The sequence below is a fragment of the Leuciscus leuciscus genome (genome assembly GCF_965113295.1).
Source record: "Leuciscus leuciscus genome assembly, chromosome: 4".
NCBI classification, from domain to species: Eukaryota; Metazoa; Chordata; class Actinopteri; order Cypriniformes; family Leuciscidae; genus Leuciscus; species Leuciscus leuciscus.
This window is the reverse complement of record NC_138728.1, coordinates 37,122,856-37,194,944: the sequence shown is the minus strand read 5'-3', so window position 1 is coordinate 37,194,944 and position 72,089 is coordinate 37,122,856. Positions and strand designations below refer to the sequence as shown.

At 40.1% G+C, this 72,089-nt stretch overlaps 3 protein-coding genes and 1 long non-coding RNA gene across 5 annotated transcripts in view; 1 reads left to right on the top strand and 3 right to left on the bottom strand.

Moving 5' to 3' along the window:
• Positions 1-15,444, top strand: part of LOC309497431 (uncharacterized protein) — an 18,817-nt gene extending 3,373 nt beyond the window's left edge. The window contains exon 4 of the mRNA XM_082167717.1: positions 15,156-15,444. Coding sequence (XP_082023843.1) covers positions 15,156-15,436 — 281 coding nt within the window. The 3' untranslated portion in view covers positions 15,437-15,444. The remainder of the gene's footprint in view (positions 1-15,155) is intronic.
• A 7,531-nt stretch (positions 15,445-22,975) lies between these two features.
• Positions 22,976-23,834, bottom strand: LOC309497470. 2 transcript variants are annotated; one of them, XR_014205540.1, is made up of 4 exons: positions 23,584-23,834; positions 23,369-23,429; positions 23,106-23,203; positions 22,976-23,019 (listed from the first exon to the last, which is right to left on the bottom strand). It is a non-coding gene; the product is annotated as an uncharacterized lncRNA (long non-coding RNA). The 2 variants fall into 2 exon arrangements; XR_014205541.1 differs by having other exon boundaries at positions 22,978-23,019; positions 23,110-23,203.
• Positions 23,835-28,636: 4,802 nt separating this feature from the next.
• LOC309497259 (guanylate-binding protein 4-like) lies at positions 28,637-59,995 on the bottom strand (the record flags this gene model as incomplete). The annotated part of the gene is made up of 9 exons (XM_082167488.1): positions 28,637-29,345; positions 32,614-32,716; positions 32,805-33,017; positions 38,787-39,067; positions 39,170-39,412; positions 39,763-39,953; positions 55,766-55,875; positions 58,966-59,060; positions 59,986-59,995. The coding sequence occupies 9 exons, from the start codon at positions 59,993-59,995 to the stop codon at positions 28,918-28,920; spliced, it is 1,674 nt and encodes a 557-aa protein (XP_082023614.1). The 3' UTR covers positions 28,637-28,917.
• A 1,085-nt stretch (positions 59,996-61,080) lies between these two features.
• LOC309496342 (uncharacterized protein) lies at positions 61,081-71,738 on the bottom strand. Its single transcript, XM_082166337.1, has 18 exons — positions 70,494-71,738; positions 70,265-70,404; positions 69,795-69,999; positions 69,602-69,706; positions 69,269-69,462; positions 69,020-69,161; positions 68,185-68,937; positions 67,980-68,080; positions 66,583-66,702; positions 66,449-66,496; positions 66,268-66,351; positions 66,119-66,184; positions 62,577-62,634; positions 62,269-62,319; positions 62,149-62,193; positions 61,825-61,889; positions 61,652-61,729; positions 61,081-61,573 (listed from the first exon to the last, which is right to left on the bottom strand). Exons 1-13 carry the CDS (start codon positions 71,578-71,580, stop codon positions 62,632-62,634), a joined length of 3,048 nt encoding a protein of 1,015 aa, XP_082022463.1. The 5' UTR covers positions 71,581-71,738; the 3' UTR covers positions 61,081-61,573; positions 61,652-61,729; positions 61,825-61,889; positions 62,149-62,193; positions 62,269-62,319; positions 62,577-62,631.
• Positions 71,739-72,089: the final 351 nt, after the last annotated feature.

Below are 72,089 nucleotides of genomic sequence, written 5' to 3'. Positions count from 1 at the left end.
GGTAAAATGTTATAAGGCTACTCAGTTTTGTGGTAACGTTTGCCATGTTCTTCATGTACCGGCCTTTTGACAGCTTCGGCTGAAGTTGTCCTTGTGTTAATTGTCATGTAATAACTTCTGTATGACCTGGCAATAAACATTTTTGTAAGTGTGTCTATAATGTGATAGTCTAAACTGATTTTATTTCGGGTGCGGGTCGGGTCGGGTGTCGGTTCTATTTTAAGCGGGTCGGGTCGGGTGCAGATTTTAATTAGTGCTGCTGTCGGAAAATGGGTCGGATGCGGTTTTAAGCTGTGCGGGTACGGGCAGGTGCGGATTTACTAAATCGGACCCGTGCAGGACTCTGACCTGAATGAATTGAAAATTAATTTGCTACATTTCAGATTAATATATTTGTTTTCCTTAAAATTTTAATTAACAGTAACTTAAACACTTTGCAGTTTGAATGATGTCCTGTATAAACTAAATGACGGAGTATGTTTTCATGTTTCCAATGTTCGATCGGGCGCGCGCGCCTCAAACACACACACACACACACACACAAATATAAGTAAACACTTTGCGACTTTTCCATTGCGCCCGCGTCTGCCCGAGTCCAGAATGTGGACGTACTGACTGACACTTTCTAGACTTTAGCAGAGAATACTATCTGCCAGCTGCTTCTTGCCTGCAATAACACATTAGAGTCAGCGAGCGTTGACGCTTCTACATAGCAGTTCTTACAGACGGCTCTGTTGACTATTGGTCATGTGACTCGGGAACTTGGGACACTTTCAGCGACCCTTCTAACAGCCCAGCGCCAGTAATGGCTTGCTCAGGCAAGGTAACCTGAAGATTATAAGAAGACACAGAGAACTGCCAATTGTACCAGGGCATCCTTTTGGCCCCAATGTTTCTGAGGTATTGGAGAAGAGAATGAAGTTATCAGAAGCCACATGACAACTGACTCAGGTTCCATGAGCACCACCTTTTAGGGTGCCACTAGCTCCGGCTCACCCACGCTATCAGGGCTCAGAGCATCGAGTGCGACAGCAGAACGCTTCTCAGCTTCAGGCCCGACAGCGACATAGAGGGGCTGAGGAGGCCCAGGGACGCCGCCCTTTTCACCGTCACCAGCAGGTGAGACCACGTCAGCACCCCCCATAGGTCCTAAAGGCACAGGCCAAAAATCCTTAAGCTACGGGGCCGGCGGTTGGTCGTTCCACTGTGCAGCATCTACTGTACATTACTGGGAAACTGGCGACTTTGAGAAGGGGATACACTCTGCAATTCTGACGCCGGCCTCACAAGGTTTCAGGAATCTTTCCGACAGTTGTCAAAAATGTAACCATTTCAATGGCCCTTTCCTTAAAAATTAATTCACTGTTACTGAAAGGAGCCATAGAAAAAGTTCTTCCCCTCAGTCAGAGGGACAGGTTTTATTCCACATACTTCCTTGTTCCAAAGGAAGATGGCGGTTTTTATCCAGTTCTGGACCTGAGACGGCTAAATGTGTTCTTAAAGTCTTTTCCTTTCCAAATGTTACGCAGTCGACGTTCTTCGATCTGTGACGAAAGGAGAATGATTCATGTTTGTGTGGACTTGATCTTGAAGGACACTTACTTCCATGTTCCAATTGCTCCCCACCACAGGAGGTTCCTAAGATTCAGCTTTCAGAATCAAGCCTATCAGTTCAGAGTCCAACCATTCGGTCTATCTCTGGCTCCTCGTGTTTTTACAAGAGGCATGAGTGCGGCCTCCTCTTTGGTCCAAGGGCATGAGAATTCGGCCCTACTTAGACGATTGGCTGCTTTGTGCCCCAACAAGACGACATGCGTTACACAACACCAAGATTGTGCTGGAGCATATCCAGAGGTTGTCTTACTGTGAATGACACAAACAGTCATCTGGTCCCAGAACAGACCATAACCTTTATAGGAATAACAATTCAATCACAATGTCTGCCACATTGTTTCACGCGCAGACAAACAATATTTGTCAGTTACTGACTCGTTTCGGTCAGGGGATAAAATTATTGGACAAATAATTGGAAGATTCTAATTATTGGACAAAAAACTTCCTCACGTAATAATCTAGAATACTCTCTAACACTTGATGGCTGCTCTGTTAAGTCTTCGTCGTCTGTTATGTACCTGGGTGTGCTCTTTAATACCAATCTTTCATTTGAAAGTCACGTGTCTAGTATCTGTAAAACCGGATTTTTCCATCTTAAAAATATATCTAAATGACGCCATATGCTCTCATTGACAAATGCGGAACAATTAGTCCATGCGTTCATGACATCAAGGCTAGATTATTGTAATGCTATTATGGGTGGTTCCCCTGCCCGCTTAATAAACAAACTACAGCTAGTTCAAAACGCAGCAGCTCGAGTTCTTACCAGAACCAGGAAGTATGACCATATTACCCCGGTTCTGTCAACACTGCATTGGCTGCCTATTAAACATTGTATACATTTTTAAATATTGCTGATTACTTACAAAGCACTAAATGGTTTGGCACCGCAGTACTTGAGCGAGCTCTTAACGCATTATAGTCCTTCACGTCTATTATAATCTCAAAATTCAGGCCAGTTGATAATACCTAGAATATCAAAAAAATCGACTGCTGGCAGTAGATCCTTTTCATATTTAGCACCAAAACTTTGGAACAGTCTTCCTAACATTGTCCGGGAAGCAGACACACTCTGTCAGTTCAAAGCTAGACTAAAAACACATCTCTTTGACCTAGCATACAAATAACACATTATAGACTTCTATAATTCAATGTTAGGCTGGATAGATTAGGTCAGCCGGAACCGGGAACACTTCCCATAAATCCTGATGTACTTGTTACATCATAAGAAGAATGGTGTCTACGCTAATATTAGTCTCTCTGTTTATCCTGAGGTTAACCGCAGTCTGCTGTATCCAGATCGGATGAAGGACCTGCGCCTGGACGCGACGACAGCACAGTCCTGAAGTGTCAACTAGTCTCTCCCCTGTGAAGGCCTGCCTTTACCTCTCTACAGATAAAGCGTTGTCGGAATAATTCCGGTTCGCGTGTCTACGCGGAAGCGATACAAATTCTGTATTATAATTTTAAGGCCAGACAAGTAGTTTGTTGAGGGTTGATTTGTAGGGAAGGACTACATGCCTGCGCACATATATTAAAACATATAGACTGCCATCGGCGTTCTCACTGGTTCGCGTTTTTGAAGTTTGCGCAGAAAGAACTTCAGAGTTTTCTGTTAAAACGGTGTTGTGTTAGCCGCCCCTAAGTTAATAACTAATGATCGTTGCAATGGAAGTGAATCAATCTAAAACTCACTTTAGCTGGATAATAACTTTATTCTAGATTTGCTGTAAAGCCAAAACAATCTCTGTTACTTTAATTTCCTAATCAATGTAAAGCTGCTTTGGAACAATCTACATTGTTAAAAGCGCTATATAAATGAAGATGACTTGACTTGACTTGATCCCCTTGGGCTTGCTTCACCTCATGCCTCTTCAGAGGTGGAGCAACAGCTTAGGGCTAGATTCAGTGACCTGCCTGTGTCCGTTCACTGAAACCCTGGAAAAGAGTAACATTTCTGAGAGCAGGAGTGCCACTAGGGGTGGTGTCCTCCCATTGGGAAGTGATCACGACCGATGCTTCACTAACAGGATGGGGGGCAACTTGGAACCAGAGGGGTATTGGTGGTCACTGGTCACCCAGGGAGGCCTTAGAACATATCAACGTCCTGGAGTTGAAGGCAGTTTACTAAGCTCTACAACACTTCTTACCAAACCTGATGGGTCATCATGTGCTTGTCCGGTCCAACAACACGTCAACAGTCTTTCATTTGAATCAATGGCTGGCTTCATTAAGGCCATTTCATTTCCCGGGATTGGACAATCAAGTGGCGGATGCTCTGTCAAGGGATCTACTGCTCCCAGGGGAATGGAGACTTCACTGTAGTACAGTTGATTTGGCAACGGTTTGGCAAGGCAGAAGTCGACCTGTTTGCATCGGAAATGACCACTCATTGCCACTGGTGGTTCGCAAGAGCCGAGACATCCAGCCCATTGGGACAGGATGCATTAGCCCACGAGTGGCCGAGTTCCCTGTTGTATGAATTCCCTCCATTTCCACTTCTGTGGGGAACATTACACCATATATTCCTATACAAGCACAGGGTGCTTTTAGTGGCATCTCAATGACCAGCCAGGCTATGGTTTCCTCTCCTTCTGAGTCTGTTACAAGGTGAACCATAGCTTCTCATCAGACGGGACCTTCTTTCTCAGATGCATGGCCGTGTTTGGCAGCCAGATCAAACTTGTCTTCAGCTCTGGGTTGTGCCCTTGGGTCCAGATCACAGTTAATGGATTGTGAAGCAGCAGTAGTGAACACAATCGGCAATGGTAGGGCTCCTTCAACACAACAGCTTTATGCTGCTTGTTGGAGGATATTTTCTTCTTGGTGCGGGGATCAAGGAATTGACCCAGTTCATTGTACTGTGCCGATAGTATTGAATTTCTAGCAGCATCTATTTGATGACAACAGGGCGGCCTCCACTTTAAAAGTTTATGTACAGTATGTTTTAAGTTTGTTTGTAGTTTTCTGAAGGGAGCGAGGTGTTTAAAGCCTGTTCGTTCTACTCTTTTTTTTCTGTGTGGGACTTACCACTTGTTCTAGAGTCCCTTTGTACACCACCATTTGAGCCATTGGCTGTTGCAGATATTAAGTGGCTGTCCTTAAAAGTGTCTTTTTTGTTGGCCGTTGCTTCCACTAAACGTTTTGGTGAACTTCATGCCTTGTCAATGAGTGAACTGTGTTTACGCTGGTTACCAGAGGATTCTTTGGCCTAATCCAGCTTTTCTCCCTAAAGTTTTGTTGCCACAATTTGTGTATTAATCTGGCTGCTTTTAGCCACCTTTCAATCACTCAGACACAGATAGGGGAGGTTTCATTTTCTGTGTCCTCTACAATCTTTAAAGTGCTATGTTAAAGGGTTAGTTCACCCAAAAATGAAAATTCTATCACTAATTACTCACCCTCATGTTGTTCAAACCCCCGTAAGATTTGATCCAAAATGGCGCCGCGGATGGCTGCTTCGGTTTTGAGCTCCTCAGTACTTTTACTGTTTTTGTTTGTTTGTCCTGTTTTATGTAACCTTTTCCCCGTCAGTTTAACTAGGAACGAACTCCTAGACATCAGGAACAACACACCAAACGACATTTTGCCGACTTTTGAGCATTCCGACATTTTATTAGACATCCTAGTTGGCGGAGCTGCGATCCTGTACAAGCGCTTCAAAAGACGCAAACGAGGGAAACGCGCGGGCGCGCTCGTGAAGTTTCGACAGCGCGGATTCAGGACTCCGCTGCCGAGCATTCACTTGGCAAATCTCCGTTCTCTAGCAAATAAAACAGACGAACTACTACTTCTCACCCGCACAAACAAGGACTTTTCAAACTCGGCTGCTCTTTGCTTCACAGAAACATGGCTGAACGGTTCCATACCGGACAGTGCGCTAAATCTAACGGGCTTCCAGCTGTTCAGAGCGGATCGCGTCGCCGAGTTAACTGGGAAAACGAGAGGCGGTGGATTATGTTTTTATATCAACGAAGGCTGGTGTTCAGATGTGACAGTGTTGACGAAGATGTGCTGCCCTAATTTGGAAGCTCTCTTCATTAACTGTAAGCCTTTTTATTCGCCGCGGGAGTTTTCCTCATTTATTCTGGCGAGTGTGTACATCCCCCCTGACGCGTGTGTGAGCGCGGCATTGCAACAGCTGGCTGATCAGATCACACAAACAGAGCAAAGTTACCCGGACTCTTTCACTATCATTCTCGGCGATTTTAATAAAGCTAATCTCACCCGTGAACTGCCTAAATTCAGACAGCACATCACCTGCCCCACCAGGGACAGTAACATACTGGACCATTGCTACACTGCTTTAAAGGACGCATACCACTCTGTCCCCAGAGCAGCTTTGGGACTCTCTGATCATTGTTTGGTTCATCTTCTCCCAGCCTACAAGCAGAAACTTAAATCTGCTAAGGCAGTTGTAAGAACTGTAAAGAGATGGACCAGCGAAACAGAGCAGGTCTTACAAGGTTGTTTTGACTGCACTGATTGGAGTGTTTTTGAGGCTGCAGCCACTGATCTGGATGAGCTCACTGACACTGTGACATCTTACATCAGCTTCTGTGAGGACATGTGTGTCCCCACTAGGACTTTTTTAACATATAACAACGATAAGCCATGGTTCACTGCAAAACTAAAACATCTTCGTCAGGCCAAAGAGGATGCCTACAGGAGTGGGGACAGAGCCTTGTACAAACAGGCCAAATACACACTGACAAAGGAGATCAGAGAAGCTAAGAGGAGCTTCTCTGAAAAGCTGAAAAGCCAGTTTTCAGCTAACGACCCTGCATCAGTGTGGAAAGGCCTGAAAGCCATCACCAGCTACAAAACACCATCCCCCAACACTGTTGAGAATCAACGACTGGCCGACGATCTCAATGTATTTTACAGTAGATTTGAAAAGCCTGCTCTCACACCCCACACCCGCTCTGACCGTCTCTACACACAACCATCAACACCCCCCTCCCTCCCCCATACTGCTTCTCAGCCTGCACCTCAGATCAGTGAGGAGGATATATGCAGAGTCTTCAGGAAACAGAAGATAAGGAAAGCCAAAGGCCCAGACGGTGTCTCACCAGCCTGTCTCAAAGCCTGCGCTGTCCAGCTGTCATCCATCTTCACACTGATTTTCAACAGATCACTGGAGCTGTGTGAAGTCCCCTCCTGCTTCAAACACTCCACCATCATCCCGGTACCCAAGAAACCTAAAATCTCTGGACTTAACGATTACAGACCTGTTGCTTTGACATCTGTGGTCATGAAGTCATTTGAGAGACTGGTGCTGGCCTACCTGAAGGACCTCACTGGACCCTTGCTGGACCCCCTGCAGTTTGCTTATCGAGCAAACATGTCTGTGGATGATGCAGTCAACATGGGACTGCACTACATCCTCCAACATCTGGACAAACCAGGGACTTATGCAAGGATCCTGTTTGTGGACTTCAGCTCCGCTTTCAACACCATCGTCCCGGATACCCTCCTGAATAAACTAACCCAGCTCTCTGTGCCCTCCTCCATCTGTCAGTGGATCATCAGCTTCCTGACAGGCCGGCAGCAGCTAGTGAGGCTGGGAAAAGTCACATCTCGGACCCTTACCATCAGCACTGGTGCCCCCCAAGGGTGCGTTCTCTCCCCACTGCTTTTCTCCCTCTACACAAATGACTGTACCTCCAAAGACTCCTCCGTCAAGCTCCTGAAGTTTGCAGACGACACCACAGTCATTGGCCTCATCCAGGACGGTGACGAGTCTGCTTACAGACAAGAGGTTGAACAGCTGGCTGTCTGGTGCAGTCATAACAACCTGGAGCTGAACACGCTCAAAACTGTGGAGATGATAGTGGACTTTAGGAGAAACCCCCCTGCACTCCCCCCTCTCACCATCATGGACAGCACTGTGACAGCAGTGGAGTCATTCAGGTTCCTGGGCACTACCATCTCTCAGGACCTGAAGTGGGACAATCACATTGACTCCATTGTCAAAAAGGCCCAACAGAGGTTGTACTTCCTTCGTCAACTGAAAAAGTTCAACCTACCACAAGCGCAGATGACTCAGTTTTACTCAGCTGTTATTGAGTCGGTTCTGTGCACTTCTATAACTGTCTGGTTTGGGTCAGCCAGCAAATCAGATATAAGAAGACTACAACGGACTGTTAGGACAGCTGAAAGGATCATTGGTGTACACCTCCCCAACCTTCAGGACTTGTACAATGCCAGAGTGAAGAAACGGGCAGGGAACATCATCACAGACCCCTCCCACCCCGGCCAAAACCTGTTTGCACTTCTGCCGTCAGGCAGACGTTACAGATCTCTGCGCACTAGAACATCTAGGCACAAAAACAGTTTTTTCCCCCATGCTATCTCCAGCTTAAACAGCTAAAACAGCAATTAACACCTGCTGTATAATTCATTCAGTACTTGAGAGAGAAGCAAGAGGTTTTTTTGTGTAAATACATATACAAATTTTATTTATAGAGCTGTACACACAATGCACAAATCTGTACATAACTGTTTCAGATGTATACTATAACTATTATTATTGTTTATTCTATTTATTTATGTTCTCATTTAAATGCCTGTTCTAATGTCATATATGTATGTATGTACCAAGAGCTCCTGTAAAAACCACAAAAAATTCCTTGTGTGTTTGTGCACACTTGGCGAATAAAGCTCATTCTGATTCTGATTCTGAAAACTTTCGTTCATCTTCGGAACACAAATTAAGATAATTTTTTTATTAAATCTGAGAGCCGTCTCACTCCTCCATAGGCTTCTATGTTATTGAAACTTGCCCAGAAAGTTAGTAACATAGCAGCGCAACGTCAGAACATAGGCTCTCTATTGGCCGATGCTGGTCATGTGTGATGCTGGCCAATAGGGAGCCTACGTTCTGACGTTGCGCTGCTCTGTCACACTACGTGAACTCACGTCAGAGGCCCACACAGAAGAAAATTAATAGTTGAATAAAGTCGTTATTTTTGTTTTGTTTTTAAAAAGTATTCTTGTCGCTTGATAAACTTATGGTTGAGCCACTGTAGTCACTTGGACTATTTTAAACATTGTCTTTACTTACTTTCTGGGCCGGCAAGTTTCAATAACATAGAATCCTATGGAGGAGTGAGACAGCTCTAGAGGCCAAGATTTAAAGGTACAATATGCAATAATTTTTTGCCGCTAGAGGGCGCTACATTCCAAACAACAACAACGGCGTAGCTTGATGACGATGTGAAGGAGCGTGGAATGATGGGAACTGTCGTTTTAAACTCCACTGTGGATGTAAATCAGTCAGACGGGAATCAAAAAATCATGTTCATGGATGAGGTTAAGTTTTATTTTTATAATGACATGCTTTTTGTGGCGAGGGGGGCGTGGTTCAGCGCGGTCTGTAATGGGAGAGAGAAGAGACGAGCGTCCCGCAAGTAGGTCAAGTGCAAATGACGAACACCTGTGTCTTATTGCAGTGATCCGCGTGGAGAGACCGCTTATAAGCCGCGCGCTGGAACGAGAGAGAATTGGACGCAGAGAAAGAAAACCGGTGGATCTGAGCTCTCATTTTTTAACTGTTTTGTGCCGTCGCGGTTGCCACGGTGAATGCGCGTTGTGTGCGACTTTTGTTTGTTTTGTTTTATTTTAATAAAGTCCCAGTCACGCCGACCCCTGTCTTCTTCCTTCCTGACTCTTGAACCTCATCACACTTTTATTTCATTAAAATGAATTAACCGCAAGAAAAGTAAGGTTTAATACTAAATTGGTTATCATAGATGTTACTGTATGTCGAATTCATTGTTGTGATAACGCTTCGCAGTTTTACGTGTTCTAAACAATTGTTGTAAAACTACATTCGAACATACCCACATCATTTGCCAAAATACTGATTAATCTTTATGTATAACACATGCTATATTTATTTACATGGCCATAAACACCAGACGTGATAAACAATGTCAATAAACTAAACACAAATCTAAAGCAATAATACTTCCTTTACATAAACATAACTATTACCGAATGCTACATTTGGAAAATATAAAATTAAGCATGCTTTGTCGACAGAACCAGCTGCAATCGGTAAAGAATAATTATGTTCCATAACGACTGCAAGAAACAAGCTAATGTTTGTTGCTTGATAGACGCTACAACTACAACTTCCGCATTTGTCCAGGACTCCACGCAGTACGAGCGGAAACCAAGGGTAACGCGGATATGACGCAATTGACTGGCAACTCCCAGCTCCCCCCTGCTCTAACGCCCCGTTTCCTTGGTTAAAATCGCAATTTTCTCACGATTTAAAAATAGTTGGAAACATTTGGGATATTGTAAGTAATCAACTTAACAAAATATATAACACTGGCCTTGAGATTATGGGATATTTTAATGCAAAATTCTTACATATTGTACCTTTAAGGCGAGACACGGCAGGCAAAAAAATCGATTTTCCATGCAGTGGTCAGTTTTGAGATTTTGGCCTAGTTTACTCCTTCAATATGTGTTCTTTCAAGCTGCTATAAAGAAAACGTTGAAAATATACATTAAGATGTTTATTTTATTACATTTTGTTGACTTGCGGCAGTAAGTTTCTCCCAAATTTACCAAGAAGTAAGCATTCCAACGCGACATGCTGAGATCCGTCTGTTCACTGAAGTCTGTCATGACCGGCATCGCTGTAAAGCTCTGAGTCTCCTGCACAATGCTATGTAACCCAAATATGGGTATTTCCTTTCTATCAGTAACAAAGGGGGGTTTAAAGCTAATGACGAAATCTCATTGGCTACAGCTGGTTTCTGCTAACGTGATTCGCTCAGACGCATCACGTGGCATACTCTGACACTGTGTTTACCTCAGCGCGGGACCTCCAAAAATGCCGGTAAAACCGCAACTTTCAAGGAAAAAAAAGCAGCAATTGCGCTTTGCAAGTTGTGTGAAGGGAAAACAATCGGATGTATAAGCTGAAAAACCATCAGGAAGCGGCACATCTGACCGTAAGCTGTCGTTAGGGGGGTTTAATGACAGTGCCGCTGACTGTGCGACACAGCAGTGGCTGATTATGCATGTCGCACGTCTGAATGAATTAATAAGTGATCTCTTGTGCCCTAATTGTGCTGCATCAGATCTAATTATTAACATTGATCCAGTGAACCATGGATTTTGTAGCAGTCTGCTTCTAGAGTGTAGTAATTGCAAAGGAGAGAGTGGGTATAGGCGAAGCGTCTACACATCCACACGGCTGCATAGCGAGACGAGAGGTGATGTCGCTTTTGACGTGAATGTCCGCATGGTGCTTTTGGCACATGAATTAGGGATGGGATATGCTGCACTGAGGAAGGTCAGCAAGGTGTTGGGGATCCCTTCCCTTCACCTGAAAACATACCAGAGGCATGACAAGAGAGTGACAGGTAGGCTTTGGAAACAGGGATGGGACAGGGATGTTGATTTTGGAGGTCTAATGACCTGTTACATTTATCATAGTGTTGGTGTAACAGTGAACATATTTTCATGGATGGAACAAAGATGGATTCGTAACAGTAGAATAAAATGAGAGAGAGAGAGAGAGAGAGAGAGAGAGAGAGAGAGAGAGAGACACGCACACACACACACACACACACACACATTAACAGTAGGCTGCATCACACGCACGCACAATTATGGATCTGTTGTAATAGTATAACATTATAGGATGGCCTTATTCTTTATAGTAATTTTATTTTATTTTAGCTTGTCCAATTGGCTGCTATAACTGCATGGTCTACTCCCTGGTTCTTTCCAAAAGAAATTGGGTTTTTGCCACTCAAGTGTACCGTTTCAATAAACTCAACAAAAAAGGAACAGTTCTTGACACAACATGCATTTTTATTTTAGTGGTGGAAATTGAGAGAGGATTGGAGTCACTGCACAAGACTAGGGAGCAGATCCGGCAGGCCTATGCAGATGTTGATCCAGAGTTAGCAGAGTTGCTGAGGGAGGATGCTGAAATTAACATTGGTGTCTCTTTTGATAGCACCTGGCAAAAAAGAGGCTTCACTTCCCATTATGGCATTGGCATTTGCATTGATATTCTAACAGGACTGGTCATTGACTTTGAGGTATTATCCTCTTACTGTCATGCTTGTGTCCTAAAGCAAAGTGCCAAGAATGAGGGGAAGATTACTGTGGAGGAATTTGACAGCTGGAGGGAGACGCACACTGACTGTGCCAATAATTTCACAGGGTCTAGTAAGGCAATGGAGCAGGAGGCAGTAAAGAGGATGTGGGGTAGATAAGTCAGTCGCCACCAGCTGCGGTACACTGAGATGCTCTCAGATGGGGATAGCTCTGCTTTTAAGGAAGTACTGTCACTGAACCCATACCCTGGGCATGAGATTGTAAAGCTGGAATGCATTAACCATGCTCACAAGCGAATGGATTTAGAATGGATAAATCAGAAAATGTAGTGCCGAGCGCAAATTGGGAGGCAAGGGTTTGGGGAAACTGACCGCAAAGAAATGCAAAACACTGCAAAATTATTACAGGGGGGCAATTTTGAATAACCAGGGTTCACTGGATACAATGAAAGCAGAGATATGGGCAGGCCTTCTCCACTGCATGTTAACAGACGAAACACCATTGCATACTAGGTGCAATCCATCTTGGTGTTGGTATCGGAGGGCAGAAGACAAAGGATGAGACCCCTGAAAGCCACACTCGACATGCTGCAAATTACCTATCCCATGAGGTGGGCCAGAAACTTCTCCCCATCTATCACCGCATGTCAAGCGACAGTTTGCTGCAAAGAATGCAGCATGGTGGCATGCAAAATGCAAACGAGTGCCTTAATTCAGTGATATGGGCTCGCTGCCCAAAAACTGTTTTTGTGGGCAAGAACAGGGTCGAGGCAGCGGCAAGTAGAGCTGAAGATCTTTGCCGGGACCCGACGGGTTTGGTCGGGTTCGGTCTTAATTTCTATTATTTTACACAGGCTCGGGCCGGGCTCGGGCTCGCGCTTCGGGTTGCGTGGTAAATGAGCGGTCAGGTGATGTGTTTAGATTAGCGTGAAAATGGATCTTGAGGAGGTGAAATGGAGGCTGGTCTCTGGAGGACTTATTTTATTTCTTTGTTCCAACTTCCAAGTGGCCTCTAGCCTCCATTAGTCATGAATAAATGATGTTAAAAAATGTATAAATTACTCCTTTTTTTACGAAAGACAGGTGCTGTGTGCGTGCGGCGCAGTCTCTTTTTTTTCTTTCTTTCCCTTTTCAGCCGAGTGGTGCGTGTGCCGGCTCGCGGTGTGAAGCGCGTGTCCGCGCTATTCTCCGACACTCTTATCACTGCTGATAGACGGCCTTTTGGACAGTCGGGCTGTAAACGGGTTCGGGCTTTTAAAAAGCTGTCAATCAAAATGTACTTGTCGGGCTCGGGCCAAACTCTGTCGGGCTCGGGCCTTTTCGGGCCGAACTTTTAAGGCCCGATTACAGCTCTAGCGGCAAGCATGGCCATCTCCTCTTTTAATGAGGGTGCCTCAGCTATGCTTAATGTTAAGGCTGATTTATACTTCTGCGTCGAACTCACGCCGTAGCTACGTCGTAGGCTGTGTGTAGCGCGCGTACCCTTCGGCGTACCCTGACGTGCACCTCTCCAAAAATGTAACAACGCGTTAACTCTACGCGGACGCAATCGCTGTGATTGGTCTGCTAGGACCGCTCCCTCGGGTTTCACATGCTCCCTCTGCAAGTGTAATTGCGCGTCAACGCGGACAACGACGCAGAAGTATAAATGAAAACCAACGCATTGCCTACAGCGTAGAGGCTCCGGCGTAGGTCCGACGCAGAAGTATAATGAGGCCTTTAATGTGATGCCAAACTTATGGCTGGAGAGCACACTTATTACAGTGAACACCATCAAGCAGGCAGACCTGCTTAGGGTGTCCAAAGCAAACGCCATTCAGTCCGCAAGTGCAAAACGCAAACGAAAACTTGTGAGCACAGACAAGAAAGTGAAAAGGCACCAGCAAGAGATGTCAGAGGGACCTACATATGGTGCTGGAATGGATGATTAGAGTTTATAAAGCTGTGACAGCTACTGTTGGTCTTGTTCTGTGTCCATACTGTCTAGCGTGGTGTTAATTAATTGAGTTACTGCAGTTGTAGGCCTTATATGTCTGCCATGTTATTAAATAATCAGTTTTCATGAGCTTGTAATATTATATATTATTATTACTAAGAGCTTGAGAATTTATTCTGTTTTTGAGCAATTTTTTCCAATAGAAATGTATTAAATTCCCCTATTTAAATCTTTAAATGCCGGTTTCTCAAAATCAGTTTTTTGTCATTCTTCAGTAGAAACATCTCAGCCTATGTAGCACCTGTGTACACCAAACTTTCCAGTTATACACTTAGCAGTATTCTGAAGATATTTTCAGAGGGATTTGTTAATAAATCATTCCTGGCCTGATTTATGTGACATTTTAATTAAAAAAAATCGATTTTTTAAGGCTATGGACAGTATATTTTGATTTCCTAGGTAATGAAAGCATATATCCTGAAATCCCTCTGAGTTTTTATTTTCATCTTGTGTGTAAACAAAATGAAAAAAGAATTTTTCACCTGGCTTTATCATATGTTCAGATCTATCTACCGAAAATATATGCAAAACCGCGCATATTTAATGAGATAATGCCTAATTTGCATAATTAAACATACAAATTTCAAAAACTTGTAATATATATTTTTTTATATACTTGTGTAAGTAATCAACTGAGGAAGTTTCATGGTGATATCTATTATTTTAAAATGTTACCCTATTCACCTGTAGTGTCTCGCCTTAATCAAAAATTTCTTAATTTTTGTTCCGAAGATGAACGAAAGTCTTACGGGGTTGGAACAACATGAGGGTGAGTAATTACTGACAGAATTAAATTTTTTGGGTGAACTAGCCCTTTAAGTCTACCGCTTGTTTCAGACAGAAGGATCAGTTAATTGTCTGTTATGGTGAGGTACGCAAAGGTGCACCTTTGTCCAAACAGAGACCATCATGCTGGATTGTCGAGGCGATAAAGTTGGTGTATAATAAATCTCATCAACCCTTACCAGTGGGTGTTACCCCACTAGAGCCGTGTCTTCGTCTTGGGCCACTTTACGGGTAGTTTCCTTAGCGGATGTCTGCGAAGCTGCTACCTGGTCTTCTCCATGTACCTTTGTGCGGTTCTACAAGGTTAACGTGGCTGCTTCCCATGATGTGAGCTCTGCTGTTCTTCTGGAACAACCTTGATGTCTGTGTTGATATGTGTCATCCACTAGTGCTTTGCACTGCCTCTAGCAGTCAGTAGGAATGAAACAGAATGCTAGTTACGTATGTAACTGTGGTTCAATGAATATCGGATGACCGCCAGAGTCCCTTTGTTGTTATATTCTTTTCGATCTATCTAGCTGGCACAGCGATTATCCACTAGTACTTTGCACTGCCTCTGGCGGTCATCCGGAATTCACAGAACCACAGTTAAATACGTTACTAGTGTTTGGTATTTAAGCGATCATACAGGAAACATCTGATTCTGTATCTCTTGTTATTTGATTTAGGTGTTTTCACAGCCCCACTGAAAGGAGCGTACATGTTCAGAGTCTCTGTATTTGGTCACGGCGGAACTCAATCAACTGTAGCCATTATTAAGAATGGAGAGCATGTGGCTATAGCAGAAGCTCTTCAGGAAAAGGATCGGTTTAACTCCTCGAATGGAGTTGTGTTGATCCTGGAGTTTGGAGATGTTGTCTTTGTGAGACTTTGGTCTGGCACGAGGATATTTGAAAGCTACAATAACCACAACACTTTCAGTGGTTTCCTACTGTTTCCCTTAAGATAACAGGAGCTTTGCAGGATGTGAATCCAATAAGGATTCTGAACCTTCAGTGTATGATTTAAGATGGAAATCATGAAGTATCACTGACATGAATCTGCATTAATGAGGACCAATGTGTTTTTGAAATATGCAATAGATTACTGTATAAAAGTCTGAGCTGTTTATAAATGTAACTTTGAATAAAGAGTTTCAGCACTGAGAGAGACAGGCCCCTGAATATCACGTGTCTCAAAGGTGTTTTGTTAAAGTATTAAATCTAAAATGTTAAATAATAACTTTTAAGTGTAATTTTTACTGATCCTTGATCTGTATCTCTTCATACTACATAAATAAGATAATAAAGAAACATTGGCATTTTCTTTTCCTCATATTTTCATGAATATTTCCCCAACAATGCTTGCTTTGAAGAACTTTGAAGAAGAGAGTTTTATTTATTATTAGGACAGCACATTTACCAGATTATGTATTATGTTAGATGCACAATAGTCATACATGACACACAGGACAAACAAAATGCATAAATCTTGTTTATTTTGCTGTCTTACCAAATGCTGATACTGTTATGGTAAGAATGATGGAAGATCAGGGCGGAATGCAGTTAACAGTCTTTAATGAAGAAAGGAAATAGTCCTCAATAATAGAACACAAATCACAGGCTTAAATCAGAGCCAGAACAGAAACTGCCAGACGACTGGTACATAAGAAAAACAGCATCAACCTCCACGAGGACAGAGGCAGGAACCCAGAGAAGCACTCAGCCAGTCAGGAGATGTGAGACAGCAGATTAGGGCGAGCAGCAGTGAGCAGGTGTTGTGCCGAATTTCAACTCCCTGCCAAATTATGACCCCCCTCTTGAAGTCAGTACCTGATTGCCTAATCCTAACCCCACCCCTAATCCTAACCCCTCCCCCACAACTAATCCTAAACCTACCAATACTAGGGGGGTAGTAATTTGGCGGGGGTCAGAATTCGGCACAACACAGGCACAGAACAGGTACTCTGCAAACAGGCACAGCTGGATAATTCACAGTCTGATGGCAGTATTACTCACAGCAGAATTAATGGTTTCTCTATCCACAAACAAGACAGGACAGGACAGGACAGGACTGGACTGGACTGGACTGGACTGGACTGGACAAGACTTGAGAGCTGACGTTTCTCACGAGAGGTCATAGAATAATCCGACAACAGGATAGGGTTAGGAAGAGAGAATAAGAGGCAGAAACAATCAAGAGGTAAAAGGGGACAGGTGAGAAGGGAACGAAAGGGGAATCAGCTGAAAGAGATAATGAGCGGAGGAATGGATGTGTGTGTGTGATAGTGTGTGCGAGTGAGAGTGTGACCACAAGAGGGAGACAAAGAAAAGAGGAAGAGAGACCAGGATCATGACAGATACATTTTAACTTATAAAATAACCCTATGTACATTTTCTTCAGCTGTGGAAAGGGGGGTGTTGAGTGCGGTGCAGAGTTCATATTCGCTCTAGACAAAGTGTTAACTTCCTCAGTTGCATTTATCTACTAAAAATGAATATAAGTAGCCTATTATAAATCAAATATAAGTAAAATATAATGTGTTTTTTAAAAATAAGTTAACAAATACATATACTATTGATTTACAGCCTCAGATAAGCCGTGTTTGCACCGCAGGAACTTTCCCCAGGAACTAGGGACTTTGTGTTGGTATCTGGTGTGTTTAGACTGCAGGGACCAGGGTCAAAATGAAGTTCCCTGCTTGTGAGGTAGCACTTTTTCAAAGTTCAGGAACTTTCGGGGATGGGACTTTGGTTGAGTTCACGCAACATTCAAACATTATTTTTAAAAGTCTGTTGGGTTGCATAATGGAGTTAAAAAATACTACAGATGGACCGACAATGAGGTTCAGGCTTTATTAAGCTTATATGTGAAGGACAAAAACCTATTGGTAGACAACTTAGTGGATAGTGGAAATATGCACTCAAACACTCTAGAAACCATCCCAGATGATGTCCCACCAGCAGAAAGGCCTTACCAGGGTCTCTATTGTGGCAGCCCATCCCGGTCCAGCAGCACCATCAGGGTCTCCCTGCTCAGCTGAATACAAGTCTACATCATTTTTTCTTATTTTATGTACTGTAAATTTAAATGTTTATGTTGATTTTGATATGTTTAATGTATGTTGTAAATTGTTGGAAAAAGTACTTTTCTGTAGCCTATAGAACAAATGATTTTCATTTACCAATTTTATTTGAAAATAAAAGGTATAGAAGAATTTGTTTCATGTAGAAATTATGTCATTACAAAAATAAGCAATGTCCAGAACAATTCATTCTCTTTTATTTAAACATTTACAGTTGCATAAAAATAAATAATGTACACATTTTCTTTCCTTTTAAAAAATAAAAGTGCAAAAAAGTTAAACATGAATATAGAGAAATATATATATATTTTTCAATCACTCTTGTAATGAATTAGCTCTATGAAATATTAATAATCAATAATAACTGGTTATAACTGATTATGAATATTTGGAACAGTTAATATAATTAACTTAAAGCCCATGTTGCAGGTTTTTTTTATTTATTTTTTATTAATATAACCTTGTATGAAAATACCATATGAAAAGTAAATGCAGGATTAAAAATTGTTTTGCAAGATATAAGGGCACAAATTTAATAGAAACCGTGACCGTTTCCTTGACCGTGTTGAAAAAGCGCTTTTTTTCACCATCGCGTCATATGACGTCACATGAGGTAGTCGTTTGCCTCTGCGTTCGCGCTCAGTGCAGAGTAGGTTGGTATTCAGTTGGAGCGGTCATGATTCAGTGTGTTTTCTGTGCTTATTGTATTTCAATTAATCATCGTCGTGGTAAATGATTGTGAATTATGGCCTGTCAAGACATCGAGTCCACAGGTTTCCGAATAAGAAAAAGGACGGTGCAATCTTCCGTGCCAGTGTGCGTTTTGTGCCGGGTAAGAGACGGGACTTCACTTCTGCTTCTGCTTTGAAAAACGCGGTAGTGTGTAGCGTTCACTATAGACCGAATGATTATAATCCCGGCGATATGTGCACACTGTCCCAGCTCCTTCATCGGGTCACCCGGTGACGGTCCACCGTCAGCATGTGGTTCGGCCGCCGGCGGGAAACATGACGCTCACGGATCCGTCAGAGATCACTGTACATCTGTTTTACAAAATGTGCCTTGTCTTAATTTAATTCATTAACATATCCTACATAAACTTGTAATGTAATGCATTTATGTGTTTGTTATTAGTCTGCAGCCGACACTATTATTATTATTATTATTATTAATAAAAATATAATATATTATGTTCTATAATTCATTTTCAATCTGTACAAACCGACTTTAATGTTTGTGTTGGCTGTTTCTACATATAAAGTTTTTATACAGTAAGACAGTTGTGATTGTGATCATTTTTTTATTCATCATCACCAAATGGGTCAATTCAAAGCCTTTATAAAGTCCCTCTTCCTCTGGAAACTGTCTCCTAATTGCTGACACACACAACACATGCAGGTAAGGGTCTAAGTACTAGCTTTGCTATTGCCTGATACATGATGATAATAATCTGTACAGTATTGTGATCTGAGCATAGTGTTATACATATCGTCGGCTAACGTGAATACATCTATAAGCTAACTGTTCTCTCGCCCTGTTCTCCTCACACTACAACTCACCGTTGTTCTGTCTAACCCTGGCCTGTCCTGCTCACTTGGCTTCATCTCAGGCTCATAATTATATGATATCATCATATAATATATAATTATATATCAATTATAAATGAATTATATATATATCATATGAGTAAACATTTAGGCTACAATTCCCTTTCCGAGCTGTCATTGCGATCCATTGCTTTCCTATTCGCTAGTTGATTTACTTTGACCGCTCTACCTCATGTTACGTCACTTCAGGTTCGGCGGTTTAAGAGATTTTCAAATGCGGAAGTAAAAATTTCTCACAAAAACAACTCCAGAAGCCTAAATAGCGTTTTATAAGTATATGTTTATATTTAAATCTAGTTCCTACATTATTTTTCTATACATTGGCTTACTGGGTACTCTAACCTGCAACATGGGCTTTAATGTAGTAAAATGTATATTACAATCAACCCACCTGTTCGTCTTGTGAACACTCAGCGTTAATTGTTTATTAATTCTAAGAAATATTCAATTCCGGGGAAGGGAAATGTCTTTTCTTACTGTAAAGTACTAAGAGCCTGTAGTCAAAATCTAAGTTTGCTAAAAGCAAAACCTTCATTCACACACAGAAACCGATTAAAATTTAAACCGTCTTTTGCCAGTTGTGTTAAACAGCGCACATCTCTGCCGTTCATTCACACACAGAAACGCGATTCACTTGAGAATGAAAAAAAAACTTACTACAGTATTCCATAGCTCAGGATCCGTTGTCCTCGAAATACCAGCACTTCTGAGGTACATTTTCCATTATTATTATTTCGATAGTATTATTCCTCACAGCGCTGCGAGACGGTGTAAACAAGTACAATGATCTGAATAAGCTTGATGTGTTTTATCGAGCTGATATGGGGGTATTCACAGTTTCCATGGATTGCCTCAGTCAATTGCGTTTGAATAGCGCGCGCTCTCCGTGGGCGGGGTCACATTAAAAATAATTCGCTGAGATGAGAACGACTGACATCTCTCTCTTTTCATACAGATTGCATAAACTGAGAATATTTGTTTTTTATAAAAATTACTTCATTTAAAAGAAGAGAATTCAAGCTTCATGCCTGTGTGACTGTTTGACTTAACTGACAGAGAGAAGGCAGAACTCGCTTCGTGTTTATTTTTATTTATTTGGCAAAAAGCACAACACTTTGTTTTTATTGTGAGTATACACAAAAAAAAAAATACACACTTAACAGGAGAGATTGATATATGAAACTCCTATGGAAAATCAAAGTCAACAGAGTATTTATGAGTCTCTTTTACACTGATAAAAAAAAACGAGCAGATCACGCCGGCGTGATTGCCGACCTCAGGGGGTTAATATCTATTTTTTATTTTTTTACGTCATGTGTTGTAGAATGCACCTGGTTGGCCGTGCCCGCTTTTGATGCTGAGCACAGGCCAATCCTCAGTCTGAGCTTAATTTGCATATCAGAGGTATAAATAGGTCCGAGTGGTCTAACATGTTGTCATTTGTTCAAGACAACCATCTTGGAGTGCCAGAAGAAGACGACATCTGGAAAAGCAGCGGAATGGCCAGTCCAGCAAAAGTGCAAAAAGACGGTGAGGACACGGTGGAAGGGTTCATCCATGACGTGTCACTGAGAAAGCAATCTAGGAACAGCTCTTCGTTTTTTCACAGCCGTTCTACAAAGCGCCAGACAGGAATACCACAGAGTTGTCATTTTTGCGATGGAGAAGCAATCCACTTTCAGTCAGGCCGAAAAGAACGGCAACGCAGTTAAGCTGCTGAACGTCAGGCGCAGCTTAAGTAGCCTAACTGATTTTAGAGCTCGGCCTCGCAGATGGAGTGTGTTGTGCTGTATTGTTGGTGGGCTCGGTTTTAATTGGGGACTTTGCCTGTTTCTTGTAGGCTTCTCTGATCCAGATGGATACGACGTCTTATGCTCCCGTGCGACCAAAGTGAAGGTGACCAGGCTGCCGTTTCTGTGTCACTCGCTGCCGGGATGAGTGTAGCGGAGGTGAAGGCTCTCGCTCCAAAGCAAAAGCGTTTCAGAGCTCAACCTGGGCTCTGAAAAAGAAAAGTAACGTTTTCTTTGTGGTTGGTTTATGCAGGTAAGAGAGGTCCGTGGGAAGGTTCAAGTACACGGTTGCTTAAGCAGAGTGGTGACGGTCAAAGGCTCGGACGTTGAGCTGAAAGAAGTAGTAATCTGCTACTCCATGGGATGGGCGAGATCAGCGTGACGCTGTGGGACACACTGCATGAAAATTGGGATTTCCGACCCCGTAAACGGCCGTAAATCTCCCAAATTTTCGGCAGTTAACGACAATTTACAGCCTGTGAACGTCGCGTTCGTCTGTGCCGAATATTGTCGGAAACGAACCATGACGTATGCAGAGCGCTCGCGCCGGAGGTGTGAATGGCTCTAATTACCATATGAATAGCAGCTCCCGCCAGAGAAAGGCTTGAATTTCCTCACTCACTATTGGTTGAACCCACGTGGTTTAAACAAGAAAAATCACTCGTGATTGGTTGGCAGATCTGTTACTATTGGTCACCCTCGCTCATTATAAATACAAATAATTATAATATTCATATAAACAATAATATATATATATATATTTTTTTTTATAAATTAAAAAAATTATAATATTTATATAAATTATGATATATAAATTATTTTTTTATATTCATAATATTAGGGGTGACCCCGAATAGTCGAAGATTCGATGCTTCGATAAGAGGAGCCTGATTCGACTACCGATCTCACGGTCAAATCTTCGCAGAGGTGTTATGAAACGAGGATCATGCCACTTTGGCTATATGAGGGCGCTCAATGTCTGATTTCACATAGAACTAGCTCTTATGTCGTTAATATTCAGCCTATTATGATAATGCTGTATATAAAAATGTGCAAAGAAAGAAGCTTTTAATAAATATTTTTTAACGTGCGTGAATAAATCCAAACACCCCGTGACAGATTTAAGTTTCACTTTCAATCCGTGACCGACAGAGGAGCGTCTTCGCGGCAAAGATTTAAATCTTTAACAAAGTCTGGGATAAGAAAATCTAAAGTGTGGATGTACACCATCAGAAAGGATATTCTCCATGGCTGGATTTAGCATCAGGAAAACCATGATCGCACTTCTGCCGGCCAACGTTAACACGTTTCACGCATAGACTGGGTTTCACGTTAGAATGTATTTTATCCGCGCGCACAATTTGAAAAGACTCCAACGGACACAGACAGAGTGAAAGACTGGATTTGTTCTCTCGATCAGGTAGGGTACAAGTGATTTCAAAACTTTTCAGCCGGTTCTAATTTGATTTTTGGATGCTGTGAACATTTTTTGCTAAAAAGACTGCCTCTCCAGTTTAGCATTTGTTTCTGCAGTTAAAAAGACAAAGTTGAAAATTCTGGCTACTATCGTTATTTTAATAATTTTTTTATTTTAATTTTATTTATTAATCTGTCAGGGTTATCTAATCTAACTATTTGTGGCTTGTGTTCTAAATATATGTTCCCCTGCACTTTAGGCATTTTGCTCACATTTGCTCATCTTGTGACTTGATTCTGATTTATTTCGTTGTGTATTTTTATTTATTAGAAAGGTATAGGCTTATTCTGTTCTAATTTAATTTAGTAAATTAATTGTTTATTTTTTCGGTGCGTCGATGTTGTGCTGTAGGCTGGCCTGCTCGCACAGGTAATTTAGCCGATTTAATTTGATTTGCATGTGAAATGCAAATCCTGTCTGCAGTGTGGCCTTTCTGGAGTTATTTATGTTATTTCTTAGTTTTATTGGTCCAAAATATTTTTATACATTTTCTTCTATAGCTTTGTGTGATTTTCTGTAGCCTACATCGCGGCTTTGAAACGTTAAAGCCCCTGAAGCTCCTGCGTACTGTCTCGTAGTATGTCTTACAGGCAGCTGGAAAACAATTAAATGAGAGTGATATGAATAAAAACAACTCAAGTCACAGTAAAATGAAACAAGGAGAAAATAGTAAAAGTTACTTACAATGTCGTCATGATCAGCGTCATGAAAATCTGGACTTGCAGACATAGCTCTGAGTAAATGTGAGGTTACGCCCTCGTTATGAGGCGAGGTTACTCTATGGAAACAAAATGTATGATTAAGATCGTAAACTATAACGGATCTATTTTCTTATACAAGAGAATGAAAGCATATTCTTTGAATCTTACCTTTAAAATGTTTGTAAGTTTTTATGAAAGTAAAAAAATAAAAGAATGTAAGATTCTTTTATTTATTTTTTTACCTTGCTCCAGTTCGTAGCGCCCACAATTTGTCTCAGAGTTGAGAAGATGGCATACTGCTTCCTGTAAATTACAGGATTATTTACAATTATTAAACAAATAATAGCCATCAATCCCATGACCTCTTGCTTTATGATGAAATCATGAAAAACAGAATATTCTTACATTTCACAAGGCCTGACAAAATACAAAAGTGACCGATGAGATGAATACTTACTGGGTGTCAACAGGTCTTTGCTCAGAGGTGCGCTAGCATCTTAAGGGCGAAAAAAACAACGAATATTCCAAAATGTACAATTATTGAAATCAAACAAAAAGGTAAGAATTGCCACACTCTGCTCTTCTAAGCAAGACTGTCTGAAACATGTCATTAAGCCAATAAAATAAACTGTTACCAAACTTGATTCTCAAGCAGTAAGTAAAGACCAATTTATAGTTATGCGTCGACCTCCCGCTGTAGCTACAGAGTAGGCTGTGTTTCACTGCCATTTCACTGCCAGGACGCTCCACTTGGCTAGACATGGCACAATCTTTATTAGATAAAACACATGAATAAGCCTGTGACTTATGTTGTACACAACACAATATTATGTTTAAGTTGTCATCAGTACTCACCAGTATTGTGCAACATGCTGGTGTCCTCAATGGGCTGCAGCTTCCTTCGTACATTATTGAAGGGGGTATATCTTGACGCTTATACAGAGGTAATGTAAAATAAAATATATAAAGTTAAAGAATTTAATTTTTAAACTGCAATTATAAATTAAGAGAAAACGATTACCCCTGATATTCTCATCCGAATCCAATAATACTGCAAAATAAAAATAAAATCAATCATTTGTATAAAATTTCAGGCCCAATTTGTATCAACCGATTTTATATTTCAAATGTATAAAATATCTGAAAATGAGAATAGCTGCTACCATTTCTAACAGAACCCTCCGATTTTTTTTTGATTTTTTTTTAGTGTGCTTCCTCGTAACGTTAAGTTAACGTTAGATCTAATCACCTCATCGTCCTTCTCCTCTGCCTGGTAACGTTGTTACGTTAGGTGTCACATTCACGACGCACATTTATAAATTAGACAATTCACCTTTAAACCCACCTTGCATCATCTGTGAACCCCGTAGCAAGCTGCTATATGGACAAGCTAACTTAGTTAGCAAAGAGCTAAGTTAGCCAGTCAGACTCAGAACTCTATGCCATGCTGCTATCGGTTTACGTGCAGTTTAGTATCCCAAACTGACATATTCTCTCGTGTACAGCTAAAATAACATGGAAACTGAACATGAACCATGAGCAGCAAGCTAACGCCATGATTGCCGTGAAAACTGCTGACACCATTGCCCATTCGTGGCTGCTGTAACCATAAAAGATTTAAAAGTTGAAGTTTAAGACAATAAATAACTGTACGTTCACACCGCCGCCGACTTGAGCTTCCAAAGTTACCAGAAGTCATTCATTTTCAATGGAAGCTGGCTTCTCTCAGCTGCAAGGAGCGTCAAATCCATCGGCGTCGCGTTTTGGGCGTTTTGAGCGTCAATCAAAAAGTTTAAAGTATCTCAACTTTATGGTAGAGTTATGACGCGGTTCAGTGGCAAGCAGCGGCAAACGCCAGCAACCAATCAGAATATAGACGTCCTTCGCGCTGGCTGATTCCGGAGAAACATACGATGTAAACTTTAGTTCCTACCAAAACATTAGTTCCGAGAAAATGGAGGAGAAACTGATAATCGCTGTTGCTGGGTTTCCTATCATTTATGATATGACGTTATTTTCATCTAGGGACCACACCAGTTACAAAAGAGAGAGAGCCCTGGCCGCGCACGCGCGCACTCACCTTCACTGTCTTCAAACAACACGTCTTGCTCTCTCTCCCTCGCGCATATTAATCAAAATTTTTTTTTTCCCCGACCAAATGTGACCAAAACGGTTATAAAAATGCTGTCATTATAAAAGGTTTCTAGTGTCAGTGTATTGCTTGTTTTTTCTGTTTACATTTCATGGTGTGACACAGACTTCAGAGCGGCCAAAGCGTCAGCAAGTGTCAACAAGCTTCCCCGTACTTTTTGACAAGCGTCCTTGACAGGGCGGCCAGAGCTTCTTTGCAGCTCAAGTCGGCGGCGGTGTGAACGTACAGTAACACTAAACTACCTAAGACTATACGTACACAATGGACATTGAATTCATTAGGTTGACCGAACTTACATTCAATTTAGAGGAAACGATGAGTTCACCACGGTTCACCAGCAATGCAGTCTCTGTACCGCCATTTAGGAATGTTTGAACAGAAGACCCGACAGTCTGACTGAGGCCGGAAGTGGGCGCAACAAGGCATTGCGCTAGTTATATTTCTTTGTTTTGGAACGTTTCAAAGTTTAAAACAAAGTTAATAAAAACAAAAGTAAACGATTTCATTGAAAATATATATCTAAAATATTGTAAAATATAAGAATTAGGCTATCTTTGGTCCTATTAACAAAATATAATATACTAGGCCTACTATTAACAAATGTTAAGTGTTTTAACAGTTAAAATTACTTTATCCATTTTTGTTGAGTCAAATGAACCATATATATTAAGCAAAACTAAAATTTTAAAATGTTACTATTTGTGTATAAAGCTCTTAACAAACCGGCCCCCCAATATCTGACCAATCTCCTCTGCCCGTACACTCCATCTCGTACTTTGAGATCCAGTGATCACTGTCTTCTTATCGTGCCCAGATCCAGACTTAAAAAACGAGGCGACTGCACTTTTGCGACTGCAGGCCCAAAACTTTGGAACAGTCTACCCCTCTATATCAGACTAGCTCCCTCAATTTCCATCTTCAAAACATCCTTGAAAACTTATTTATTTTCTCTTGCTTTTAATACCCTTGACTATGATACAACTATTGCCTTTTTTTTTTTTTTTTTTTTATTGTCCTGTTTCTGCCCTGCATTTTATCTATTGCCCTGTACAGCACTTTGGTCAGCCTTGGCTGTTTTTAATTGTGCGTTATAAATATTGTATTGTATTGTATTTTTTTTAGAATTAAGTTAATACCTTTTAGTCACCTGGGATAAAACTCCCCCTGCTACCCTCATTTGCATTTGTAAAGCTCACAGCAGTCTCATTTACATGTTAAAGCATTAGAGGGAGGGGGTCACGGGGCAAGCAAGTCCCACGTCAATTTCCGACAGTTTGCAGTGTTGCCTGTAAATTGCCGTTTGCAGTCGTAAACCTGAACTTCCACGACAATCTACAGCGCCGGTAACTGTCGAAAATCCCACTTTTCATGCAGTGACAGCTACGTTAACCAGGCTGAGGGCGGCAACTCGTATGCATTTAAGAACTTGTCTACGAGAGAGAGAGATGGGAGCATCCGCCTGTGTACCTGTCCGGCAAGCACCATCGAGCAGATCGCAGATTTGTAAGTTCCATACGGAGAAGGCGGCGAGGAGGAGGACGGATCAAAGGCGCTTTTCAGCGCCACTTCAAAGGGCATCGACGTCACGATTCAGCCAAAGTGTTCCAGCTGTCAATTTAAGCAGACGGAGTTCGTAGAGAAGTCCATGACACACAGGTGTGAGAGATGCAACCTCAAGCAGGCGTCACTAGCTTTCTCGACCTGTTTTGGAGGGAAAGCCACCTTCTCCAAAATATCTGTGGTGGTTTTATTGGCTACATGTGTTCAACTAGGTCCCGTTGATTAAGGCTCTGTCTTCATTACGTCTATGAGGATGATTCAATCAGGTCCGCTTGTAGGCGCATGACACTTTTGCCATTATGCAATATTTGTGTGGTTATCAATTTAATTCGCCAAAATATTTTATTTAAACTTATTTCTTTGTTTAGAGAATTTAGACACATTTGAGCATATAATACAAGCTGACCCCCTAACCTTAACTTGCCCATTTGTATTTCATGTAAAACAGCAGTTATAAAAGACAGTTATGATAAGAGGTAATATGTATTAACATAGTATAAATATTAAGTGTTCTAATGTCAGACGATTGATTTGTTTCAGCTTAACAGAGGTTTTTCTGTCCGTCTCTCTTGGGTTATGGGCTATTGTGTGATTTATAGGTGATTTTACTCCTTGCCGGGTTTTTTTTTCTTTTCATTTCTTCCCTTGCAGCATAGTATAGCAGCAGATTTGAAGGAACATTATTTAAATTTTAAGTTAATGTTACGAATGGCACTGAATGATTGAAATGGTTGTGGGGACACTGAAAAGTGCTTAATTCTTCCTTTTTAGAAAATCATTAAAGGAAAGCGCTTAATGTGGCTCAATGACTTAAGACCATGTTTTTAAAAGACCAGAGTCAGCAAAAAAAAAAAGAACATTATTAATAAATCGTCGTACAGTAGGTGCAGACACGCAGATGAGCGCATAATATGATCGCATGCGCTCAATGATGCATTAAGCATTTTCCTTAGAAAGGTTTTCTATATGGAAGCATTTAAAATTGCTTTAGGCAACTGAGTTCTGATTACAAATACAACACATTTAATGTGTGTACATTGTGTGCTTTATGCATTTACCGATTATGGTGGTGTTTTACAAAACAGTGTCTTAAGGCATTGGGGCATTTTAAGTTACCCACACAATGTATATCTGAAGTGAATAAAACACGGTGTCAAATTAGAAGAGTTTTAATTGACTCTTCCATGGACATTGGTATATATTTTACAAACTAAATATGAATTTTTTGCTAATATGTTGTTGTTTTTGTTGTAGAAAAAACCTGCAGTTATGATAGATTACAAGCACTAAGTGCGTCCGTCTCTGGCTCAGCGCCAAAGAACGCACACCAATTTGTTTAGTGTTAGTTCACCCAAAGATGAAAATGCCATCATTTACTCAACGTCATGTTGTTCCAAACCCATATGACTTTAGTGCATCTTCGGGACACATATGTGAAGATAGCCTATTTTAATGAAATCTGGGAGATTTCTGTCCCTCCATTTGAAAGTCTATTCGGCCATAACTCTAAAACGTTCATTAAGAATCATGAATCGAGCAGTTTAATCCAAGAAGAGACACGATTGCTTTAAATGACAGCTTTCTAAATTTGGTCATGGAAGCAATGTTTATATGTAATAAATGGGGGGCCGTCAAACCTACGGTATCAGTGTTATCTGTTGTTATCAGGGGATAACAAACCACTAGATGGCACGATTGACCAATCAGAATCAAGTATTCCAGAGAGCCATGTAATAAATGATTAATGACACATGTAGAATTTTAAACATGTCACATCTTGAGCATGTATTATTTTCTTTATTTTTTAACAACCTCCATATTTATTTTTAGTTCTTATTATTACCTGTTCATTCTTACACATATATTCCTTTGAGCGCAATCCCATATTTACTATTTTACAAGACTTTGGGGATATACATATCCATTTCATAATGTAACCATGTATTATTTTATAATTAACAACATCTAATAAACATGATTATGATGGATCATAGCAATAGGCCATTTAGACTAGACAAACAAGCTTGTGAAGTGAAATGATAATTTCCTGTTCAATGATGATCATGGAATTAAAGCATTTCACATAATACAACAGTCATCTTTCTTCAATATGGCCTCCATCCGTTCTTCATGGTGCCTTATCATCATAGCCATAGTCTCCTCATGTCTCCTGTTGGCGTTGTCTAAAATCACTGCAAACTCTCTAGCTCTATTACTCTCAGCTTCAGTGTTTCGTCTCTTGAACTCCTCCATCTCCTGACTCATCTTGTCTGCCTTCTCAGTAAAGCCCTTCTCCAACAGAGCAGCCTGTTCCCTCAGTTTGCAGTCCATGGCACGCTCAGCCTCCTCTCTCAGGAGCTTCATCTCCTCAGCATTCTTCTCCTTCATCTGTTCCATCCTCTCTTCGTTACTCCGTCTCTCTGCTTCCATCTTCTCTTCGAGTTGCCGCTGCTTTTCCTCTTTAGCTTTGATTTCCTGCTTCAGGAGGGCTGCTTTCTCTTTTTCCTCTGGTCATTCATTGGCAAAAAAGAAGGAAGAAAACAGATGAGAGAATAAATTCAAACCATGATGTTTACGGGGGCTCCATTTTACTGTAAAACTGGTCACACTTTTTTTTTAAACTTTTTTCAAGCATGCTAACAAAATAGCGAACTTGTTACAGAACAAATGTCTATACACAATGTATTTTATAGCCGAGGATGATGTCAGTAGGTACTGTAACGACTGAGACAAATCAGACACAATTATTTGTTACATTTAACAAATAATCTTTAAAACTCACTCTGGGATCTATGGTTCCATCCCCCCAACAAGGGCAAGAAGGGTCTTGGTTACCATGACTACGGTCAGATAAGTTGGCTTTATTGCTGTTAAAAATGTGGTCACGTGGAAAAAGCAGAGGCCATAGGAAAGACCCACAGCCCTTAAAACAGACTTTCCTTTATTCATTTATGGACAAACTGATCTATGAATGAACATGCACCCCAGAACACTGTGTGAATGATTTACTGTCTTGTGTAGTGTCTTTTAATACTATGTATTTTATGATAGAACCAACGGTCAATGTAACCTCACCTGCATTGTGTCTCCTTTCTAATTAATCCTCATTTAATGACTCACTTTAGTGTATATCAACTTATCATAGAATGCAGTGTGTGTTTGTTATATCTATCATAAATCCTCCCAACAGAGGAATTAATCGCTTGGAAATTCCCCCTTTGGTCGAGCCAACCCTGAGAGGTGTGACCTTTCTCAGACTTTAAATGGCCTCTACACAAGCTCTTCCTTCTCTTGGCCTTCTCGGTACGTTCACATAGCTGTCCTGCATGGCCACACTAGGCCTCAGGGCAGCAGGCCTTGACTCACAACCAACCATATGCTCATTCAGGAGAGAGAGATTTAGTTCTGGTTGAGAGAGTCCTAAGGACAACATCAGGAGTGTGGAACAATGTCTTCATTAAATGCAGAAGAAGTCAATCGCAACTCCCACCATTAACTCTTCCGACTTCCTCCCTTCTCCTGTTTGCTATGTGTGTCCGGCCCAGGGCCGGCAGGCCACAATCTGCACTTCAGCCATGGGAACAGAGTCAAACCAACCACGCAAGTGCATCACCAATTCTTCAGTCAACACCGAAGAAATCGATTGAGACCCATGGGTCCATCAAAATCCTTCTTCAGAAACTTCACAAAATGTCTCAATGCAAAGGCTATGCAAGTATACAGTTAATGAGGTGCTCTGAAAATGATAAGCTGATGGTTCTTTTCATAGTTAAATGGATCTTTCCCATAGTTCCTGCTTCCGGTTACATATCACTCACCATTTTACCTATGCATGTATGTATGTTTGTTTAGTTTAGTTATGTTTGTTATTCAGTTAATAAAACTTGTGCACAATACATATTTGGTTCTGATTCTCTGCTTGCAACAAAGTTTATTTTATGATTTAGATTTTGACTACAGGCTCTTAGTAGTACTGTACAGTAAGAAATACATTTCCCTCCCCCGGAAATGAACATTTCTTAGAATTAATAAACAATTAACACTGTGTTCTTTTACTACAATAAGTTAGTTCTATTAACTGATCCAAATATTCATAATCAATTATAACAAGTTATGATTGATTATTAATATTTATTTACAGCTAATTTGGGACACTTGTCATGTAATGTAAAACTATGTGAGTGGCGTGGAAGGATTTTGTCACAAACGCCTGGTGAAGATTCCCCTGTCTCACTCTTCTGAGTACTAATGTTAGCTTTGGACTCCATTTCCCAAGAACCCACTGAAAGATTGTGTATTTTCAGTTAACTGTAGTCAGATGCATTTACATGGTTACTGTGCATTAGATTTAATCAAATCTGTATGTGTCTGTAAAGGTGTGAACCAAATGGCCCATACAGACAAATGGCCCATAGAAACTGATGGGTGTGAAACCACATTGCTCAAGGTAGATTGCAGTATAGATCGATCTCATGTGGGAGGTCCTAACAGTTTTCCTTTGTTTGTAGCCCGTTTGTCTTCATGTATAAAGTTCAGTCAAACAGACAGAACTTTGGGTTAAGATTGTTGAAGGGCGACATGCTAACATCGCTGCTGAAGGACTGCTACACTACAAACCTTCAATAAATTCTTCTCCCCCACAAGAACTCTGGTCAAGCTTACTTATTTTATGTATTGGAGAAATCTAATACATTGGCGAGCCACCCAAACCACTGCTTGGCCAAATACACCAAAATCTAACACCACATACAGGAACTGATTACTGCACACCTGATCCTTATCACCACACAATTTAAACCCTGATTTGTGTTTGAACCCTTGAATGTGTTCAATCACACATTAAGTCTTGTTCGCCCCCGGCTGCATTTCTGAGCGTTATTATATTGTTGTGTCTTCTGCCTGTGTTGTGACCCTGCCTTGGATTACCGTTTACGACTCTTCTCTGCCTGCCCTTGATTTCTGTTTACCTGGACTATCACTTCTGTCGTTTGCTGCCTGCCTCGTACCACTGCCTGTTTTGACCACGTTGTATGTCCTGTCTCTGATATTGTTGTTCGCCTGGTATTTTCAAACCACACCTGTTTGTACACTGAGCTTGTGCTATTTAAATAAACTGCACATGGATCCTACTCAGCCTGAGTCTGTGTTACAGATTTTGAGTCGTAGCTGTATGCGTTCATGCAAACACTCATAGAAAATAATGCGTTTGAATTTTAAATACATGGCACCACGCTTCTCATATGAAGTGTGACCCTCTTAAGGCAGATAGATTCTGCATGGTAATATATTTTTTAAATATGATCCATTGCTTTATAAGGAAATACGTGAATGCTATAAGGAAATATGCTAATGCTTTTAAACATACTAATACACAATTTAACTCTTCCCCAGCCAGAGTATTTTTAAGTTGCTAGCCACCACCAGCATTTCTGATCAGATTCACAAACCTATGACCCCCAGAATATTTTTTTAGATTATTATTTAAACGGTGAATATATCAAAAGAAAGAGTCTCTCCGGAGGCAGAGAAAGAGCCTGATCATGTTAGTTAGTTGTGCGTAAACCACTTCTATCCACTCCAAATGGTTTACACAGATCATCTTCCCTTGTTTTTGGATCCACCAGTGCTGTACAGAAGATGCTTAACAGAGTCTATTCTTGGACCCTTGACCCACCTGTCCATGTGTCCTTCAGTATGCAGCAGCACTCTCAATAAGTACCTCAACCTTTGAACACCAAACAAGGGAATTGGGATTTTATGACTTAAAATCCTCACCCATAATCTTTTTATCATTCGCAGTCAGTTTCTTGTCGGCCTGCAGAATGGCTTTAGAATCCACAGACTTCTGCTTGAGAAACTCCTGCAGGACCTCTTCAGCCTATTGACATACAGGAAAGAATTGATAATTATGAAGATGATGATGAAAGAGGTCATGTTCCTGTGATTTTGTCTGACATGGGCACAACCTTGACTTCTTTATTGGCCTGGCTGTTATATTTCTTCACAATATCCTCCAGATCCTTGCAGAAGACATCATAGCCACCAGATTTAGCATAGAAGCCCTGCTTAAGATTTTTTACCATTGGTGCCGAGAGGGATGACAAGAGATCCTCACATCGTCTCTTTGAAGCTTGCTCGTTTTGGCACAGGTATCCCTCAAAGAGTTTATTAATGTTTTCCTAAAAATATAACATGTAGCATGTCAGTAGCAGTTCTCCAATGAATCAGAGGACATTTCAGCAATCTGTACATCTCTTCATACCACTGAACCCCAGGAGAGGGCGGCAAAATAATTACACTGCAATACTGCATTTGCAATAAGTATTCAGAATCAACGAAGGGCCAGAAAAGATATTACATTTTTCAGTGTTCCCTAGTGAAAAAAATAGTATACTTAAGTACAATATTCACATGTACTTTAGTTGTCCAAAATTAGTGCTGAAGTTCAACTAAAGTTGTATTTAAGATACTTGTTTGTGCTAAAGTGTAACTATTCCAAGTACACTTTAAATACACTCTTGTATTTAAGTTTTGAAATGCAGAATTCACTCAGCATAAATGTATCAATCAAATGTATTTTGGTGACATTACAATTGCACTGTAAGAGAGTTGAACATACATTAATATTATACTGATAACAAACTTTTAGTGCTTTTAAAACACATTGCAATGGCATTTCAAGTACACTTGAAGTGTGGTAATGGCATCATTATTGTGTGCTACAAATACAATGAAGTAATTTTTTATAAATAATGGCACAGCTTAAAAATTTACCTTTTACAGACACCCACCATATAATTACAGTATACCAATAACTCACATATCATCAGAACATCAATGAGAACAGATATGTACATTGAATGTAGGAACCCCTTCGGACTGGAATTGAAACACAGGTTGCTGCGACACAAACTCACTCGATTTACCAGTTGCACAGATATACATTATGTATCTTATATTATTATATTCTTATCATTATATGGTATCTATATATTACCACGCAGATATACATTATGCAAAATGGCGGTTACTTTGTGTTCTTTCTATACTGTTACAAGTTTTATTTTAAGCAAACAGATTTTTCCATCAATGACGGCACAAGGAAAGTCTCAATATAGGCGCAATAAGTGGTACGTGACTATAAATGCAAAACTGTAGCTATAGAACATGAAAGTGCGTTAAACTTGAAGCTGTTGAAGAAATAAAAGCCAGCAGACACAACATTAAATATCATCTGCAGAATCTTTTCCCCTTTTATTTGACATGATCTTTCATTAGGCTGATTAAAGCAATCGCTTCCTGCAGAGTTAAAGTTTTGTTCTTGTGCCACACTAAAACACAGACAAGTTCTGTTCGTTCGGAAGAATGTGAACATGCAGAACTGCTTGTGTTTCAGTGCATGCGGATGAAATAAAACCATCTTTAACATTTATCTTGCGGGCTTCAACTCTCAATGTTCTTCAGAACTGTTTGCTCCTGATGTAAAACACAATGAAAGTCTCGCATTGTGCTGCGAATTTAACCCCCTGAGGTCTACGGTATCGCCGGCGATACCAGCTCGCTTTTTTTTTATTAGTGTAAAAGAAACTCATAAATACTCTGTTGACTTTGATTTTCCATAGGAGTTTCATACATCAATCGATTCTGTTAAATGTGTATTATTTTTGTGTATACTCACAATAAAAACAAAGTGTTGTGCTTTTTGCCAAATAAAGAAAAATAAACACGAAGCGAGTTCTGCCTTCTCTCTGCCAGTGAAGTCCATTCTGAAACGCGTCCGAAAATTAACAATAACTGAGCGAATACTCAGTCAAACAGACATACAGACAGACAGGCATGAAGCTTGAATTCTCTTCTTTTAAATGAAGTCATTTATATAAAAAAACAATTATTCTCATCTTGTGAAATCTGTATTAAAAGAGAGCGATTCCAGTCGAGCTCATCTCATCTCATTACGTTATAATCGGCCCCGCCCACGGAGAGCGCGCGCTATTCAAACGCAAATGGCTGAGGCAATCCTGTGAACGCCCCCATCAGCTCGAGAAAACACACACGTTTATTTAGATCATTACTTGTTTACACCGTCTTGCAGCGCTGTGAGGAATAATACTAATGGAAAATGTCCCTCAGAACAGTGCGGGTATATCGAGGAGCGAGCTGAGGAATACAAGTAAGTTTTTTCCTTCTCACGTGAATTTCTTCACGTGGGTTTCTGTTTATGAATGAATAAACGGCATGAATGCGCGCTGTTTACCACAGCTGGCAAAGACAGTTTAAATTTAAATCGCGTGTGTGAATGAATGATGATGTTTTAGCAAACTGTATTGCTATACTGAGATAAGTAAACATCGACTGAATGTTGAAATAAAATGTAGGCTATTTGTATAAGCAACGTATTAAACTGCAAATTAACAATATGCCCTAATATTTCATGAAAACAACGTTACAGTCAGACGAAATATGAAAGACAACATTTTGTTGACCAGATTTGGGTACAGTTTTTACTGTAGAATATACTGCCACATCAAATAAGCTTTTGTTTAGCCATTTCTATATATAAAATACTATTTTTGTCAAAAATAAAGTCATCAACTAAGATGTTAGCTGTTCCAATGTTGGTTATATTCAAACTAATGAATACATAGATAAAATGTAGGGCCTATAATCATTTTTTTTTACAAAGAAAGAGTACACTTGAAATATTGTTGAAATTGTAATTATTGTTGTAATTGTAACCATTTTAATAAAATAGCAAAACATATTTACAAGATAGATGTAAGCAAAATCTTAAATGGTCAATATAAGTCTTCTTCTAAATATATCTTTTGTCGTTGCATTGTGGCTCAGTCAGTGTCACACCTGAGTGAATGGCTAATTATGCAGAGTGGGTGTATTCTAAGGTGTAAACCACTCCTCGTTCACGCCCCCTCGCATATTGGCTTTCCAAGCAAAACCTGTTTTACATCAATTTAAATCAATGTATGGTTTTATGTGAACGATAAAGCAAGACTATTTTCACATAATTTTGAAGAAAAAACTATAGGCGACGACATCCATAAGTCAAAAGTCTTATTGCCACATATTTAGTATGTGTTTTGTGGTCTTATTTCAAAAATTTCAATTTTTAGTTTTTTCGATAACCACGCATAAACATTATTCTCTCAAAAATGAAAACATGTACATACATGTGGCTCACATATTATTGTAGTCCTGTTTGTGCTATATAGAGTGAATTTACACCTTTGCCATTAATATGTTTATAAGCAACTGAAAAAAGCACAAATGTCAGAGCATGTCAGAACACCCCCAGGGCCCAAAAAAACGCTCAGACTCCAGAGGGTTAAATGTGACGCATGAATTGAAATTATTTGAATACATTTTACGTTGTTACTTTTCATGTTGTTAAAGTTTATGAATTTGTTTGAATTTTTTACTTTTTGTGTAATTTTTGAGGACTGTTCAGGATAACATTAATTATTTGTTTAATAATTCATAATATTTTGAAGTCCACAAGTGTGGCTGAAGTCCACATTTCAAAGTGCAATGGGCCATTAAAGTACCATTAATGGGAAAAGTGTATTATGGTAGTTCCATTGGAGTATATTAGGAATACACTAAAGTAATACAACTTCTGACCAAGTACGTGAATTTCTTTAACCATTTCAAACTGACTATATGTTCTTTTCTTTATTTGTCATTATTACATAATTTAACTACTTTCTATATGTATGTAAAGATGCTTTGCAAGTAAAGGTCATAATTATAAAATTTACTTTTTCTTTTTTTTGCACCTCAAAACACATTTCCTCAAAAATTGTATATACTATTTATATACTCAACAAGTACACTTTAAAATCCAACAGTGATTCTAACTAACACTTTTTAGTTCAGATTAATTGATTGGTTTGAGTGTCATTTTGTCAAGCAAAAAAAAAAAATTCTTAATTTGCGGGGCAATTCTTAAAGGGATGATGAACTGAGAAATTAAATTTTAATTTAATTAAAATTAAAGGCACAGGCGAACGACGGGTTTTTCAAAGTGGGGATCTATGACGTCAAAGGGTATCAAACACCGCCTCTGCAGAAGATCAACGCCTACTTCAACGCTGCCTGTTTAGCCCTGCCCACTGATTCACGCATTACATGAAACTCATTATAATATGCAAAACTGTTATCCAATCATAGCAGTGGGCATTTACTTCCAAGTCTTCAATGCGACACGCCCATAAAAACCGAGCGTTTCAGGAGCTAATTCTTTCTACCAGCTAATTCTTTCTACCAAACCACGGTAGAAAATAGCCTATTACTTATTCATTTTGATGTTTTTGAATGTAAAAACCAAGCGAACGTCATAAGTTATAAGACAACAATATAAAAATAAATATTAAAAAGCCTGTTCATGACCCCTTTAATAAACTTTTCACTAATTTCCGCAGTTATTTTTCTCTGTTTGCATTCACTCATTTCCCAAAGTCATCTTAAAGCTTTTCAATTGTCAATACAACTGAGAGAACATCACATAAGCTGACTTCATAAACTGATGTTGATTTTTACTCAAATGTTTTTGTTTGAACTCGTTATTATGGTGATCAGTGTTCCCTTTGTTTGCGCACTTGAAACTTATTGCAATTCTCTTCCTGTTGATGCAGTGATGCAAAAAGAAATCACAGTTATTTGTATTTAAAGGAAGCTAAGTAATAAATATTATATATGAATGATATATAAAATAACTTTATTTCATGTCAAATAATGATCTTTTAAAAAATTTGTTAATAACAGTTATGTGATAAAAATCTTGTGAAACTTTTAGTTGGGATGATATAATCTCTATATATTTGTTATAAAATCTTACAATTGACCATGCTTGAGTCACACAGACTTCAACAATCAGCCTGCAAAACACAACAATAGTAACAAATTATCAACTACTGTCCTTTTTTAGTTACTATGATTCTTGTGTAAGTGAACTATACTAACTAAGCCTTTTTTAGGACAACATACTATTCTTATAAAAGCAATTGGTTTGCATGCTTAAAGTCTAACTAATTCGATTTTACAGTGTAGAACTCAAATACAGTTCATTATATTGTACATTTAATCATAAAAATAATTTAATTAGCAAATTGCGCATTGTTACATTTGCATTGGGAAATTCTGTCCTTACAGCACTTGTTAGCAGAAACAAACTAGATGTTTAAGTTCAAACCTTACATTTTCTTTGGTTTGCATAAAAAGAAAATTATGAGTTTTGGTAACTTTGGATTTTCTTAAGAGTTTCTGAGTTAGGTGTGTGACGGTGAGAAAACGTAAGAGGCAATGGATGCAGAGTCTGCCCTTGTGTAAACCAAATCCAAAATCTATTTAAAATAGGCCTACATTTATTTCATACTAACTAGACTACAAACCCATTAATATATTTACTGACATATTGCTTAAGACTTACTAAATATTATAATTACACTTTATTTAGAGTTGTTCTTTATTGCACAATGCATATTTCTCAATATTAAGCATATGTGTTTAATATCACGATTGGTAAGATCCTGTATATGCAAGATTATTAAAGTGTACCTAAAGTATACTTGCAATAGTTCCATTTTAGCACAATCAAATATACTCAAGTATATCTTTAGTTGGACCTTACAAAGTTACTTGTTCCATGACATACAATAAATAAGTGTGCAGTGTGAGAGGGGGAGTGGCAAAAGCCAATGTGTGCTTCTTTTATCAATATATTTAACTATATATATTTTGCATTTCTAATCCAAACAACGTCAAACTTGGCACTGCACTTACTCGTGCCCGTAGCAAGATCCCTGTCAACTTTGAAATCCATCTGACTAATGGTTCAAGAGATATGTGAATAACAGACACACAGATAGAAAGACGTTCCTATAATTTATAGATAGATGAACTGAAACTGGAATCTGTGAAGAGATTCGGTCTACCTCTAGAGATTTCAGGCACTCCCCGTCAGTGTCCCTGAAGGAACGTGTCATGAAGGTTTGTGTCGCCATACTGCTCAGACTTTGGTGTTCTGAGGACACATCCTTCAGTTCCAGAGGGAATGAGTCCTTCAGCTTCTCCATTCCACTCTTGTAAACTTGAAGCCCCTCCTTCACTGCAGCCTCATTCTCAATCATTGCCATGGCGAGCACAGCATTCTCCAGACACGGCACAGCCCCACTGGAGATGGTGTCCACGTACGTTTTTGCCAAATGCCCCAAAACTTCAAAGATGGAAATAGGTCAAACATGAAGATACGGAAAAGGTATTAAACAATTGTCATCTGTAAATACATGCAAACTCTTCAAATTTCTTCCTGAATCACCTCTACCAGTCACTGTGATTCCATCTTTCAGCTTCTTCACATTGCTGTCATTAAAGACAATCTTGCAGAATTTATCTGCTACCTTCAAGAACTCCGGGGAAAGGTCAGCAGGATTTAAGCTCTCCAGACAAGACACATTTTCTGGCACAGTTGGAAAGGGGAAAGTGATGCACATCCTGGAAGGGAAGAATTTTTGGATGCACTCCCTGGGCAAGTTGTGCTCCATCACATTTCTGGAAGTTCCTAGAAAAATTTAGCACATTCTCTAGCTGCTCTCAATTGTAGAGAAGTTAAGAAGAGCATGTCTGTTCTATGAGTAAAGTGTAGCTGGCTGACCTACTGGATAAAATTGTGACTGGACATATATTTCTGAAATATGGGAAATAGTAAGCTTGAACACCAAAACAATTTACCACAGTAATGTTTTGGTCAAATGTTATGAAATGATAAATGTTATCTCAATAAATTATGATTTTTAAAATAGTAATACAAAAGATCTGTTGACAACCATTAAGTCTGAAAAGCTAGTGACAATAATTAATTGTGATTGTGAGGACTCTTAAAATAACCATTTGCAGTATTATTTTACTTGCCGTGTTTCAGTTTCAGAGCAAACTCAAGGTACTCATTTTCTGTTGCGTCTTTGTCGTCGATCTTTAGCTCCAGTGTGAAGTCCCTCACAGCCCAGATGAAACTAGGGAAGAACTTCACAAACTCACTTGAATTGTCAGTATCCTCATCTGATGATCTGACCTTGATGCACTCTGTTAGTTCAGTGACATATCTGACCGTTTGTTCAGGCATGAACACAAACTGCCAAAAACTCATGATGCATAGTTTAATCATTTTAAATGTCATTCCATGAGCTACTAAGCCAATTCACAACAACAGAGCTAATTACTTTTCACCAATACTTTTCATTACGTATCACCAAGCCTAGCTATGAAGAAAGTGATCGGGTATCAACATTAAACATAACAGCAAGAATAAGGTAATTAAGTTATCACACATTTTCGTATGTCTTATGTGAATTGAGTACAAATAAAATAGGTAATAAACCAAAATTATTACTGCCGCTGCAAAACCATGGTGTTACAGTTTTTGTATGATCGCTATGACAAATTATTTCCTAAACACTTAACACAGTTAGCACAATATCCATCTGTGTAGGCTATACAATTATCACATTGCCAAATTTACAAATACTTTCACACTGTATGTCAGAACAGCACAGAAGGGAGGGGGCAAGGGCAGGGGAGAGGAAGACAAGTACCAGGAAGGAGAGGAGAGGGACAAGGGAGAGAAGTGGGGCAAGGGCAAGGGCAAGGGAGACAAATACCAGGACAAGGTAAAGGAGTGGGACAAGGGCATGGGAGAGGAATGCCTGGACGAGGTAGAGGGAGAGGAGTTAGAATGAGTGGTGGCGCTCAAAGAAGGGCAAGAGCTAGGGTAACTGATGAAATATGAGCTACTATCATAGACCATGTCATAAACCATGGGCTATCATACAGAGAGGTTGGTAAATGACTACAGCCCAATTTCAGCCGGGACACAGTGGAAACCATTGTCCAGATTTGACAAGAAAACAACAGGTAGGATATTGTATAAGGGCTTCTCCTACTGGAAAGTGTAAATAATTTTACCATGTATTACAGTGACTGTATGCCTCCGGTCACTAATTTGTAACTGTATTTTGTCTCTCTAAGGATTCAGCGTCTACCTCCCTCAGAAGAAAGCTCCTAAATGAAGAACAGGAACTTGCTATTGTCAACATGGTGATTGCTGACAATGAGATAAAACTGAAGGACATTCAGTACAGAGTTGTAAAGGACAACCTTGTGTTTGGGAACATTGCAGCAATTTCTCTGACTTTAGCTATACTGAAACAACTATACAAAGTTCCTTTTGAAAGGAACGGTGAGTGCATCAAAGAACTCCGTCGCCAATACGTCCAGGTAAGGTTATGCAATAGAGTCATTACTGTACTATACATAGTGTTTTGCAGTAGACTACTCCTAAACCTGGAGTACAGTAGGATATACAGTAGGTATACAGCACAGCATTTACACACACTGTCTGATTACATGAAATGATCTACATTGACGAGGCTTAAATATTTCCTGTTCAACCAGCTCTCAAATAGGTCTTAACCAGATCATTTTGAGAAGGTGGTAGACGGCGGTACCGCTGGCGTACTGGTACATCATCTAATAACAAAAGGAAGAAGCTTATTGAGGTGACAGTAACTGTAAGAGTTTTTGTATATTTTCCTGACTTGATTATAGCACAGTTGTAGTAACTTCAACTATTGTTTGATTACTGTGCTCACGTGCTATGGCCGTGTTGGTGAAGTCTTGTTTGTTTTGAATTGAGAGCTTTTAATTGGAAAAGATCTGAAAGATTGAAACGTTGTTTGTTTACTGTGCTCACGTGCTATAGTCACGTTGGTTAAGTCTTGTTTGTTCACATTGGTAAATAGTTTCGGTAGTGAGGCGTGTCCAAATGCATTCAATAACGACATTGCAGGTGAGTATAAAATCAAGGAGTACCCTGGCAGCCCTCGCTGATTCACTCAGTAAGGAAACACGCTTTGTGAAACACCGTGTGGCTTTGTTCTGAACTTTTTTCGTTGGTGAAATAGAGCAAAACAGGCAATATGGTGTCTAAAATGTAAGTAATATTGTAAGTAATAAAATGTAAGTAATATTAACGTTTATTAAACTTATATCATCAATATATATATATATAGTATAAAATCAATATCACATTTGTTATCATGCTGATATTTGGAGAAAAACTGCACTCTTGTGATATTTATTAGCTACTAAATTATATAAATAAAGACAATCACGCAGTGAAAGCGTGCACTCTAAGTGCGCATCCGCACTAGTCTAATCTACAAGACTAAATCACTTAGAGCAGGGGTCGGCAACAGGTGGCCCACGGGCCAGTGAAGCCAGATTATTTTGATAGCGTCTAGTTCTGAAATAGAAAGACAGCAACAGTTACTCACAAAAACTTTGTCTTTAGTGATTTTGCCTTTAACCCCCTGGGGTCGGCGGTATCGCCGGCGATACCAGCTCGCTTTTTTTTATCAGTTCAAAAGAGATTAATTTTGCTCTGTTGACTTTGATATTACAAACAAGTTTCATACATCAATCGATCCTGTTAAGTGTGTATTTTTTTTGTGTATACTCACAATAAAAACAAAGTGTTGTGCTTTTTGCCAAATAAAGAAAAATAAACACGAAGCGAGTTCTGCCTTCTCTCTGCCAGTGAAGTCCATTCTGAAACGCGTCCGAAAATGAACAATAACTCAGCGAATACTCAGTCAAACAGGCATACAGACACACAGGCATGAAGCTTGAATTCTCTTCTTTTAAATGAAGTAATTTATATAAAAAACAAATATTCTCAGCTTGTGAAATCTGTATTAAAAGAGAGCGATTCCAGTCGAGCTCATTAGAGTTAATTCAAATGTAATGTGACCCTGCCCCGGAGAGCGCGCGCTATTCAAACGCAAATGACTGAGGCAATCCACACAAACCTGTGAACGCCCCCATATCAGCTCGAGAAAACACAAGTTTATTCAGATCATTACTTGTTTACACAGTCTCGCAGCGCTGTGAGGAATAATAATAATGGAAAATGTACCTCAGAAGTGCGGGTATTTCGAGGAGCAAGGATCCAACTGAGCTGAGGAATACTGTAGTACGTTTTTTTTCCTTCTCAAGTGAATCGCGTTTCTGTTTGTGAATGAATGAACGGTAGAGATGTGCGCTGTTTACCACAGCTCGCAAAAAGACCGTTTAAATTTAAATCGCTTTCTGTGTGTGAATGAATGATGATGTTTTAGCAAACTGTATTGCTATACTGAGATGAGTAAAAATCGACTGAAATATGTTGAAATAAAATGTAGGCTATTTGTATAAGCAACGTATTAAACTGCAAATTAACATTTATATGCCCTAATATTTCATAAAAACAACGTTACAGTCTTGTTACATTTTGTTGACTAGATTTGGGTACAGTTTTTACTGTAGAATATACTGCCACATCAAATAAGCTTTTGTTTAGCAATTTCTGCTCATATGTTATATAAAAATACTATTTTTGTCAAAAATAGTCATCAACTAAGATGTTAGCTGTTCCAATGTTGGCTATATTCAAACTAATGAATACATATGATAAAATGTAGGCCTATAATCATTTTTTTACAAAGAAAGAGTACACTTGAAATATTGTTGAAATTGTAATTATTGTTGTAATTGTAACCTTTTTAATAAAATAGCAAAACATATTTACAAGATAGATGTAAGCAAAATCTTAAATGGTCAATATAAGTCTTCTAAATATATCTTTTGTCCTTGCGTTGTGGCTCAGTCAGTGTCACACCTGAATGAATGGCTCATTATGCAGAGTGGGTGGGACATTGTATTCTCAGGTGTAAACTACTCCCCCTTTACGCCCCCCCTCGCATATTGGCTTTCCAAGCAAAACCTGTTTTACACAATTTAAATCAATGTATTGGTTTATGTGAATGATAAAGCAAGACTATTTTCACATAATTTTGAAGCCAGAACTCGAAGCGACAACATCCATTAGTCAAAAGTCTTGACATATATTTAGTATGAGTTTTGTGGTCTTATTTCAGCAACTTTCATTTTTATTTTTTCCAATAACCACGCATAAACATTATTCTCTTAAAAATACAAACATCTACATTCATGTTGCTCACATATTATGGTAGCCCTGTTTGTGCTATATAGAGTGAATTTACACCTTTGCCATTATCATGTTTATAAATAACTGAAAAAAGCACAAATGTCAGGGCATGTCAAAACATCCCAAGGGCCCCAAAAACACCTTAGACCCCAGAGGGTTAAATTAAAATTATGAGAATGTTTTTGCAGCAACGTTTTATTTTGAGATGAATTGAGAGCTTTTAATTTGAAAAGATCTGAAAGACATTCAAAAGAGTCTGTGGATCGCTAGACACCTCTAAAATAGCCGTCATGAAATGTCTAATATTATATTCTTTGCAAACAGCGACAACTTAGTCGCAGATAAGACACACCAACTTTGCATTCACAAACCTAGTAAGGATGAACGCATAGTTGTCTTTCCATTCTTCTTTGTATGTCCTATTTTCGCTGTCAACTTTCCAACTCTTTGCTAGTGCCATTTTCTCTCACCAGGTAGCTTAAATGTTAACATTACTCTGCACACGACGTAATAGTGTAATAATAATACCTACAGCACGCAACAATAAAACAAAATGCAGTTTAGTACGTGAGGATGCCAAGGAATAATTCTAAGTGTAATAGAAATAAATAATTATTACAATAAGTTAGACTCCATTGTGTAACAAGCAAATAAAAAATGATTAAGGGTGTCACGATTTCGATTTTAAATTGAAATCGATCGAAATTAATGCTCAATCTCGATTATCGAATCAAAAAATGGAATCGTCGATGCTGCCACGCCCCCATGTCACGTCAGCTCGGCTTGCCAAGCGGAAAAAAAACCCACACGTGTTGAAGTGCTGCGAGTCAACCTAACAGCTACAACAATCAGCCAAAAGATAGCATGGCAACTGCAGACACAGGAGACCCGTCGACAGAACTTGAACCCCCTCCTCTTTCACTGGAGTCGCCGGTGTGGAAGTATTTTGGATTTCCAGTGAGTTATGTTGACAACGTTCGTGTTGTTGACAAAAAAAAACACAGTTTGCAAGCTCTGCTATGTACGTATACCACATTATTCAACCGGCAGCACGACTAACATGGCAGGGCATCTCCGCAGGCACCACAAAAACATAGATTTATCTGTTAAACCGACAACTGTAACACAAACTACTCTCCCGTCTTCATTTGGAATAAAACTTCCAATAACTCATCACGTGCAAAGGCAATTACAAGCGCGCTAGGAGTATTTATAGCCGCGGACATGCGACCTTATTCAGTTGTGGAAAACTCCGGTTTTAGGCATTTAATTAGCGTGCTAGAACCGCGCTACGAAATCCCAAGTAAAACGCATCTCACAGCTACGGTGATACCCTCCATGTACAATAATGTAAATGAGAAAGTTATTGAAGGTCTGAGCAGTGCACATTTAGTGGCCTTGACTACAGATTGCTGGACCTCCAGAGCAACACAGAGCTTCATGACTGTCACAGCGCATTACATTAATGATGATTGGGAAATTCAAAATCCAGTCCTTCAAACTCGCCCCATATATGAAGCTCACACAAGTGAACATTTAGCAGAAGTGCTGAGGGAAGTGGTACTGGAATTGAAGTTGAACAGACAAAATGCAACAATTCCTGTGACAACTGATAATGCAAAGAACATTGTCAATGCCTCACATGCAGCTGGATTGTCTCCACACATTGGATGTTTTGCCCACACTGTGAATCTGGTCTCCCAGAAGGGGTTGGGAGTAAACCAGATTTCCCGTCTTTTGGGCAGAGACCAGGAGGGTGGTCAGAAGCACCACTGCAGCAGCCGTCTTAAAGTCAAAACAAGACATGCTTCAGCTTCCTCCTCACAAGCTGGTTCAAGATGTCATTACAAGGTGGAACTCCAGCTATGACATGATCACACGCTATTTAGAGCAACAAGCTGCTATCTATTCTGCACTTGCAGAAAAAGACATTAAAAAAAATGCTAAAGACCTTATCACCCTCTCTGATCAAGATGTGACTGTTCTGGAAGATGTATGTCAGGTACTGAAGCCCCTGAAAACAGTTACAACCTTGATGAGTTCCGAACAGCAGCCTACTGTGTCTATGGTCATGCCCCTACAACACACCATCCTGACATCTTTGAAACACAGTGACACAGATTCAACAATTGTAAAGGATGTTAAATCTGCTATAGAGGCACATTTTGAAGAGAGGTATTCAGACCCAAGACTTCAACAGTTCCTGAATGAGAGCACTGCCTTGGATCCTAGGTTTAAAACTTTACCCCACCTGGATGACATATCTGTCTGAATGAGATCTTCAATTGTTACACACCATATGACTAGTAAGTCAAAGTCCAAATCACAGTCTTTGCTGTCCCAACTTAATTGATATAAGTACCAATGTGGAACATTATATATAAACTGTGTCTATTCCTCGTTTAGTGAGGTCAAACATTAAATCTACTGTAGGATCTAGGAAAAATCTAATTGTGATTAAACCAGAAAATCTCAATATTAGTGAACAAAAACTATTTCTAAAGCTAGGTCTTCTAAACATTATCGCTTACACCTAAGGCGGTTATTGTAAATGAAATGGTCACAGACAATAGTTTCGATGTACTTTGCCTTACTGAAACCTGGCTTAAACCAAATGATTATTTCGGTCTTAATGAGTCTACTCCACCAGGATACTGTTATAAGCATGAGCCCCGTCTGATTGGTCGTGGCGGCGGTGTTGCAACAATCTATAGAGATATTCTTAATGTTACTCAGAAAACAGGTCAAAGGTTTTACTTTTACAAGTACTTGTGCTAAATATTACGCTCTTAGATGTAAGAAAGAAATCCCTATTATCTCTAGCCTTGGCTACTGTATATAGACCTCCAGGGCCCTATGCTGATTTCCTAAAAGAGTTTGCAGACTTTCTCTCAGATCTATTGGTCAATGTCGATAAAGCATTAATTGTTGGAGATTTTAACATACACGTAGATAACACAAGATTTAATTATATCACATGGAACCAATCCAACCGATATAGATATTATACCGCAAAGTGATGATGTCACTGACCCATTACATGGTAACTTGCATACTACGTACTGCTGAAATTTGTCATGTTGCGCCACGTTATCGACCAGGCAGAACAATCCTTCCAACCACTATAGATAGAATCTCAAATAGCTTACCTGATCTATCTCAGTTGCTCATTGAACCCAAACAAACAGATGAACTAGAGGAAATGACTAGCACTATGAGCACCATTTTCTCTAGTACATTAGACATCGTTGCACCAATTAGATTAAAAAAGGTTAGAGAGAAAACTAAAACACCATGGTACAACAGTGCTACGCATCTTATCAAGAGAGAAACCCGTAATTTAGAGCGTAAATGGAAACAAACTAATTTAGAGGTCTTTAGACTCGCGTGGAAAGACAGTATGTCAACATTATAAAAAGGCCCTAAAAGCAGCCAGGGCTGAGCATCTCTGCGAACTAATAGAAAATAACCAAAATAATCCAAGGTTTTTATTTAACACCATGGCTAGACTAACAAATAAACAGACATTACCTGAGCAAAATATCCCGTTACAGTTTAGTAGTAATGATTTTATGAATTTCTTCATTGAGAAAATAGAAAGCATCAGAAACACAATTGTAAATGTACAATCTTTAATGGTGTCTTATGATTCAGCCTCAATTATCACCCCGCAAGAACAATTACAGTGCTTTACAACTATAGAACAGGAAGAGCTAAATAAACTTATCATTGCATCTAAACCAACAACATGTTTATTAGATCCAATACCCACTAAACTACTGAAAGAAGTGTTACCTGTAGTGGAAGAGCCTCTTCTCAATATTATTAATTCGTCTTTATCTTTAGGTCATGTTCCAAGAATATTCAAGTTGGCAGTTATAAAACCTCTCATTAAGAAACAACAATTAGATCATAATAACCTAGCAAATTACAGGCCAATTTCAAATCTTCCATTTATGTCTAAAATACTAGAAAAAGTTGTGTCCGCTCAATTGTGCTCTTTCTTGCAAGAAAATGATATCTATGAAAAATTTCAGTCAGGATTCAGACCGCATCATAGCACAGAAACTGCGCTCGTTAAAATTAAAAATGATTTACTTCTAGCTTCTGACCAAGGCTGTATCTCAATACTAGTTTTACTCGATCTTAGCGCTGCGTTCGACACTATAGATCGCAAAATACTCTTAGATCGACTACAAAATTACACTGGTGTTCAGGGACAGGCATTAAACTGGTTTAGATCATACTTATCAGACCGTTACCATTTTGTCTGTTTAAATGGGGAAAAATCTAAGATAACGTCAGTAAACTATGGAGTGCCGCAAGGATCTGTGTTAGGCCCTCTGCTATTCTCAATATATATGTCATGATCCTGGCTCTTCCTATCCTTTTCCGCCCTCTTCTGGTCACTTGCCTTATCACACTCACCCGTTTTACGCACGCACTCAATCACTCACTCTCCTCTTCCCAGCTGTTTCCTATCTTCTCCTGCTCTACTCTAAGTACATCACACCTATCCCCTTTTCTCTCTGATTACGTTTGCTACTTCTCCTCTCTCTTCCTCCTGCCTCTTTGTCAGATTGTTCGTTGACTACTGATGAAAGAAGTATCTTGTTGCACACCCGCTCTTCCTTATCCTGTCTTGTCCTGTCCTATCCTGTCGGGGATTCATCTAGCTGCAAGTATTACACTGCTTATGCTCTAACCAGCTCTCTGTGTCTAGTGCTGCTGCAGTTCCCCGCTGTGCGTCTTCTGTGCACTCTCCTGTGTGACCAGAGGCTAGCCGCCAGCTGTGCCCGAGCATTTACGCTGACCACTGTCTAAGCTCGCACTCAAGAAGATTTTTCCGTTGATGATTACTGGCCGTATGTTTTGGCTGTTTCTGTTGTGATTATTCTCAAGAAGATTTCTGTTTACAAACAGCAGGAAAATGCTGGGAGTGCTTCTTGGGTGTAAAAATATGTAAATACCTCCGGTGCTCTTCAGTAAAGGGATCCAGATATATCTTGAGATAAAGATCTGAGGCACTCAGGAGGATGAAGATTAAAAAGCCTTTATTAATCCATGGCTAGTCTCATAAAAACATGCCTACGCGTTTCAGCCAACAAGGCTTTCGTCAGGGCTTGAAATGTTTGACAAACAGCTCACTTCCAGGATTAATCCAGGATTAATGATTGTAAGCAATTTTTTGTGACACTAGTCATTTAATCATGTGACTTCCTACCTGTTCAACCTAAGCAGCTGTTATTGATTACTGGTCTTAATAAGGAAGTGAGCTGTTTGTCAAACATTTCAAGCCCTGACGAAAGCCTTGTTGGCTGAAACGCGTAGGCATGTTTTTATGAGACTAGCCATGGATTAATAAAGGCTTTTTAATCTTCATCCTCCTGAGTGCCTCAGATCTTTATCTCAAGATTTCTGTTTACTCGCCTTGCTGGTGGCTGCCTCATTTTCATTCTATTAAAGGACTATTTGACTGTCATTCGCTGCTGGGTCTTTTCTCACTTCACAACAGTACAATCTGACCAAGATGGACCCAGCGAACGAGACTCCTTTTCAAGTTGCTGTTGAGTGTCAAGGTGCCTTGCTGGGCAGGCATGAAGAGGAACTGACTGCTACGAGACGCGTGGTGGAATCTTTGGCTGCGCAGGTGTCTGATCTTGCCACGCAGCTGCATCATCTCCGTCAAGAACCCTCTTCATCATCTCTGCTGCCCACGTCTCCAGAGCCTAGAATAAATAATCCACCGTGTTGGGTGAGCCAACCCAGTGTCGTTCATTTTTAACACAGTGTGAAGTAATTTTCTCTCTTCAACCCTCAACTTACGCCAGGGACCGCGCCAAGGTCGCCTTCGTGATTTCCCTCCTCACATGGCGGGCTCGTCAGTGGGGAGCGGCCAGCTGGGATGCGGGGGCGGATTTTCTGGATCGTTTCTCCCTGTTCAAGGAGGAGATGATTCGCGTCTTCGATCGCTCGGCACATGGAGCCGAGGCTTCTCGCTTGCTCTCTTCTCTTCGTCAGGGGAGACGTTCAGCCGCTGACTTCTCTATAGAGTTTCGCACTCTTGCTACGACTTGCGGCTGGAACGAGCCCGTGCTGGTGGCCCGTTTTCTGGAAGGGCTCAACGCAGAAGTCAAGGATGAGATCCTCGCCAGGGAGGTTCCCAGTCTTCTCGATCCACTCATCGACCTCGCCATCCAAGTGGAGAAGCGTTTCGACCTGCGACGACGAGCGAGAAGTACTGAGCAGCTGGGGGGCTTACGTATCTCCTCGAAGGAACGAGAACGTAGAATTATTAATCGGCTCTGTGTCTACTGTGGCTCAGACAAGCACTTTGTGTCAATGTGTCAAGTAAAAGCCAACGCTCGCCGGTAATAGGAGGGATACTGGCGAGCGCTACTTCTCTGGTCCCTTCTCATCAAACCAACACTACCATCCCGGTTCATCTGCACTGGCAGGGGTTCTCAGTCTCTACCAACGCCATGATAGACTCTGGGGCCGAGGGGAATTTCATTGACGAGACTTGGGCCCGTGAGCAAGGTATTCCTCTCATTGATCTGAAAGACACTCCCCTTTTTGCCCTAGATGGTAGTTCCCTTCCCAAGGTCTGCCGTGAGACAGTTCCTTTGTCTCTCACGGTCTCTGGAAATCATCGCGAGACCACCTCCTTTTTAATTTTCCGTTCCCCTTTTCAGGGCTCGAGACTAACGGCGTCCTGGCGTCCTATCGTCCTGGGGACGACAGAAAATGTGTTTAGGACGAACAGAAATATTCTCCAGGACGCCTACAGGACGAAAGACATTTTTGTATGTGTGTTCATTTATTATCATTAGGGTAATCTTACTTAGAAAATGTAAAAACTAACTGACCAAGCGCTGACTACAACGGAGCGCGTCTTCTCATGCTGTTACTATAGTTACTATCACTGGCCGGCTACTCACCCGGAGACTTGTTTCGTGGTACATCTATCACATGGCTTATTTTCACAGACAAAAACGAGACGATAACTAAATAAAAACTAGTTTTGAATGACAAAAACCATGACGAAAATCTATTGACATTTTCGTCAACGAATAAAAACTAGACAAAAATGTTAGATAGTGACGATTTGGGAAGCGATCCAGTCAGAACTGATGTCCTGCGTTTGTGGTAGATGCGCACATTTGTACTGTAACGTGCTGATCTACCCAGCGGCACACGGGTTGACATGCGCTGCATGTCTCATAAAACGTTAAAAAATGTAAACGTCTGGGAGAATGAGTAGAGCAGACAGATATAGATCTGAATAAGAGTGACGACGCAAAATAAGAGCTCTATTCGGTACGGTTTTCTGTGCGCACACACCCGACCCGAAGCGTGCAGCCATGCACATAGACACCTAAGTTATACAGCGCGCGAGTACTGAATTGAGCTCTCTTTCATGTCTGAATGGACAAATACACACAACATTATGTCGAAATGTCCGTTTTGGAGAGTATTCACGTAAACTATGTCGGTTATGTCTTAAACAGTTTTGAGTGTATCGGATGTGCATCAGTGAAATTGGATCCGCATGTCATGGACATGATCTGATGTCTTAAAGTGACAGTGGGTAATAAACCTAATGCGGTCTGTGTTCTTAATATTGATCAAGCAACAAAAGAAAAAGAGAAAAGCATTCACTGCTCGTTAATAGCTTTAATAATGATTCATTATATTTAATTCATACAAATAAATATGTCTGCTGCTTGAAAGAATAAAGAATGATGATATTTTTGAGATATGTAGGCTAGTCACCAGTATTTATTTGTTATTTTTTAATCCAACCAACTAAAAAAAAAACGTTTTGAGCTGTATGTATTTTTATCTTATATTCGTATATGTAAAAAAAGAAAAAGGAAAAAAAAATTTGTTCTGCATGAATACAATTTTTTTTTAAATTAAATCTGTTTTTTACCTGTTTACAGATAACTACTTTGAATGGAGCTAAATAAATATAATAATATATATCATAAACATTTTAATGGTGTTTTTATTATGTGACTAACAGCTAACAACTATAGATGATAATAACAAAGTACAGAAACAACATGTTTATTTTGGGACGGTTGACATTCACTTTAGGACGGTTCAAATCGTTTTTCAGGACGGTTCCAGGACGGAGGTGAAAAAAGTTAGTCTGGAGCCCTGCCCCTTTTTCTCCCATAGTGCTAGGACATCCCTGGTTAGTTCTGCATAATCCCCATATTGACTGGTCTAAGGGAACAATCCTGTCATGGAACCTGTCGTGTCATGTTAAATGTCTTGTCTCTGCTATACCTCCTGTTTCTGTGTTTCAGGAGGAGCCAGGTGATTTGTCTGGAGTGCCGGAGACGTATCACGATCTGCGAGTGGTTTTCAGCCGTTCCCGGGCCACTTCTCTCCCTCCTCATCGTTCTTATGATTGTTGTATCAATCTTCTTCCCGGTACTATGCCACCCCGCGGCAGACTGTACTCTTTGTCGATTCCTGAGCGCAAGGCTCTTGAGAATTACCTCTCTGAGGCTCTTAGTGCGGGTACTATAGTTCCTTCCTCCTCTCCTGCCGGCGCAGGTTTCTTCTTTGCTACTCTCATCCTTCCCTGAAGATGGTACTCCTCTCGTAGTTCTTAGAAACTTCAACATCCACCTAGAAAAGCCTCAGGCTGCTGATTTCCACACTCTGGTTGCCTCATTCGATCACTCAAACGAGTACCTACTGCGGCTACTCACAAATCAGGTAACAAATTGGACTTTATTTACACGTGCTACTGCTCCACTGACCATAAACTGGTCACTCCACTACACACCTCAGATCACTTCCTCCTCACTCTTAACGTCAACCTGCCTTAGGACACAAAACAACCTCCTCCACAGGTCACCTTTCGGCGAAACCTACCCAACACTACACCACAACTTCTCCATCCAGCTAGGTTCGTCATCGATAACTCCATCAAGGTCAGCCTTGGAGTTGTGATTGATGATCAACTGAACTTCACAGACCACATTGCTAGACCTTCCCGGTCCTGGAGATTTGCCTTATACAACATTACGAGGATCAGGCCCTTCCTATCAGAGCATGCTACACAACTCCTTGTCCAAGAGCTTGTTCTATCCAGACTGGACAATTATAATGCTCTCCTGGCTGTTCTCCCAGCTTGCACTGTCAGACCTCTGCAACTGATCCAGAATGCTGCAGCTAGAGTGGTCTTTAACAAGCCAAAGAGAGCACATGTCACACCTCTCCTCACAAAATTGCACAGGTTGCCAATTGCCACTCGTATCAAATTCAAGGCACTGATACAGAACAACAACTGGCTCTGCTCCCTTTTACCTAAACTCATTACTCCAGACTTACAGGCCATCCAAAAGCTTGCGTTCAATTATCAAAATAATTGTTAGTTTCAGCTAGGGATGCTCCGATCAGGATTTTTGCAGCCGATACTGATTACCGATTTCTTGTCATGGTGATTGGCTGAAACCGATACCGATGCTTAATATACTTAAAATAAGACAAAGATAAATACAAACAAAATGGAGAAAATTGAGCAGTCTGATGCAGCCCACAACGTGGGGTGTGTGGCGCAATGGATAAGACACATGCCTTTGGTGTGAGAGACCCGGGTTCGAATCCACTGTGAGACACCAATATGTCCCTGAGCAAGACACTTAACCCCTAGTTGCTCCAGAGGCGTGCGACCTCTGACATATATAGCAATTGTAAGTCGCTTTGGATAAAAGCGTCAGCTAAATTAATAAATGTCAAATGTAAATGTAACGTTTATTTAAAAATTGTCCAATAGTAAACTTGAGGACAAAATAAACATTTAATCACCTAAAATGGAGAAGTCTGATGTAACGTAAACATTGTCCAATACAAGTCTGAGCAGGACAAAATTAATTTACAAAAAAAATGTTTAAACTCCTAAAAGAACAAATTGGAGTAGTTTGATGCAACTCAGTAGGGATGGGGATTTCAAGCAAAAATAATATTCGAAGATCGCTGGGTATTTGATTATTATTCGAAAATCATATCCCTCCCCCATATGCATGAACACATGCATGTATAGGCTACACTCATGTGAGAAAAGCGGAGCGGTGTGACGCTGAAATATATCTTAAAAAACGTAAATATACGTTTCATTTATGTTTAAATAATATAATGTTCTTTTTATAATTTTATCTATGTTGATTATATGAAAAAGGAACCGCATGAGCTGGGTAAGATAGGATCATAAGATGCCCAATATATCAGGAGACATTTGGAGTGGGTCAGACATGATTTTGACCACTTTAATTAAGTTTTGTTTTATAGAAAGCCATTCTTTAAAGTGAATTTCGTTTTGTAAAAATTGTATCTTAATTTCAATCAATGTTTCATCAACCAATTGCCTGGACTGAATAAATAAGAAGCAAATATAGCAGACAATATAATCAGGACACGGAGGCGCCGGAGCGTGAACTGGAGCGCGTCTCATAAATGAACCCGAAACTCAGCGTATAAGCTACTTTATAAGCTACTTGCCTCACAGACCTGAGAAATATATGTATAGAAAGCTTGAAATTACTACTTTAAAAAAAAAAAACAATTCAAATCGATAAGTAATGGGCTACTTTCTGCTAATCCGTATGACGTGTGCATTTCTCTCTATAGGCGCGTTCACTACATGCGAAGATGGCGAGTCAGGATCGCCAACTGTATTTTTGCAGCCAGAAAACACAAATTTATTAATAAACAATTAAAATGTAGCATGCTGCATAAACATTAATTTTGGTTTAGTATTCATATGTATTTAATTAATTAAATTAATATAAATATGCGATTAGACTAATGGCTTAAATCAGGGATAGGCAACTTCGGTCCTGGAGGGCCACTGTCCTGCAGAGTTTAGCTTCAGCCCTGATAAAAACTCACCTGCCTGTATCTATCTAGTAATCCTGAAAACATTGATTGCCTTGTTCAGGTGTGTTTAATTAGGGTTGGAGCTAAACTCTGCAGGACAGTGGCCCTCCAGGACCGGAGTTGCCTATCCCTGGCTTAAATGAACTACTATTAGTCAACTAGAAAAAAACTTTAGTCGTTCACGGGCAGCCCAACTTATTTCACATATTTTCTAACCAGCATGTCACAAAGGCCGTTCTGAGCGAGCGGCGCTGTGTGGACTGAGCGAGCGAAGCATAATCTTCAGAAAGGTGCTCTCGCTCTGGAGGACAATTCTCCTCCATGTGAGATTTTTTTGTAACATACACGGCAAATAGCTAATTGTTTTTATTGTTTATCGAAACATTATAGTAATTTTACACCGGCGATGACATGACTGCATCGCCAGATCATTTAAGTCCCCACGCATCATGTACCTCCTCACGTTTTGACGTCATCAAATTATGATCGGTTTGTGAGATCGGCTAGTACCGGTCGAGTCATAAAATGTGATTATCGGCCGATACCAATCTCCGGCCGATCGATCGGAGCATCCCTAGTTTCAGCCCTACTGTAATGTGATAAAGGCTATGTCCATTAGCATTGCATTATAAACATACATTATTTTCATGAAAATATGAAACTTAAATGAAACAGACATTAGATGAGAGTGTTTGGCATTCCATAATACTTACATTGCCTCATTTTAGGTAAAAATGTAATACATATATCACTATAGAAATTAAGTAAACTTGAGAATATGACCGCTCAGACAGTACATTCTGTTTAGTATGAATGTAAACTGGACATACAACATTTGCAGTGTTGTCATTAACATGACTTGCCAGTGTCAGTTGTGTTGCTTCACTGCCGTTCACAAATCCTCTCCCATGGCCGGTAGTGTACTTATTTGTTCTGATCTATATAGGTATCTATAAATGGTCAGAAGGATACTGCAGTTCCAATACAGCCTTGTTGTCAATCGTCCCTCGACTGTTGTAGACCAGAGTGCTGCTCAGTAACACAGCCAGACAGAAGATGTTGGTGTCATGCTTTGGGTCGCCCTGTGAGGAAGAAAGACAATCATGAACATGGGTCGACCAAAAGTTTGTTGTTTTTTTTGCCATTTTTTAATGATCAGCATCGCCCAATAAGTTTTTCTGTTTTGCCAATAAACGTCATATGCTGGACTTTTATTCATGAGTTCCCATTCTCCATCTTAATTCGTTTACACGTTTTACTTGTTTGTGCAGTAGTAGCCTTCATAGTGTGAAAGTTGAATACGGACACAGTGTTCCACTAAACGTCAAAAGATGTCTAAACATCTTTGCTTGTTTCAGAATGGGACTGTTCATTTACACGCAAAAAGCTCATCATAACAGGGTTTTCAGTATCTCAGTGACTCAGTTCACACTTAATGCTGTTGCCCATGAACTCAGCAAGTGCTGTGATTTTGGGTTGCTTATACTGTAGCATACATTTGCAAATGTAACACCACCAACAATCTTCCCAAATTTGTCCCAACAATAATTTATAAATAAATGAACAAGAGAAGTTTTAGTGCGCGTGCACATGAAGGGGGGTGTGGGGAGTGGAGGAGAGAGAAGCATGAAGAGGGAAGTTAGCTAGAGGAGAGATTTCCTAGACAACGACAATGACTATGGCCGACACACGACCAAAGAGTCGACGTTCCTATGAACAAATAGCAAAGAATAGGGAAAAGGAGAAGGAACGCGCAGAGTCCTGAATTTACATCGGAAAAGCCTTCGACTCGTTCATGATTGTTTCAGGAAGCACGGAAGGGAGGGGATGAGGATGAGGAGGAGGAGGGAGGGTCAAGTTTGCCTCCGTTTTGTTTGACAATACTTCAAACGTCAACAAGAAGTGACGTCACCCAACATCGCTTAGAGCACCTGTAATTAAAATAAAATAATAAAATAATAATAAAATAATTGATCGTATAAATGCTTAATGTTCCAGCTATTTGACTACTTCAGAGGTCTTCAATCCTGCTCCTGGAGGGCCACTGTCCTGCAAAGTTTAGTTCCAACCCTAATCAAACACACCTGAATCAGCTCATCAAGCACTTCAGAATTGCTTGAATATTCAAAGGCAGGCGTGCTGAAGCAGGTTGGAACCAAACTCTGCAGGACAGTGGCCCTACAGGAGCAGGATTAAAGACCTCTGGACTACTTGGTAGCACATTATTTTACAGTCCTGTTTCGCATGAACATACTATATACTTAGAGTAATTACAAAAACTGGGTAATAACTAGGTACTAGTCCTGAATCTACCCCTAAACCTATTCTTAACCCATTCTGAACGTAGTTCCCTTATATTACCCAGTACTTTCTTAGATAAGTACATTGAAAGTGCACATACTGTAAATTAAAGTGCAACCGACTACTTTTACAGTGCATGAAGTGCACTTTTTTTACTGTACAGTACTAGCTAGTATTTTAGATTATTACACATGAGGTGTGCATTATGCCGTAAATTTTATAAAACAATAGAAAATGTGGATTACTCTGAATGGGAATGAGTGATATAGCCTAGTTTTCTAACACATGGATTTGCTTTGTCAATTTTGTGACTAAATTATTTAATAATATGATGTTCGAAACATTTAATAATACACTGATGTATTTCAACAGGTTACATATGCACACGTATTGAGCCTATTCATTATCTGTCCATTAGACACACCTATACCCGTACAACACAGGGCCTCATTGCAGCAACTGGTATGCACATGTTATTTACCGTTAAATTTAAATTACATAAGCGATATATGTCAGATTTATCAGCTTTATATTGGCCATCGGCCATCAAAAAATCTATAAAGATCAACCACTAATCATGGAGTTAGATACTAAACTGTAGGTAGCCTTGGATTTGTATTCACATCCATCTCAATGAAAGCTGCTCAACAACTGCAAGATACAACTTTTAGGTCTTTATTTTGACGGGGCTAAATCAGCTCAAAATAGTCAGTGCCAGTGGACATGTTTGTAAAAAGCCTCAAGTAAACATGTGTTAATCTGATTTTCTTTAAAGTGTAACTCAACCCCTGGTCAAAGTCTAACTACACCCACTGGCAATATTTGAAAAATGCTGGAAAAGTCGGCAGAGCCCAGCAGAGACAGAGGGGACGAACCGAGGGCGGGGCTGACCAGGGGGCGTGCATCTGAGACCTGCAGTGGCAGATTGGGTGGGACATGTCCCCACAACTTTTTGCCAGGGTCGATTGTGTCCCCAACACTTTTGAAACATCTCGCGGAACGGATGTACCAATACAAATAAATAAAACATCTCCAGTTAACTCTAGCAGAGCATTCATTTCGTTCGTTTGTTAAATAAGAGGCAATCTAGCGCTAAAATGTGTTTTTTTTTTTTAATCAAGTGATCAAAGTGCTCGTTGCCGCTGCGATCAGTGGTACATACAGTGTTCTCTTGTGGCTCGCGCACAGTCTTCTGTGCAAAGTTCTGCCACTGGACCATTATAGTACATACATACATTAAATGACAAATTAAACACAATGTACTGTTTAAATCAATTGCTGGACATCATAATGGTATTGTACATACATCAGATTTATGATTTAGCATTGTATTAGCGTCTCTTATCAATTCGAGCCGCTCGAACTGCGGTCTTAACTCCTGATGCCGACGATGCTAGCGAAGGTGGTGGTGAGCTCGTGCCAGGGGTAGTGAGCCGTTGGCAGAGCCAGCATATGTCACGCGGGGAAACAACTTCCAATAGGAAAATTCAACTGCAGTAGCCACCGTTCAACTTGAAGAGGGCAGCACTCAGACGTTTTTACACCATATAAAACACTTTATACCCAAATGTCAAAACATTTACTCAAATCAATGACCAGCACTAATAAAGCCCCAGTCTTACAGATCATTAACAAAAAAAAGTTGGTTTAGGGTTTAGTTACCCTTTTTTTTAAAAAGTTAAGCTAGTAAAAAAAAGAAAGTGCATGGCAGTTAGGAAAACATTGTTTTAAATTCCCTGCCTGGCTGCCTCCTATTTAAATAAGCTGTACTGTGTTTTTTTTATATGAATATAGTTCTCTTCCTTTAAAGTGAAAGTATTCTTGTGACATTTGATGCTAGTTGTGTTTTAGTAGTTTACTTGTTACATCACCTTTTCAACATCTCCAAGTCCCTCAGTGTCCAGCAGCACCAGAGTAGTTCCTGCTTTAGTGGGGTGAGACCAAGCGGCAACCTCCCCGTCTCTCTCTTGAAACCAACACGGAAGTGAGTTAAACTGCAATTCATTGACTGGCCGCTTGGCCTGGCTGCAGAAGTGAGTCAAATCTGTATCTCCCTCATGTTAAAATTACCAACTTTACAGCAGAAAAAAATATGTTTACAGCCTGGATCTCTATGTGGCTTAGGTCTATACAGCTAATTTTGCCCTTCATAACAACTGTGAGGGGGGTGAATTATTTTATAACTCGTCCGTTTAGTTGATTAATATTTAAATTTAAGGGTGTGGCCAGTGGCCACTTGAGTGACAGATGGATTGCCGCTGTCTGTCAGTGCTAGCCGTTTGTCTGTTGTTACTAGCCGTCACTTCACCTCAGCAAATGTTGCTGCTGAACTTGCCATCTCTGCAGTGTTTGTGCTTTTTTTCGGGATTATTTCATACAATTTAATACTTGTGTACAAAGCCCACGTCTTTGGATTCCGTCGTTATCGTTCGAGAGAACAACCAGCGCTGTATTTCAGTTGTTTTCCTCCGTGAACCTACACTAATGGATGTCTGACAATTTCGTTGCTTTTTGGGGTTTTCAAATTTAAAACGTCAATAAATACTCGTTCGTTCTGCTCTCACGGAACAGATGGATTATAATATGCTTATGTACCGTCAGATGAAATCATGCAGGCGTCGGCGCTTTCTCCGTCCATGCAATAAATGCACATGAATGAGCGCGGATTTTCTAGCGCATTTACTTGCACTTCAAAGGCAATATATCTATGGTTTAACGGTTAAACCATAACCCATTTGAGAGACGGCCAAAATCAGAATTTAAAATGGACTGAATAAGCTCTCTACGAACTTGAGCAATGCCGCGCTGACGGACCATGAAAGAGTGACGGACATGTATGCACATAAATCACTGTCACACACAAACAATCTCGAAGTAATACACAGTCTCACTTGTAGCCATGTCTTTTAACTATTATAATATTTCGAAGGGCAAAAATAGGAACGTTTAATTGGCTTTACATCATCAGCTAACTCGATCACGTCGAGCTAGGTGATTTCAGATAGCCAGGCTCCTCAGCTCCACTCATGCCCCGCCTGTTTGCCTATTTTCTGTTATCCGGGAGTGACAATATCATCCAACTGCAGCCACAAATGGGTGTTCTCGTGCTGGTGGGGGTTCCCGTTTTCGCAGACTGAAACGCCCCGTGACTGTCAACATCCGGCCTCATCTTCTTCGCCTCTTCTGCTGAACTGCTAACTGTCAACATCCGGGTTAATATAACAACATTCGCTAGTTAGTTTTTCTCAAACAGAAGTTTCAAAATAAGATCAGTAGTCTGTAACGTTACGGTTAGCATAAAACTAACGTTAGCAAGCTAAGCCATCTACAGAACGTTAACGTTAGTCCAATTACATCTTAATAAAATTACATTTACGTGTAGGACAAGTTACCTCAGTCCTATCTTTAAGCATAGGAAGACGTCAGCTAGCATCGAACTAGATGACTAAGCCAGCTTTCGAGCGGCTTGATTAGGTTTAATTTACTGATATTACAACACAATCATTTTAGGGAGGCTCCATGGTAGCTAAATATAATGAGAATGTTGTGGTTGTGCAGTAACGTTACGTTCATTATATTCTACGAGTTGAGGACACAGCTCTCTCTATGGCCCTGCCCTAGATATAAGTTAGTTGCTTCAAATAAAGGAACCCTTTGAGATCCAGTCCGAAACCAATACAGTCGTCTTAAAATGTCTGAATTGGATAATAAATAGATTAAATTAACACTTGGGACTGCTGTTGCAGTCCAGTTACCAGATGCACTTAATGAAGGCTCAAACAGTAGGATATTTGACTCCAAGGATTCACTTACTCTTCCCACAGGCACTTTTGATGTTTTCAATAAAGACACAAAATACAGTAATTTCTCTTGAACAATTTACTTTTGAACATTGTAGTACATACAGTATAAAACAAACAGATTTATTGGCATGCAAAAATGAAAGGGATGACAAAATAAAACATTTCACAAATAAAAGAGTTGACGTTGTTCTAACCACACAGACTCAGAGAACAACACTATGGTAGGCAGACATCTTCAATCAGATACCTGCCATAAGCCATGTGCCTCAGCCCCAGGCGTGCGCTCGGCCAATTCCTTCTTTTGGAAAAGCCTTTGAGGCGTAGTGCAAGGCCACTGCCACGGCCTGCAGTCTTATAAATTTGTCTAACAGTTATATGCATCAGACTGTCTTTCTTAAGTTTGAGGTCCCTTGCCAAACTATCATTAATATAAACAGAGGGGTGGAATGGCTTTGCGAGTTCCTGGAAAGTTTTCGAAACTCTGTTGAACACGCCAAGCATAGCCATGTCCATACTCAGTGTCTCTTCAATAATACACTGAAGGACTACAGGTGGTAAGAATGGACTGTCCTCTGTTGTAATGGGTGTGCCTGATGGACAGCTTCGAGATTGGAAGGTGTGGCTGAGATGGGGAGATGGAGAAGGTGAGATGGGTGTGTCAGCTAGTCCTGCAGGGCTAGAGAAAGAAAAGAGAGATCAGTATATTGGCTACCAATATAAGTAAATAGCAATATATGAACACAGTATATAATACCTTTCACTGCTTGGAGATTGTAAGGTGTGGCTGAGATGGGGAGAGGGTGAGATGGGTGTGCCAGCTAGTCCTGCAGGGCTAGAGCGAGAGAGAGAGATATCAGTATATTGGCTTCCATCTTCATGAACACCAAATATAATTAAATAGCAAAATATGGACGCAGCATGTAACACCTTTCTAACGTAAAGGTCTCCAGCAGCTGCCCACACCACCACCTCCTGATAGAGGGCATGTCCACCTGAAAATAAAGTTATGCTTTAAATGTCTTCATAGCCTGATACAAATCCATGTTACAGTACCGTTTACTCATTGATGGGAACTATGGCAGTGTAAATTTTTACAGATGTTGCCATCTCCTTCAGCAAGTACAGTACCTGCAGACAAGGTTAAGTGTAAGGTCTATTGGTGCATGTTAACTGTAGCCTCCAGATAGGACAAAATGATTAAAAGCCTTATATTTCACACTACAAATCTGATTGAGATTTGAACGAACTCACCTCACTGAAATCATATGGCTTTTGGAGGGTAGAATACATTGCATACTGAAATAAACATACAAACGTGTTAGTTGTTCTGCAAACTAGTAATTTAGTAACTAGTAAATTATTGCATCTCACCATCAGCATAAACACACCACAGCTGTTGCTCTGATGCTGGGGAGATGCGCCCTGTGGTGGTAAAAGGGGTGTGTGATTTATTATCAATGATTCTTATTATATGATGCCTACTGATATCCACACTCATTTTGTAGCCTTAAATCATACAAAAAGTGCAACACAATGTGCTTTGAACTTGCATTTAGCAGCAACTAGGGTCCATCAGCGTCACTTTATCAAATCATAATAAATAAATAAAAATCAAGAGACCTGCCTATGTGCGGTACTCCACTAAATGCAATGAATCGTGCTACAGCCACACGTTTTACCTCATCAGCCAAGTAAAATGACTTCCATGGTCCATTGGACACCGCATGTGCCAGGTTACTGAAAAGGTTTGAAAGACGTGTTAATTGCAATTCATGCCTTTCAAATTTAACATTGAACCCCTTTAGGAATTGCTGAATCTCTACCATGACTACACATACCCACCTTGAGCCCTAAGAGCATGGTTTAAAAATGGGGTTGAACTACACCTTCCCATGCTAAAAAGTGACCTGGGAGCAGTGATGGGAATAACGGCGTTATAAATAACGGCGTTACTAACGGCGTTATTTTTTTCAGTAACGAGTAATCTAACTAATTACTGCTTCCTCCATTACAACGCCGTTACCGTTACTGTCAATACAAATGCGGCGTTACTTTAATTGAGCTCACTGAAGCGGTTTTCATCCGAGTAGGCTCTCTCTCAGCCATAGGAGCTGCAAAGTTTTTTTTCTCTGGTGTGTGTGTGTTTATGAGGCGCGGGACTCGACAAAAGCGAGGCGAATGCCACGAGCGTGCTCGACAGTGCACGAGAGACCGAGTGTGTCCGAGAACGCGCTCGACAGTGCGCGAGAGAGACCGAGTGTGTCCGAGAACGCGCTCGACAGTGCGCGAGAGAGACCGAGTGTGTCCGAGAACGCGCTCGACAGTGCGCGAGAGAGACCGAGTGTGTCCGAGAACGCGCTCGACAGTGCGCGACAGAGACCGAATGTGTCCGAGCATAAATACTTTATTTATAAATAAATTACACATATCAGCATTTGAATAATCTCTGTAGCATATTGGTATCATATGCAATGTTTTAATTAGTTTATATAACATAAACTCCAAAATAACCTGCAGGGAACGTTCAAACATATTTGTTTGACGGTTGTGAGCACGTGCGGCAAACACGACTAGAATTTGGCTAAAATAACCTCTGATGATGACGTTCTCTGTAGGTTATAAAAATAAACCCCCAAAAGATTATATTGTATTATTTATGTTGATACATTGTTCAGTATTATATTGAAAGCACTTTTTGTTAAACTTACTATTGTGAGGAAGAAAATACTTCAAGTAGGCTATACAGAATGTCTACCAGTTGTAAAGGTGTGTGAGTTTTATTTTAATTATATGCACTAGTGTATGTGTATGTATATTTTTATTAGGCTACTATTTATTTATTTTTGGTACATTTCTTAAGAAGCATCATTTATTTTTAGACTTATTTGTTGGCCAGTTGTGGTCTGTGCAATAAATATTAAAAGTTCTAAACCATCTATTGTTTTATTGTTGCACTATAGTAATGATAATATTTTAATATTTAAGTTAATAGGTGTCTCTCACATTGTCCCACAGCAACATTAAAATAGTGTAGATTAGTGTACAATGTTTTATAATAATAAGATGTTCTATTTAGTGTCAATTTCATTAATTTAACATTTCATATTGGGGGTATCCAAGAAATGTCTTATATTTAAACTTTTTTGTTTTTTTAAGTAACGCAATAGTTACTTTCCCTGGTAATTAGTTACTTTTTTAATGATGTAATTCAGTTACTAACGCAGTTACTTTTTGTGAGAAGTAACTAGTAACTATAACTAATTACTTTTTTTAAGTAACTTGCCCAACACTGCCTGGGAGTAGCAGCAATTCCTAGTAGGGACTTAGAACGTATGGAACATATGAACCAAAACCATAAATGGAGAACTAAACAAAAAGGAAGTATAGTCCAAAACAGAACTACCATACTTCCAAAAAAACATAAAACATGATCATATCTAAGTTTTTGGGTTCTCAAAGCAGTATTTGGGTGGTCTAAATAAAAAACAATTAAAGTCAAGATGCAGATGAGGTTTCTAGTGAACCAATGAATAACTACTTTGGGGTGTAAACATGGAAATTGCTTTGAATAGAAAAATATAGTTACTGCTGCAAGACCCAGAGTTAGATATGAACATAGGGAACCAGTATTCAGCTTTCTATGAAAAACCTGAAGATTTCTAGGTAGCGGCCATCTCCAAAGCCACTAGGGTGTCTTGAATCAAAATACTGCATAATCCTCTGTCTTGGTTTGAGAACCTGTTAAGAGTTTTATTTCATGGAATGGCAAGATAAGGGTTGGTTAAAGACCCAAATCTTACTTCAAACAAAATTACAGTTATAGTAAACAGTGCATATATGTATGTACCGTATATGTATATGTGTGTATATATATATATATATATATATATATATATATATATAAATTAAATGAATATAATTTTATACAAAGTGCTTTACAAGTGATTGCGCTCATTCATCCATTCTTTGAGGCTGAAACAAAATATCATTCAAATTTATGTTCAGCATGGCCAAAAACGTTAATTTCATTGGGAGGTGGGAGTGTATGGTAAGAGTCTTCAACACACAATCCAAAATAGGGGGCATAGAGAAGTTGGAATTGATCCAGAAAAGGTCGGGTTAGATTCTTAGACCTGAAATCGTTATGCATATCAAAAATGTTATGTACTAGGGCTGAACGATATTCGATTTTAACATCGCGATGTGCGAGTGAGCGATAGTTACATCGCCGGAACATGCGATGTGAAGGGTAGTAGCACAGTAGCACCAGCGGGAGATATTACGCGCTTCATGAGGCACGCGCGCGGTCTCTTCATAGACAATAAATAAACGCCCGGGTCTCTTGCTCGCTCTCCCTCTCTGCCGTGCACGCGCTGCGCGGTTTGGAGCACAGTCTCTGTCTCGCGGGCACGCTCGCTCTAGATTCCGGAAATTTTAACTAATTCGCGGGCATCAGTGAGCCGCTATCAATATGCGGGAGACTCCCGGAACTTGGGATGTCTGTATCTATAATAATATCGGCATTAGAATTATTGATTTTTCATTAGGCTATTTTTTTGGTGCTCCCTCAGCTCTTGATGCGCATGGTGGGAGCGGCGACGCTGACAGAGGTTTAAAAAGCTGCTGTTTAAATGTGTTCGGCTTTTCTGTTTACAGAAACATGTTCTCTAATCTGTTTAGAAGATTTAATACAAAATATATTAAAGTTTTATATCATTTTGTTTATTTCATATGATTACGAAGACCAACACCAACACTGTTTTACTTCGGCACTTTGGCTAAGAAAAGTTGACTTAAAAGATTGTGAACCAAAATTTATAAAAAATATATTTATTTTAAGTTATATTGTTGTAAACCAATCAGGGGGTTGGTGTAAAGCTGCTGTTTTATTTAAAAATGTGTTCTGCTTTAGTGTTTACAGAAATGTTCTAATTTTGGAATAAAAAATTAAGTGACCTTTTTGTCACTTGTAATGAAGCTTGCTTATTAGTGAAATTATTAATATCATGGAATGGTAATTATTGTCTTTAGCCTGGAGTTATGGCTCTCAATATCGCAATATATATCGTTGGGGGAAAAATATTGCAATGTAATTTTTTTCCAATATCGTGCAGCCCTATTATGTACTGCATGAAATGTACCAACAAAGCATGAATGATGATTCAATAATAACAGCACAGTATTTCAGATAAAAAAGCCACTTCAAAGTGGGTTTACTCACACACAATGTCCAGTGCCCAGGCTGCCAGGCAGGGAGAAGCACCACGTCTTTGGATGCAAAGTCACACTGAGGAAAATAAAAAGAGTTCAAAGAGGAACTTGACCATGAGGTTAAAGCTGAGGTACAAGTTCTGTTACATTACTACTCACAATCATTTTAGCAATGGGAGAAGCCTCATATGGAGGAAGCCAGGTGACCACCACATAGGCATCCACAGTCGCGGTTGCAATGCCCTTTATTTAAAAACAGACGCATAACACACTTTGTGTAGGCAACAAAAGTATACAGTCAGGAAACTTGAATGCACAGATTATGTTAAATGTAACTTACATGTGCAATTGCAGTCTTGACGATAATGTTGAAACAACAATTTGCAATCTAAAAAAAAACAATGATTAATTAGTAAGACAATTAATAAATCTCACACCATAGGAAATACAGTTAAACACTTGGATCAGATTTACCGTTGCTTCAACATCTCGTTCTAGGCCCAGAGTCCAAAAGTCAGACCTTGTGAGGATCGAGTTGTTGGCTTGAACAATTTCCTCCTTAGGGTCACCCTTACTATCCAGTACATAGTCCAGCTATCGGGAAATATACAGAACATTATGAATGCATGTAGGGCTGGGCGATAAAACGATAACGATAATTATCGCGATATAATTTTTCTCGATAAAACGATATCAAGAGTTCGATAAATGTTTGATAATGTTTTTGCGCCAAAAGCGGAACGAATCTCATTTGAACCGCGCGCGCCACACGGACCGTTTATCCGCTCGGCTCAAAGTCCAAACGGCAGCGCAGCGCGAGTTCACTAGAGCAGACGCGTTTACTCTGATCGGTCTCAGTCACGATCCAGTGAGAAGCGCTTGAATTCAGCGAAGAACACAAATGTCTCAGTGATTTAAACCAGTTTAAAGGCAGATGAAACAGCGCTAACAAACAGGAGAAACACTGTGCGCAACGATAGTCAGAAGCTTCTCCGTCTGCACATTCCCATCATTTACCACGGATTTAACGTTACTGTAACGTTAGCCTAGTAATATTAACTCCACCATGAAATGTGCGTGGGATATATATATATATATATATATATATATATATATATATATATATATAACTTATCACTGCATTCAATATATAATAATATATATATAATTCAATATATAATAGAATCACATATATATATATATATATATATATATATATATATATATAAGTTATTGAATTGTATAATATTATTAATGTAGACAATGTATTAAAGGACTAATGGAATATAATTACAGTTTTTAATAATGTATTTAGGCTACTGGGTTTCATAAATGCCATAGAAACCATAAACTTACATTTTATCTGTGGTTATCATGATCTAAATGCATGACGCTGGATGACCAATGGTTAATTTAAATAAAACTAAAGAATATTACATTTTACCAAATAAAAATAATGTTGTTACTTTTTTTTAACAGATGTTACTGTTTTTGTTAATGAACATAAATTGTATATAGCCTAGTTAAATCTGCATCCTAACTCAAGCTAATACTACTGAAATAAAGATATTTATTTTGTTAAGGAAAAATGACAAATGTTTGAATGTTCTACCTCGGATTTGTGTTTGTCATATGTTCTGACAATAAAGAGTAGTTTAAAAACCCAACGCTCTGGTTTCTACAGCTTTCACTTAGGAGTAAAAATCTGTCTTTAAACTTGAAATAAATAAAGATTTGACATTTATCGATAATTATCGATATCGACTGATATAAAAAAAAATATTGTGATATTTTTTTTTGGCCATATCGCCCAGCCCTAAATGCATGTATATTTAAAATGTCTAATTCACAAAAACTAATCTCAAACTTACTAATTCACAGAGTCTTGCGTTTGGTTCTTGTTTCCAATCAGCAACTGTAAAGTTGGGATTAGTACGGTCAACAGCTGAGGAGAGCGACTGTAACCTTGAACCTAATTCAAAATAAAAAGATGAGACAAAAATGAGAGGAAATGTGTTATTGAATAAATATACACAATCACTAATACAATGCATAAAATATAGAAGATTTCCTTACGTTTAGAGGGTGGTGAAAGATCTGGGTCTGAGCTGAACCCCGTTTCTGCTGGCTGAGAGGAGGCGGCAACAACTGGGTCTGGGCTAAGTCCTGTTGGCTGAGAGGCACAGAATTCTGCCTGACCATGCTCATTGAGACACAGCTGAATTTCAGGAGTCACAAGCTTCTTTAATTCCTCCTTGATCTTCTTGTTCTTCCGCTGATTGTAATTGTGAATAACATTACGCATCATGAAAACATGAGCAGATGGCGAGAGCATGTTCATGTAATAATTGTTTTTTTTCATGGTTGAGAAGAGTTGTTCTGCAACCTGGCTGTTAATTCTCCCTGCCAGTTCAGGCACCATCTTTATCCTCCGGAGGATATCTTTCGGGTCTTTAGTGTTTCCCTCATGGAATCTGTCGTAGAGACAATAGTGGTCTGCTGACCCAGTCAATGGATGGCCACCCGGGTCCGGCACAGTTTTCTTAGTGTTAAGCCATGGTAAATTGACCATACCACCATTGGATGCGTACTGCAAGTTTTCGTGGCTGGGGTCCAACAGCCTACCCTCATGAGGGCTGAAAGGCATCGTCTCGGGCTCTCTAAGGTTAGCATGCACTGCCAGACCTCTTGCAAAATCATATATGCATATGTTGGGCATGTGTTTCCAAGATAACAATAAATCAGTGAAGTCCCTTGGACTTTCTGCCCTAATGTTAAATTTCAGCGAGACAACCTGCCCACAGGGGCACATAACAACAGCCCAGCCACCTGAGGAGAACAAGTGTTCAAGGAAGTCAAACTAAATTACCAGCAGTAGCCCAATGAGAAATGGGACATTTTTTTTACTTACCAGATGCTCCCCAAACCTTTTGAAAAATTTTATCAAATTTGCTTCGGGTTTTCATTTCTTCTCTCAGCCTTAGAACTAATTCCATTTTGGAACCTTGGGAATCAATTCCGCACTCCCTGCAGAGCTTTCGGATGGCATGGACCTGTAATAGATTACCAAAATAAAGGTGTACACTGTAAACACATTTATACTAGCTATATTGATTATATAGAATAAACAACAACAAAAAAAACACATAGACCTGTTTACCTTCAAATTGGATACTTCATCCAATAGCCTGTCCTCTGTTACGTCAGTCTCTGTCTGTTCTTTTGGGTGCCTTGTTGTGTGGACCTTTTCATGCTCTGTATTGAGCACCTTGTTGGATTTGCGGGTGTAAGGTCCAATCCACGGGGCCCAGTGGTGGTACGTAGGTTTAACGGCAAAAGGATTTTGTTTATCACCTGAAAGAAAAATAGTCTGCATTGATGGCTCGAAATTAACTTTGTAATTCTTAAAGTGGAGTGAGAAAGACAGGGGGGAAAAAAGGTAACAAAGGAATTATATATCTCTGGGAAACATTATATTTAAAAAGTCACTTACTTGGAACAAAACCACGTGCAATCCTCTCTAAACATAGAGAGTCCCAGAACTCATCAATATCCACCTCCCCATCAAATCCATCTGGTGGATCCTCTAGTTCACTGACTAAAATAAAAAGAAATATCAATATACTGTAGTTAGACCACCTGGAGGGGTGGAGGGGTTCACCATACAAATAAAACCTGTATTGTACCTGCCAAGCTGAAGACACAGCTCTTGTGGAGATCCATGACCACCACAGGAGGGTGATGTCCACAGCGGACACAGGAGAAGTTATAATCATGGTCTGTCAATGCTTCAAAATGTAGGTATCCATGTATTAGGCTATTTTTGTTTGGGTACTGCTGTCCCGACGTCAGCTCCCATGTCTCGATGGCTCGACCCAGAGCTGTGTGAGTCTGGAATAAAACATCAATAATAAATTAGAAAATGTAATTACATAAAAGTGTGCAACTGGGAAAGTTCCAATTATGTATTTAATGGCCTAATGTCATGACTGTCAGCTAAGAAGCCTCATCCTGCACCTTAGTTCTAATTACTTAATTAATGGCCTACTTTGCATAAAGATATGGAATATGAGATTTACGCATTTAACATGCAGTATGGTCACATCATATTCATAAATCACAAAAATCACACGTATTGAATTTTTGAACATTTGACCTGGAGGCAGTTCCGAAGATACAGGCAAAAATGGAGGGTTAGAATGACTTTGTCATTAAAGTTATGTAAGCCATCCTCCCATTCCTGGTATCGCACCATCATTCCACATCTACTGCATTTTTTCCCATAAGTTGTCACACCTGAAATGAGATCATTGGAGCATTTAGTGGTATATACAACTTGGAAAAGGAAGAATAACTGTCAATTTTAGTTTAAACATGATACAGACCCTCGATGATTCCCTTGACAGTAATGATTTTTGCTGATTTGCTGATGATCAGGGGTTCACCAACGGGAAGATCACCAGGACACTCAGGACAAACACACTCTTTGGGCATCAGATGTTTAGGCACTTCTGTCTCACTTGTCAACCCATACACCTTTGCTGGCAAGTCTGCAGGAAGCCTTTTCTTGTTGTGAATGTACCTAACAATTCTCCCCAAATCCTGACCTCGAGGGGGATACTGAAAATCACTTGAGGTGACAGTTTCCACCTTGTCTTCAGAGCCCTGACTATCTTGAGTATCCTCGCTCTCATCTCCCGTGAAGAGCTCCTTTCTTGTCTGGAAAAAGTGCCATTTTGCAATGGCCTTGTGGACACAGGCCTGTTTGGCTTTAACACAATGGCAATGCCACGTGTTATTTGCTGTGTCAAACATGACCATCACTCTGCCAAACTTGTTATAATAAGACAGATTTGCCTCATAAATGGAAACATATCTTCTTGAGGAAGAGCTTCCCACCACAACATCAACACTGAAGGGGATCCCTTCAGCGTTTGCCGCCGTTTTTTTCAGAAGACATGCCCTCTTCCGCTCCTCGCTGAACCACCTGCTACTGACAATGTCCCTCAGAACATCCTCCCTTAGTTCAATCTGAGGGCTGAGGGGTGGTGGGCAGTATTGCAGGGACTGCAGATGGGCACAATCAAAGGATATAAACCCACTCCTATGCATCACCTCAGTGTTGCGCACACAGGCATCCTGCTCACAACGAATTTGATGGCTTGGCCCCGATGTCCGCTTCTGTACATGGATGGGTGCGCTATTGCTGCTGAAGGACTTTACAACAGCAAATATTCCCCTTTCAATCTCTATTGGCTGACATGCCAGATGATGGTCGGCTGTAATGTCCTCCTTGACAGTTGAGTGGCGTCGTCTCATATGCTGCTTTACATTTTTTTTATTTAGCACTAATTCACACTTTGTGCACTTAACCTTTCTGACCCTCGAACGTAAGCCAACAGTTTTTTTTGGTTGATGAAGCTCTACCATAGCCTCCACAGGGTGTAGCCGGGCTTCTACCATGGCCTCCATAGGGTTTAGTGGGCCTTCTAAGGCTTGAGGTGAAAAAGAGTGCAGTGGGCCTTCTGCTGGCTGAGGGTGGGGTTGGCCTTCTGCCGGCTGAGGGTGGGGTTGGCCTTCTGCCGGCTGGCGGTGGGGTTGGCCTTCTGCCGGCTGGCGGTGGGGTTGGCCTTCTGCCGGCTGGCGGTGGGGTTGGCCTTCTGCCGGCTGGCGGTGGAGTTGGCCTTCTGCCGGCTGGCGGTGGGGTTGGCCTTCTGCCGGCTGGCGGTGGGGTTGGCCTTCTGCCGGCTGAGGGTGGGGTTGACCTTCTGCCGGCTGAGGGTGGGGTTGACCTTCTGCCGGCTGAGGGTGGGGTTGGCCTTCTGCCGGCTGGCGGTGGGGTTGGCCTTCTGCCGGCTGAGGGTGGGGTTGACCTTCTGCCGGCTGAGGGTGGGGTTGACCTTCTGCCGGCTGAGGGTGGGGTTGGCCTTCTGCCGGCTGAGGGTGGGGTTGGCCTTCTGCTGGCTGAGGGTGGGGTTGGC

What these genes read in the sequence shown, in the direction of transcription:
- LOC309496342 (XM_082166337.1), bottom strand. Translation starts at nt 71,580, where the DNA reads ATGGAGGCCATGGTAGAAGCCCGGCTACACCCTGTGGAGGCTATGGTA. An exon ending in TCTTTCACCACCCTCTAAAC is followed by an intron (nt 68,081 to 68,184) that starts GTAAGGAAATCT and finishes ATTTTGAATTAG; the next exon opens with GTTCAAGGTTACAGTCGCTC. An exon ending in TCAAGACTGCAATTGCACAT is followed by an intron (nt 66,352 to 66,448) that starts GTAAGTTACATT and finishes TTTTAAATAAAG; the next exon opens with GGCATTGCAACCGCGACTGT.